At 42.8% G+C, this 71,647-nt stretch overlaps 6 protein-coding genes across 6 annotated transcripts; 4 read left to right on the forward strand and 2 right to left on the reverse strand.

The window, feature by feature from the left end:
* The first annotated feature begins 13,345 nt into the window (after positions 1 to 13,345).
* On the forward strand, positions 13,346 to 14,775 carry LOC128709096 (uncharacterized). The gene is made up of 2 exons (XM_053804080.1): positions 13,346 to 13,421; positions 13,499 to 14,775. Exons 1-2 carry the CDS (start codon positions 13,346 to 13,348, stop codon positions 14,773 to 14,775), a joined length of 1,353 nt encoding a protein of 450 aa, XP_053660055.1.
* Positions 14,776 to 26,801: 12,026 nt separating this feature from the next.
* LOC128707242 (uncharacterized) lies at positions 26,802 to 28,231 on the forward strand. Its single transcript, XM_053802193.1, has 2 exons — positions 26,802 to 26,877; positions 26,955 to 28,231. The coding sequence occupies exons 1-2, from the start codon at positions 26,802 to 26,804 to the stop codon at positions 28,229 to 28,231; spliced, it is 1,353 nt and encodes a 450-aa protein (XP_053658168.1).
* A 1,309-nt stretch (positions 28,232 to 29,540) lies between these two features.
* Positions 29,541 to 33,070, reverse strand: LOC128718885 (eukaryotic translation initiation factor 3 subunit A). Its single transcript, XM_053812501.1, has 3 exons — positions 33,022 to 33,070; positions 29,665 to 32,880; positions 29,541 to 29,602 (listed from the first exon to the last, which is right to left on the reverse strand). The coding sequence occupies exons 1-3, from the start codon at positions 33,068 to 33,070 to the stop codon at positions 29,541 to 29,543; spliced, it is 3,327 nt and encodes a 1,108-aa protein (XP_053668476.1).
* A 696-nt stretch (positions 33,071 to 33,766) lies between these two features.
* On the forward strand, positions 33,767 to 34,605 carry LOC128708071 (AN1-type zinc finger protein 2A). The gene is made up of 2 exons (XM_053803029.1): positions 33,767 to 33,864; positions 33,951 to 34,605. The coding sequence occupies exons 1-2, from the start codon at positions 33,767 to 33,769 to the stop codon at positions 34,603 to 34,605; spliced, it is 753 nt and encodes a 250-aa protein (XP_053659004.1).
* A 383-nt stretch (positions 34,606 to 34,988) lies between these two features.
* On the reverse strand, positions 34,989 to 35,537 carry LOC128719181 (vacuolar protein sorting-associated protein 29). The gene has a single exon (XM_053812804.1). The coding sequence runs from the start codon at positions 35,535 to 35,537 to the stop codon at positions 34,989 to 34,991; it is 549 nt and encodes a 182-aa protein (XP_053668779.1).
* A 591-nt stretch (positions 35,538 to 36,128) lies between these two features.
* LOC128708554 (eukaryotic translation initiation factor 3 subunit D) lies at positions 36,129 to 38,149 on the forward strand. The gene is made up of 4 exons (XM_053803532.1): positions 36,129 to 36,207; positions 36,306 to 36,425; positions 36,529 to 36,676; positions 36,748 to 38,149. The coding sequence occupies exons 1-4, from the start codon at positions 36,129 to 36,131 to the stop codon at positions 38,147 to 38,149; spliced, it is 1,749 nt and encodes a 582-aa protein (XP_053659507.1).
* Positions 38,150 to 71,647: the final 33,498 nt, after the last annotated feature.

Consider the following 71,647-nt stretch of genomic DNA (forward strand, 5'->3'; position numbering starts at 1 on the left):
GGAAAAATAAAACGAACCCACAAACCGATACGGAAATGATTTTGTGAATGTGGAAGAGCGGGCCATATTATCGCATGTGTTACGTACGTCGATTCAGGGGTGAAGGTACATGTACATAAAATGGTGTTCTTTTTTATCGAAAACATCACATCATCACATAAAGTTGGAAGGAATACTGCTTGATGGGAAGTTGTGCTATTGATTTTAGGAATCGTTGGAAAGTAAGCAATCTCAAGCAGATGAATGGTGATGTATAATCGCATTTGTTAACTGACGCGCAAATGAACGTCCATTACATGAAGCAATACCATTCGTAAGCTTAAAACAAATTAAGAATTATTAAGAAAGTTATTCACCATTCTATTTCAGTCATGTAGAAATTAAAATATCAAACGCTATGATGTTTCCTCAGAATTAAAACAAAAAACTTGCAGCAAGGTTTCGAAAGATCGTTGAAGATGTGCTTTCAATGCGTGACTTCGGCCCATATGACAGAGAAAGAGTTTCTAACCATAAGAAAAGAACTAGCGTGTTAGAAAAGAGTATTGAATCATCAGATATGTGTTGTGCAAATAATATTTTAATAAAGCATTTTATCATTGAAATGAGAACTAAAGATATATAGATAAGTTTCAACTTCGATGTTTTTTTTAATTAAGTATGCTTTTGAACCAACATCATTATGAAAGTGAGAGAATTTTGCAAACTAGAATTTTTGGTTGAACTTTGTTTGAGTTGAAAACCTAACAAACAATACGTGAATTTAAGAAACAAAATGCAGTTTGAGGATCTCCGTAGCCTGATCGATATCGTATGTTTGCTTCTCACTGGTCAAAGCTGTATTCGATTTAATGACATTTAATTTAATGACAATGACATAATGAAAGGGATTTTGAAAATATGTTAGATTAAGAATAAAACCTGAGTTCGATTTAGGTATAAGACTCATAAATAACAGTGCGAATGCAGTAGTTCCTGTTTGCTGCCATTTGACCATTCGAGAATACTACTCGAGTATTTGACTTATTTAAAGTAATGAAAAACTGGTAGCACATTTCATTTCTGCGATGAATTCTACTGAATTTTGCCAGATGCACAAGAGACTGACGTCTCTTGTTTGAAACATAATAAAGTGGAATGGACTTTCAGTTGCGTACAATAAATTGGCTTCATTAGAATGCTCTCGATCTCGACTGGCTGAAGTTTAAATTCGAAACATCGTCTGGCGATCGGGTTGTCGTTGTCATCAATTCCCGTAACAGAACATTACAATAACTCGCAAACAGTGTTTAGGACAAATTTCCATCACTCCATGCGTACTATTTTTTGGATTTTTGAGAATGTCTAAAAAATCACCTATCTCAATTTTACATACCAAGAAGTATTGCACCTTTTTTTAGTGCTACAACAACCTCAAGAGGTCTAGGCCTCCCGTTTCTGAATTCCTTTCCTTCACTATTTGCTAAATAGTTGGTAGCTACAATTGCTGAATAGAGTGGAACCGGTGCCGCTACCAACCATATGTCATACATATAGATGTCATACATACATCATATCCAATCCAATCAGAAAAGGGTTAGTTCTCAAAACGGTACCAATTTTTATGAAGTAATTGCTATAATCATTGATACATCCTTCAATCAACCATCCGACGATAGCTACTTTAATCTTGTACAATTGTTGTATCAGTTGTTAACGTGGATTGTGAATTAATTAACGAATTTGAATACCAATAAAAGCTGAATCGTTCTTTTCGTGAAAAAACGGACCCCTTTTATTCCGTTCCAATTTCATACCAATCATTCACGGTATCATCCAATGTAGGTTTGTTAAAATTGCTTCAGTTGTGTATACGTTATGTCCGCTGCATATTGGATGGGCTGTCGAATTTTGTTTGAGCTTTCGTCATTTTACAATTTAATTACCCTGCGTTATGCTTGGCAATGCGTTGGAAATGCGTTCCGCCGTGTGAAATTCTTTGCACTTCCTGCATTACCGGAATGTCCTTACGGGAACAAAGGGAAAGCCAACGTTCCTATCGCGCGATTGCATTAACCATACCAAACCAACCGAATAGTGCTCTTGACGTTGATGTATGCATTAATGGATGGAATGGAGGGTGGAAGAATGCACACATCAACCAACGAATCAAAACTGTTTTTTTCCTTCACTAATAAAAACGTACACATCAAAAATCGATTCCGCCATCAATCGAATGCAGCGCTTATTGCATGCGCTGTTCGGCGCAACCAAGAGCACCATTAAAATCCGAACCATGGAAGTGTAGAAGTGGTGAAACGACAGCGGTACGGACGGCAACAAGGAATAATGGGTACGGAAATCGACGCCGATTCTATTATTGGCACGGATGATGAATCGAATGCATTGCACCTCCCGAGGGCCAAGTGGGAAAAATATTGCGAAAAATTAATGTGCAAGAAGTGTGTGTAAAATATCTCGATACACACCGACCCCACTCCGGAGCGCATTTGTGGATCCAATGTGTGGTGGCACGTACACGTACGTATATGCGCGGGTGTGTGTGACCATTTTCGAACGATTATTTTGATTGCCCCACTTCATTTTGTGCCAAAGTATTGAATTGAAGTAATAAATATTGCTCGTCAAAAGCGAAACCCGCGAACGGGAAAGTGCTTCCAGCGGTTTCGTGAGTGGCCTCGACAGCTATCCGCACACGAACCGACGAAACTGCACAGAGTTTATTGAGCAAAATAGAGAACTCTCGAACAACAAGCTAATAGACGAACGGGATGAACCATTGTGTTAGGAGTTTGGTTTTGCATTTCAACAGTCAATTAACGGAAGCTTTGTCTTCTCTCTTTCTATCTCTCTCTCTCTCTTGCTCTCTCTTTCGCTATCGAAGGGTGGTTAACTGATCCTAGCAATGAATGCACATAACGATCGCTTGAAAAACCAATTAAACATTCACGTTTCCAAAGCGCTTGTGTTCGGCACTATCATTCATTATCAATATGAAATATGAAAAAAGCAAATACAAATGAATGAAACTTTCGTTGAGATGGCCATTTTCATTGTAGAGCTAGACAGTACACTACGATGAGGCAAATAGAAAAGAGGATAAGTATTGCACTAAACATTATTCAGCGTCAAATCAACTACCACAATACAAAGGCAATCGTCTCATACACTCTACAAAAAAAAGATGATTTAAAAATAAATTTTAGGTTTGTTATGGACTGTACTACAAACTTTAACAACTTCATCGTCTTCTTGTTATTGTTGTTATTATTAATAATTTTATTCGAACGATTTTTGATATGCTTCTTTTTTCTTATTCTTGTTACTCTTATTTATTATCTTTTTGGCTAACGACCTACAATACCACGCATGCCATTTATAGTTAGGCTGACCTTTGCTACGGGGGAACGATCCGGATGGGATAGGAAACCGGCGCCGCTACAGTACACTGCGATAACAATCTCCTCCTTCATAATAATCGCTGTGGGCCGTAATGATGACGTTGCATGATTAAGACAAAATTTAAAATATTTATTGTTAAAAACATACTATAACATTCTTTCCTTGAAGCTTTAACCAATGTTTACTGGAGTTAAACAATGATGTATGATTAAAAATTATTAAAAATTATTTGCGACATTTCATAAACACCTAAAAGAAAAAGAAGATTTTGATAGAAATATAATATAGCTTTTATGCATAAAAAACATGGAGAAACTGATGCAAAAACGATTCAATGGCAAAAAAATAGCTGATTTTTGGATTTTTTATAGATATAGATAGATGATTTTATTGTGCATTTCCAAACAAAATCTACATATTTTATTTTGAATCTGAAGTAAATAATGAAGAGCTTTTGTTCGAAACTAGATGTGTATTTATAGAAACACAGAGTGAAGTGAACTAGTTGCTAACGAGAGCTATTGCAGTTGGTTCTGCTGCAGCAGGCGGTTATGCTGTTGTTGCTACTTTTGCCGGTGTTGCAAATCTAATGTGGATACTGTGGCCACTGTGAATGGGAATAGTAAGATAACCTGACGCAGTGCCAAGCGCATCCGCTATGCGAACAGCAGCAACAGCAGCTGACTCCAGCCTGCAGCGTCCGTCACTTCTTCGACCGCCAATAGCAGCAGAATCCATTCAGTAAAGTCTTATTCCACGTACACGTACTTCATGAAAACGGATCAATAAAGTTATATCAATTTCTGTCCTCTGCTAGAAATTACACGCAGCAGTCAACAGTTCATTTGGCGTAAGCCCTTTCGTTTTTACCATCGGATACTTTGGCTCAAACTCCTTGCACCGTATCTCCCACAACGTACTATCCTCTTTCGAACCTTTTCTTTTAATTAATATGTTTTTAACTTCAAATTTAATTCGTTTTGGTCGCAGTATTTGAATTAACACCACATGAATCATATGTGGAATAAATACAAGGCCAGAATCAGTGCAACTCCCGAAGGTATGCAATTACTTGTTCTATGTGATGTCTATATTATTTTCCCAAGGTAATGTTCAAGTAATCCTTTGCTAGAAAATCCTTTGCTGTAATGTTTAAAAGATAACCAAAAATAACAACCTTCTTTAATTAGATAAATTTGGGATTCCAATCTACATTTACAAAATTGCGTACGGCTTTGCGTACGGCTTTGGACCATATCGGGTCGTTTTAAGTTAGATTCGATCTCGTAGCTGTAGAATTCTTAAGAACATCCTTAGCTCCACTCAACAAAACACAAACCAGCGAGCTGTGTTGTAGTTTCATCTGTCAATTGAACGGTTGATAATATGCAATAAAAGACAAGCTCCCATATTATGGCAAGGATTACAAAACACACGTCTGGCTAAAACTTTTCCAAATTTATCTTTTATTGACAATTAAGGTTCAGTACCGTGTACGACACTGATGCTGATAATTTCAAACATTAGCTAGCGACAACATTTGGATCATCATAATGCACACATATCGTACGCTTGAAATCGAATTTAATACCGTCCTGAGCTAGACCCTTGACCCAGCCGTCTGATAACCGGCCTCAGTAGGTACGCTCTGTTGTGTTAATAATTCTCTCCCCCTTTACACAGCTTCAAGGAACCAGTTTGATTTATGCATCATTCGACTCCACATGTGACCGACTGGAAAGTGCGGGCAGATTAAAATTACCATTGAGCTATCCAATTTGATCCATATCTAATGCCAGTGGCATAAAATCCATAACGTCCGGCCTCGGTTGTACACTCGTCCCGATCGATGACACCGGACACTTGAGGAAATCCAGTTTCTCACAAGAATTTAATTTAAATCACTCATATTCGGTACGGTTTCGTTCCGATCCTTTTCCATAACCGTAAGCCACACCTGTCCGGTTTGGCTCGTGCACAGCACTTGGAGACTTCGAGCCAAACAAACTAATCAATAAAATGGGACATGTGACACTGGCCGTGATTGTTTGCCTCGGGCAATGGCTGCCCTCGAACGGACCGGCGGGCAAAAAGGCGGACACACAGTGAAACTTCAATCACATTTACGGAGAAACCTTTTGATGGCGATAGAGCGGGCCGTTCGTTTCATTATCGATGGGATGGTTGTTTAATTTCGTCCAATTTTCTTGACCGGGCAGCAAAAGCAAACACAGTAGAACTTCGTGGAGGGTAAAGATTGGTCCGGGCGTCTATACATAGTCAACAGTGTTTCGCAAGTTTTAAAAGCGGGCTAAACGAGATTAAAATCGAACACTAATTATACGTTGATTTAAGCATTTTGCTTTTACCCGGGTCGGGTTCTCATCTTATCGGGAGCTTCTTGTGAAATTTACCGATCGACACCGGTACCGACGGAGAGTCCGGAAATCCATTAGAAAACGTTGCTTCAGTTGCTTTCTGCCTTACCGTACGAGGAACTTTTTCGCCGGTCAAAGACGCTAGAAAAGCCTCGTCCTCTCCCGGTACCGATCAACCCGTCCGTTAGACGAGAGCAAACTTTTTGCACTGCACTGGTTCCCATCCGTCTTCGTTTACCTGCCCGGCGGACTCGGATGACAAACCTCTCAAGCACCAGCCGGAGGACTAGGGACACGATGATAGATTTTCTATTTCAGATAAGATGCCATTTAATCGCTCGCACACTATTGCGATCTTGGCGTGAGTTGGGTTTGTGTGTGGCCAGCAATGGTAGGCGAAGGGCGGAAACGGTTTTAAAATCGGGCAAGTCGGCTACGCATCATCATCATCATCATCGTCATTAGAGAACGAGCGCTGAAAATGAAACCGGACGAATCGAAGCTGTGAAGCGTCAGCAAAAATTACTGTCTCGCTTTGCTAGAGTGTGGATTTACCAGACTACCAATCATCGTTTGGTTGGTAATTTGAAGGAAAGGTTCTTATTTCTTCACTAACTTTTCCTCTATCTCTCTCTCTTTTCTTCGTCGCATGATTCCTCAGATAGCGAAAAGTTTTTCATCATCACCACCAGAATGTGACCAACGGGTCAGCAGGACGAAGGCCATGGGGGGGATGGGGGTTGAAGCATCGCAAACAACATCATAGTGCCACCATTGTCAAGTGCACAAAACTTTACCATCTTGATGATATATCTCGCCAAAAGTGTCTCGAAGCTGTTCCGAGAATTACTCAAAATCAGTGAAAAGTACAACACACTCACACTGCGTTCGGTTGAGTGTCGTTCTATGCCAAATCTATCCAACTTTCCACCGCAGCCCCACAAATTACCCCCGCTTGTCTCTCGCACTCATCCCACGATCAAGCCTTTCCAAAACGATCAGGCCCCGTGTAAGGTTCCTCGATAGATTTCGTTTCGTTTTATTTTTCCACATTATTTCCACTGCTACATTATTTGTGTACCGTATACCAGCATGTGTACGTATGCTCACGTATTTGCGCATTGTTACGAATGCCGGCTGAAATGGACATTCGCAATTTCGTAGGTTTGGATTTGTTTTGGCAGAGCAAACTTCAGCATCAAAACAAGATAAATATTAGATGTTGGCATTGCTGCGGTGAGTTTTCTTTTTTATTTAGCTATGCTTTGTTTTTTTTTGTGTTAGCACATCAATACGGATGCCGAGCCCGTTTGTCCACGCGTGTGTGCCTTCACTGGTCGAATACACATGCAGCGCAATTACAGTGAATTCACATGGACGCATGCGGCGTAAATTTGGTAGCACACGGTTTAAAAAAATAATCCGGCATAGAATTTTAGAGAATTAGTAATGGACGCAATACACTTTGCTTTGTCTTCGCTTTATGTGGATTTATTCGTACATATTTGCATAAGGAGACTTTGTTTGGTTTGTTTTTTGTGTAAATATTGTATGTTCGTTGGTGTACATATTAACACACGAACAGGTACATTTAACATTCTAGGAATATTGATTGAAACTCAATCCATAAAAGCCAATACAAAAAAAAACAACCTTTCTGTAGTGGGTTCAATTTTTTCAAGATAAAACACAACATAGCATATTTAACACACAAATATATCGTAGATAGTAGATTCCCATTAATTAATTACACATAGGCTGCTCATTTTATAATTGCAGAATTGAATCCTGCGAATATAAATTTGTATTCCCCAGATGGAAAGCTCTGTATACACGTCACAAAACATGGTAATCTCATTATGGCTTTACAGCATAACGACAAACAAAGTAAAATGGAGTAATCAATAGAGATCGTTTGATAAAAACATGTTTATCAGTTGTAATTTTAATTAACCTACCGTACCTAAATTATTTATAAATATAGTTGTAACAACAAAAATTAAAGTATCGTATTAGCAACACACTCATGTATGCTCGGAATAAGGCAGAAGCCAAGGAGAAATGTGTACACTTCAGTACCCATACGCGAATACTCTCGCGAAATGCGCCTAAATGTATGCAATGTCAAATGTAGCGTTTCTCAACACACGCTCGTTCCAAGTTTGAATCTCGCATAGACCATACTTCCTAAACATTAGCGACTAGTCTCACTATCTAGTAAGTACGTTTAGCGATTCAATGCAGCCGGTATCTAATAAGGGTTTTTGAAGTTAAGTAAGCAAGAAAAAAGTAGATTATTCTTCGCTGGTGTGATGTTGGCAACAAACCCATTTAGAGCAAGCGTAAACTCATTCTACTCCTCAACACCTGGCTATTATGTCCTTGCAATCTGTATGTACATCTGAGCTTGTACATACACTAACCTTACAATGCCTTACCAAGATGGATGATATGATTGAATTGAGTGTTCGACTATCAATTTTACCCTTTCATCGCGTTGTTGGTACCTATCTACTGGTGAAAATGTTGGAAAATGTCAAGCATAACGTCATGCAAACTCAACTGCATTTTCTATTCCATACCGTTTGACATCTGAAAAGAAATGTTGCGAGTAGGTGTGTGCATATGCCGTGGATATTGCTGTGAAAGTTCTTCCAATGAAAAGCATTTGAATAGAAACATGAATTGCATGAGTTGTACCGAGTTGTAACCACACAAGTACCCGTCAGTACCGCAGCATAGATGCTAGTCCTCCCTCAGGTCGAGTTCGGCTAATTATCAGGGAATAAAACTTACACTCGCAAGTGTGTACTAGAGCATGAATACGTAATCGGTAGTGAGTTGTATGGAAAGGACCGAGGAAAGCAGCTAGTTGCATTAAATCATTCACGAAACTGTCAACCGTTGTGATGTCGTTAGTTTTCGTTTGTCACGTTTTAAATCACCTCTTGACAGTAAGCACACGGATGAGCGAAATGTTGGAGGTGTGTTTATTTTATTTTCTCTCTCACGGTATCTTACCTGCTTTTATCCCTTCCTTGCGAACAATCTGGAACACCGGTTTCCCTTCGTAGCAAGCTTCAGTCACCGCTCAACCCGGTGGCGTATTCTGGAGAGCTGTTTGGCTCACTGTAAAACAAAATTGAGGTGTTGAGTTGGCAACGAGCAAAGGTATGCTCCCCGTATTTACTTTCTTTTCGCGCATAAATTAGCGAAGTTTTGCTTTCCGCACAAGCGACAACCGGTTGACACTGGCGCGTTGAATTAAAACGATTGCTCCGCTAAAGGGATGAAAGGGATTAAGTGTGGAAGATGTTGGCTGAGTGAGTGTACATTTTCTATGCAATCAACACCGGGCGTAGAGAACAAGAAAAAAGTGTGTCCCACTTCCCACCTACACGCTGCTGCTGGCAAGGTGCGAATACGCCGCAGGAACTAATTAGAAAGTATTAAGACGGTAAGTGTGGAAAATGTTTTGCTTCTCGAGCGCCCACCGACAACGACGATGATGACGTGTTGGTTTTCCCAGCAGCTCGCAGCCCACGGACGAGCGCCTCCTTCTAATCCTGCGCCTGTTCTCGAAACGGGCGGCTGATGGTTATTGCTGTGCGGCTGTGTACGAACCAGCGCAACTGTTGATCTCCGCAGGCACCAGTGACAACTGTACCAACGGCTGCTAATGAATTTGTAATCGTTCGTTCGGCCAGCAACACCCAGAGCAGGAAGCCGCCGGGTGATGGGCACCGTGGCACGGTGCAGTTGGTGACTGTTTGCAGAGTGTTTGCTTTAGTTGATTGCAAAACAACACTAGACGTAGCGCGCGGTATCGATCCGGGCTGGGCGTTTTGTATTAAATCGGATTAAAAGCCATTAATATCGATGAATATTCCTTCGAAGGTGTCAACACCTTCAAGCTGCCCGTTGTTACCGTTGTTTGTTGTAATTATGTAATTAAATTGGTACAGCACTCAACACTAATGACATTCCAATTCTTCTAAGCTTTTTCTTTTCGTTGAAAACATTTTTTTCATGTAGCAATACAATGTTTTATGGAACTACGCAGCGGAACAGTCGTTAATTTACGTTAGTTGGGACATTTCATATTTTTCATTATGAAGGTTTATGTTCTCAAATTGCATAAAACCAACTCGAAAAATCATACCCTTTATACAGTGCGTAACATAATTATACGGAGTTTTGGTTTAGAATGAGAAATAAAGTTTAAGAGACAAATAACAATGAAGTTGTACGATATTATTTCATTGTCCATTGTTTCTGAATTCTGCTTGCTAACACATGAGGAAGTAAAGCAATAACTGCTTACAGTACTGACTGGTGAGAGCGCTCTTCTTTCGCAAATAAAACCATAGCATGCACCAGTTTCGTTACGCCTGACGGTTATCATTCAACTGACTCTTTGTTCTATTATCGTTTGGCTTCCCTAAACCTAACACTTACATTCATCCGAGGGATGTTCCTGGGATACAGGGATTCTAGGAATCTTCCTTGAGCTCTATTAAAAGCTTTCGGTGTTATTGTTTTTAATTCTTAATCCTCAACGAAATGACCAGCGTCTCAAGGTTCATCCGTGGTTAGTTCTCTGGTGCCATTTATCTGGCCAGCTTCTGAACGTTCAGGATGAAGTTTCGTCAGTGTTTCGACTTCGGCAACGAGCTTATGACAAGAGTTTCAGGTACCCGAAAGCTCGTGAGATTTAATATTTTGCTTGCTGAAGGGAAATGTTTGTAGCAGTTAGATTAGCTCGTTATGCGTGAAATTATGAATTTAATGTTTTTTTGTACTTTTAAGCGCATTTCTAAAAGATTAAGTTTATCTACAAAAGAACAATTCTAAAGTGACCTTATAGTTTTGGTACATGGAGTAATTTTCGATCTGCCGAAGCTATGTTAAAAAACAACAGATAACAATTAGTACGACTTGTAAAATAATAACAATGCTCAAGGTATGATTAATCCATCCAAATCGGTACCGAGGCTTGGAAAAACAGAAGTAGAAGGAGAAAATAGTGAGAATATTTCCTTTAACGATGCTATAATTTATAAGATAAGCAAAAAATACTGCTCTATCTGAACATTAAATCACGTTTTAGATTACCTGCCGGTGGCAACAATAACCCTTAACCCTCAAATTTATCATCGCACGTAATCGCCATCGCAAAGCCGATCCTCCGGCACGGTTCATCCCCCACCCGAACCGTATACCGGGAGTATATTCCAATATTTTACCATACCGTCCCAGTACTACCCTGCCTAACGATCCAGTTGCGGAGATGAAAAACAGAGGAAGAAAACATTATTTAAGTTCACGTACACCCCGAGCCCATCCGAATTCGTCTCACGTAAAGATAATTATGCCTAGTACAGCTTTACCTTTACCAGCATGCCGCTCCACCGTCGACAACAATCGGCGGGACGTTGCCGGTTGTGCAATTTAATAAAAATCGAATGAACGACTTATCAACGGAAGCATTTCCGGTTTAATCCCTTAAGACGCGTTGGCGCACCCCGCATTTCGGGCAAAACCGTGGCCGGCACACGAACCGGTCGGGTACTGATTTTCGCGGGATTTATTCCATCGCCGTCGATATTTATCGCTTGCGTTTGCTACTTTCCGGAAATTAATACATTACCCACCAACCAAGATCTAGCAGACGTACAAACACCTCACGCCAGTACAGGAACAATCCCCGAGCGGGAGGTCGGCAATGCTTCCCCTTTCGTTGGGGATGTGCAAACGGGAAAACGTGAAGCTCCTTAGAAAGCGCTTCTCTGTGCGACCGTGCTTTCCGTGGCAGTCTGTGCCGAGCTGAACCGGTCCTTGCCATTCACACCGAACGAAATCCCAGGAACAATAAAATGCCCCACCCTACCCAGCCAGCAGCAGCTGCAAACTAATTAACGTTCCAACTTGGCTCGTCATAATTTCAAGGCACATAAAACCGGAGCAGAACCGGGATCTCTCCACCGCATACCGTGCGGAGGGAACAACCCAACCTACCGAAGAGGATTTTTTTTTTATCTTCGTTAACAGCTGGGTCGACAAAACAACGAGCTTGCTTCCGTGAATGTGACAGCATGTCACCCGTTGGGATGGGGTTCGGAAGGATTCCATGGGTAGAGAGTAATGGATTCGCTTTTTCTTCAAATGCCATGCCACAAACTCACTTGCAGGTGAAATAAAAATTGCATGGCGAGTAATTTGCCCGTACGCTAACAAATGTAACTGCTGCATCCGTCGTGCCCATCGGTCCGTGTCATTGGGTGGTGAGCAAATTTGTAGCAATGTATGTTACCTGATGCTGGAGGCAACATTATTCACTGTATAAAGCGTATATTTAAAGTGCTGATAAATTCCAACAATGGTTTAAATCGTCCGCACTGTAAACGTACAGTGGAACGCTATCATATTGCACATTTCTGAGGTAGCCGCAATGTTTTGGAAGCGTTTCCACTATCTTCAGGTTGCTTGAGACCTATCGCTGTGAGTAAATTATGGTTTGTTAAATGTAGCAGTTTGTTGCAGCAGTCAGCAATTGCAAAGTTCCCACATGTGTTGCACAGGGATGCGCAACTCAGGCATGATGCGGCGAAACCCGACTACCGCAAAACCTTGGTGGCACGTGTTTTGTGACAACCGAATCGCTTATACGTTCGTGTGTCCTCCTGCCGAGAAACGGGAAACATTTGGTTAGAAACTTTTCTGTTTCCCTACGTAGAAGAATGAATTGGATTGCTGAAAACTGGGAATGGGATTGCTTTATAGTTTATGTGAATATTTCTCACAAAAAAAATAATGCTTTGTGGATGTTATCAATGTTAGGAATATACCGGGCACTGTAGCACCCAATTAAGTGATCAAATAGTGATCGCCAAGTATCCATTCTAGTGTTGTGGCGTTAAGTTAGGTTAGGCACTGTAAGTATTATTTGTTAAGTTAAGGATTCACTCCTTATTAAGGAAGTGTCCATGGGGCGGCCCGGTGGCATGATGGTAGCGGCGCCGGTCTTCACACGAACGGACCGGACCAAAATCCCATCCGGATTTTGCAAGGACTAGCAAGAACTGACTATCCGGCTACGTGGTAAAATAAGTCGATACGGCCAGGCCGTTCTAACGAAAAAAAAGGGAGTGTCCATGCGGGGCACTCACGGCAGGATATAAATAGATGTGCACTTGGTGTGGGAAACGCTCTCTTACTTCTGGTGGAGCGTCCCGAGTAGTGTGACAATAAAGTGATTAGCTAAATTAAAGCGGTGTAATATTAAAACACTAGTAACGTACCGATCTTGCTTTCTCAGCACGCTGAGGATCGAATCGTCGTCATCGGCCGAACGCAAAGCAACTGATAATGTTGATAAGATGCGAACGTTCATCCCAAGCATAGCACCGCACAGGCAGCGTGATGCTGCTCGGGATCGAACGAGGCCAGTTGTGAATCGGCATTGGACGTACAAACTTCAATTTACTTGTGGCGTTTGCGGCGTACCGTGGTGCGGATTGCTTCGTGTTTGATAGTTGTATTCGTGTCGGTGATCGCCAGTGACGATGGCAAGAGGAGTAATCACCCTATTGTGGATCAATTTGATCTGTCTTATCAGTGGGGCTGTCTGCACCCCGCACGGTACGTACAACGTGGAGGCACCAGCAATCTATAACGAGCTGTCCGACAGACAATTCAATGTTTCACGTTCCCAACAGCGCCCAAAGGTAACGCCCGGGCAAATTTGCAGATGGCCGGAGAAACGCTCCTCTCGGAGCAACTGTTTGCCATCATCGATCTGTACAAACAGGAGGATCCGGTTGGACTGCCGGGCGCGACCATACCGGATCCGATGCCCATTCCGGAGATAAAGCAATCGTTCTCCTTCGCGAAGATACATCTGCGCAATGTGCTCGCCCACGGCATGTCCCGGTTTCGGATTCGGTTCTTCCGCACCGAGCTGAACAGCATGTCCATCACGACGCAGATATCGATCGATGAGATCAATGTCAATGGCAACTACACGATGAGCACGTTATTCAACCGTGCCGAGGGTCCGTTCACGGTGCTGATGCGAAATGTGCTCACCAAGGCAAACGTGTCGCTGGCCGTCGAACGGGACGGTACGCTGCGCACCAAGGACATCGAGCTGGACATTGCGTTCGACGATATGGCGATGGACTTCCAGAACCTCGGCTTCATGGGTAGCATTTTCCAGAGTGTGGTCAACTCGGCATCCAACCTGGTGTACGACACGATGAAACCGTTCATGCTGTCCGAAGCGTACACGAAAATCCGCGAGGAAGTCGACACCCGGATGCTGAACATCACGGTCGAGAACGCGTTCATCCTGCCCAATTCGATCTCACCGCTCGATATGGCGATCGGTGAGATGCGTGGGATAGTGCGTGCCAAGGGGTTCGACCCGTTCCTCGTGCCAGAATACAACAATACGGCCGGCATCTTTGGCATGCAGACGATGCACACGTGGATCAGCGGTGGTTCCAGCTTCTACCGGTACGGTGACATCTCCGTGACAATGCAGAACAACTCCGCTACGCTTGGGATGCACGTGGCCACGCAACGCATCACTGGTTCGACGCAGTGGGAAATATCGATCGGTCGCGGAATGCTCTCCCATGCCGGTCGGGCACAGTTTACGGTGGAACACATACGGGTTGAGTTCCGGGTCGAGCAACCTCTAGATCTGCGCAAGAAGATCAAACTGCAAGACATTCAGCTGGAACTCGGCAACATCCAGGTGCGCTGTGACGGTGCGGGTACGTTCGATTACATTATCGAGGCCGCTGTAAATATACTGCCGAATCTGCTGCGGTACCAGATAATGGATGCCATCGAGAATCCGCTGCGAATGCGCATACAGGAGAAGCTGGACTGCATCGATACGGAGGCATTGGTGCGAAAGTACGTGAAGGAGTACGAGCGGAACGGTATCAATATTAACCTTCAGGACTTTGAGCTTTGCGAACCGTAATTAGCGCTGTGGACGTTCGCACAGTTCTGTCAAGATGATGTTGATGATCGGTGTGTTATATTAGCGTACAATTTAACTATATAAGACTTTTAATTTGGAACGTACATTAGTCGTTCCGCTCTAGGACACTTCGAAGAAGATAATAAAACTTTCGCTACAAACGTGAAGCGTAAGTTTATTCACTATTTCAAACTTTCTTAAGTTGTTCAGCGATCAGCGATTTCAGGTAAGGCGCGGAATCTTTCCACCAGGTTCGTTCCATATTTCCCATCACTAGAAAGAAGACGAGTCATTGGTGAGACGTCAACGCGAGAGGTTGTGTTTTTTCGGTGCAGAAATACCACTCCCTAGTTTTGTGTTGCAGTGTGCTAGTTCTTGTGAGTTTGTAGCGTCAGTGTATTGGTGTACGGCTGAGATTCATTTCGGTGCCTACACATAACTGTAAATACAATCGGTGCAGTGCCTGACCTGTTCGAACAGGAATAACAATGCTGGGGACACCAGCTTCTGCTGGTTTCCCCCCGCTCATCGGGAGGGAGAAAAGAGATAGGACTCTCCCAGAATACATGGACAAAAATAACGAATTCGGGGAAAAACGATATTTGGTTCTACGGTCTCTGGAGGGCAAACCGCTCCCCAAAAACCCGTGGATCTTAAGTTGTTGTGTACACCTTGATCACGTACGCAGCCAGTTAATCACTCGTTGCTGTCTGGGAACCGACAGCATCCGATGTGCCGAGAACTGCCCTACCCGATCGCTCTCGCGATCCTTACGCTTTTTTTCTCGTTTGGGCGTCCGCTGGAGACAGTCGTTTTTGCGTTATCGTGTGTGTTATCTTTTAGTGTAATAAACGAGTTTTAATGTGTAATTGTGCGAGTACGTTTTTACTAAAGTGACGACACAACAACTGGCGACGAGGATTCACGAATACGGTACGCGTGCTAAAAACTGAAAATTCCGCGAAAACGACCAAGAATGTCCAGTCCGGAAGAGACGCCGATCACCGAGGAACAGCGTCGGTTATCACAAAATGGTGCCCTGAATGCCGCGTTCTGGCAGCACCCGCCATCGCAGAATCCACCAGCGCAACAAACCGACGCCCCTACGATACAGCAAACGCTGCAATTGTTGCAAGCTCAACTAGCACAGCAACAAGCACTCCTTTCACAATTAGTGCAACAGCAGCTTTCTCCGCCGCAGACTCAACAGCCCGAACAGCATCCACCGCCCAAGCCCAGCAACCCGGAGCTCATCCTCGAAGCTCTTGCTAGTAACATTACGGAGTTCCGTTACGACGCCGATGCAGGCGTTACGTTCGAGTCTTGGTATGCGAGGTATGAGGATCTTTTTGCACAGGACGCAGCTCGCCTAGACGACGCATCGAAAGTCCGCCTACTAGGACGTAAGTTAGGCGCTGCTGAGCACGCCCGATTCATAAATTACATCCTGCCACGATCCGCCCGTGACCTCGCGTTTACCGAAATGGTGGAAAAGCTTACGGTGCTTTTCGGCAAAATGGAGTCTACCCTGTGCAAGCGTTTTAAGTGTTTTAACACAATGAAAACACGCGATGAGGACTTACTAGCATTTACTTGCCGCGTAAATCGTGCATGTGTGGAAGCAGAATTTTCGTCGATGACAGAAGAGCAGTTTAAATGTCTCGTCCTCGTGTGTGGTTTGAAGGACGAAGGTGACCGAGACATTCGCATTAAGCTGCTAGCTAACTTGGAGGAACGGAAAGATGCAACCTTAGAGCAGTTGGCGGAACTTTGTCAGCGATTAATTCGTGTCAAGGCCGATAGTGCAATGATCGCACCTGGAGTGAATGAACGCGTACACACATTGCATACAGGACGACAAAGGCAGCGATACCAACGACCAGCAAGGAACGAGCAGAACAGTGAACGATATTCTGAATCCAAACCCCGCAATCCATGTTGGCTGTGTGGTGCATTTCACTGGACTCGAGAATGCACATACAAAGCGCACAAATGCCGAGATTGTGCCCGTGTTGGCCATCGCGAGGGATTTTGCTCTACCTACAATCGCCGTGGTAAACGTGACAAGTTCGATCGTCACAAATTTGCAGCATCGAAAGTGGTACAGGTGAACGTCTGCGGTGTACAACAGAACAGGAAATATGTTAACATCCTAATCGGAAAGAAGCCAGCTCGATTACAGCTGGATACAGGTTCCGATATTTCCGTGATAAGTCAGCGTATGTGGAAACAGTTGGGCAGACCAGACTTAGTGCCAGTAACAGTTAAGGCCAAAGCAGCTTCAGGCGACATCCTTGAACTGAAAGGGGAATTCACCTCACACGTGTCCATCGGCAGTAAAGTGAAGCGAGCCACAATTCGAGTGTCGAGAGCAGAATTGGCGCTACTAGGAGCGGACCTGGTAACCCTTTTCTCTTTAGGAGCGGTTCCAATGAATTACTTTTGTAATCAGATTGGAGTAGCGGAACCAGACATTTGGAAGAACAAATTTCCATCGGTTTTCCAAGGCCTAGGACTTTGCACTAAGGCCCGTGTTCACCTGCAGCTACGACCAGACAGCCGACCAGTGTTTCGCCCGAAACGGCCTGTCGCGTATGCGATGGAAGAAACCGTCAACAAGGAGCTTGCGAGGCTAGAAGGATTAGGTATCATCACGCCAGTCGACTATTCGGAATGGGCGGCACCAGTGGTCGTCGTAAGGAAAGCAAATGGAAGTGTTCGACTCTGTGGTGACTACTCAACCGGATTGAATTCAGCCTTACAGCCACATGAGTATCCACTTCCCTTACCTGCTAAGTTATCGGAGGTTCTGAAGAGAATCGAAGAATACGGATTTACTATTCGCGCGGAGAAATGTGCGTTTAAGGTCAAACAAATCCAGTATTTGGGATACATCATCGACGTCAATGGTTTGCGCCCAGATCCAGTGAAGATAGAGGCTATCACAAAACTGCCGGAGCCAACAGACCTCACAGGAGTACGATCTTTTTTGGGTGCTATTAACTACTACGGCAAATTTGTGCCAAATATGAGGAACCTACGCTACCCTTTGGACAAATTATTAGAAACCAACGCACCATTTCACTGGTCGAAAGAATGTTCGCAAGCGTTTAAGACTTTCAAATCATTGCTATCATCGAAACTACTGTTAACGCACTACGACCCAACACAGAAAATAATCGTATCAGCAGATGCATCGTCAGTGGGTTTAGGAGCTACGATAAGCCATCAATATCCCGACAGCTCCATTCGTGTAGTTCAGCATGCCTCAAGAGCACTCACTAAAGCAGAACAAGGATATAGCCAGATCGACCGAGAGGAACTGGCCATAATATTTGCGGTAACCAAATTTCATCGGATGTTGTATGGCCGCCACTTCACCTTACAAACTGATCACCGACCATTAGTACGCATATTCGGCAGCAAAAAGGGAATCCCGACGTACACTGCAAATCGCCTGCAAAGATTTGCACTTACGCTCCAATTGTATGACATGAACATCGAATATATACCTACAGGCGCATTTGGAAACGCTGATGTCCTTTCGCGACTCATACAAGACCACTCTAAGCCGGAAGCTGAATACATAATCGCCAGTGTGGAATTGGAGCAAGATCTAAGGTCAGTTACTATAAAAGCATTAAACGCCTTCCCTCTTCGTTTTAGAGAAGTCCAGTTTGCCACACAACAGGATGCGTTGCTGCAGAAGGTGTACAAGTACGTGCAGAACGGTTGGCCTAGAGACGTTTCTTTTGGAACTAATGTTGCGCAGCTTCATGCCAGAAGGGAATCCCTGACAACAATTGATGGTTGTATTATTTTTGGAGAGAGGGTGGTGATTCCAGAAAGTTTGCGCACTCGTTGTCTGGTCCAACTTCATCGAGGACATCCAGGAGTACAAAGGATGAAGGCAATCGCACGTAGCTACCTGTATTGGCCAAATTTGGACAGCGATATAGAACGCTATGTAGCAAATTGCGGAGCGTGTGCAGTAGCCGCAAAAACACCCCCAAGGGCAACCCCAGTGGCATGGCCAAAACCTTCAGGCGTCTGGACTAGGATTCACATCGATTATGCAGGTCCGTGGGAAGGTTCGTACCTTTTAATCGTAGTCGACGCTTATTCGAAGTGGCCAGAAATAGTGAAAACATCAAGCACCACCACATCAGCTACCATCGCTATATTGAGAAGCCTGTTTGCACGTTTCGGCATGCCTGCAACTTTGGTCAGCGATAACGGACCGCAATTTGTCAGCGGTTTATTTAAGGAATTTTGTCAGCATAGTGGGATAGAACATCTCACAACGGCCCCGTTTCATCCACAATCCAACGGGCAGGCAGAGCGATTCGTCGATACGGTGAAACGAGCTTTGAGGAAAATCCAAACGAACGAAACTACGTTAGAAGAGGCCTTGGACCTATTCCTCATGACGTATCGATCGACTCCAAATTCACAATTGGAACAGCAGAAAAGTCCGGCTGAAGTTATGTTTGGTCGTCCAATAAGAACAGCTCTAGAACTATTGCGACCTCCTTCACCACGTGCAGAATCTCCTTCACCACAGGATCAGTCAGCTCGTAGATTCCGGCGTGGCGATACCGTATGGGCAAAACAGTTTGTTAATAATTCATGGAAGTGGATCTCAGGAAAGATCATTCGTCGTTGCGGACGTGTAATGTACGAGGTCATTGACCAGCATGACCGTTTACTTCGTAGGCATATTAACCAGCTAAGGCGACGAGTTGGTAGCAGTTCAGCGGTAACGAAGCAGCTACCACTGGAGGTGTTGATAACGGAATGGAACTTCGGCCAAGCGAAGGACGGCCAACGTGGTTCAGCGCCAGACGTAGTTGAACCGCCTCCACTTGCCAAATCAACAACCGGCGCCGTACCTGTAGATGCACCTCGACCGACCTCATCTCTGACGCCATCCCAAACCGCGTACATCCCCGAACCAATTGGTGGTACTACGGATCAGCCTATCGATTTACCACGTAGGTCTTCTCGTGTTAGAAGACTTCCACGTCGGCTCGGAGCCTATTGGCTCAATTAACCGGGGGAGATGTTGTGTACACCTTGATCACGTACGCAGCCAGTTAATCACTCGTTGCTGTCTGGGAACCGACAGCATCCGATGTGCCGAGAACTGCCCTACCCGATCGCTCTCGCGATCCTTACGCTTTTTTTCTCGTTTGGGCGTCCGCTGGAGACAGTCGTTTTTGCGTTATCGTGTGTGTTATCTTTTAGTGTAATAAACGAGTTTTAATGTGTAATTGTGCGAGTACGTTTTTACTAAAGTGACGACACAACATAAGTGACACAATAAAACGTGCCAAAGGTAAAGTCGAAAGTGGCCATGCGATTGACGCACACACATATATGATCGAAACACGATCGGAAAAAAACATTTCATGATCTGCAAAAAGTGAGCGCGCTTGTGACCGGCGAAAAAATATCAATTGAACCTCATGCTACCCTCAACTCAGTGAAGTTCGTATTCTCATGTAGCTCGATATCTGATATGTCCACTGATGAAATTGAAAAGAACCTGGAAATTGACAACATTACCGACATCTACCGTTTCAAAAAACTGTCAAATGGGCAATCATTACCAACAAATTCCTATGTAGTCACAATGCAAGCTGTTAAGATACCAGAATACATTTTCATCGGAATGGAACGTGTTCAGACACGTATCTACTATCCACGTCCAATGCGCTGCAATAACTGTCTAAAATTCGGCCATACAAAAAAATTCTGTAAAAGCAATCAGGCGTGCTCAAACTGTGGAGGAGATTTCCACGAAACTTGCACAGAAATTACCACTTGCATAAATTGCAAAAACCCACACAACGCTTTTGATCTTAAATGCCCATACTATCAGAAAGAGACAGAACTAATAAAGATAAAAATCGACCGTAACTGTACTTTCCGTGAAGCCCGCAACATTCAGGAATCCCTCCAAAAATACAACCGGGAAACAGCAGCTAGTGTTGTACAACAAAGGCTGACCACAGCTCAGATCCCTGACCCCAAAGACAAAATAATAGAACAACTCACCCAGACAGTAAACAAACTACAGGCACAAATAGAAAGCCTCACTCACACAATTGCACAACTAACCGCCAAAACTGAAGCTTCGGTTTCTGAAGACAATTCTTCGGACATTGAATTTACGAATACAAACAAAACAACCACAGATAATACCAATACAATCACGGCTTCCAAACATCCACGCTCGCTTAGCGAAGAGTCATTCGAAGAGCCAACACTATCCAAGAAAACTAAGAAAAAAGCTAAAAAATAGTTGTGTGCACTCAATAGGTTTTATCGAATATTTCAATATGATGTTGACAATAATTATTCCTTTATTTTTCGCCGTGCCGTCCACAAGACAAAGAATCGCTAACGACAGTAATCCACGTTCAAAAAGAAATTTTATCCTTAATTGGAATATTCGTAGCTTTACTAAAAATATCGACGAACTGAAACTTCTACTATATAAATACAATCCAGAAATCATAACATTACAAGAATCTCACATCTCCGACTATTTGTTGACACATTCTCCTCTCAACAACTATAATTGGATTGCAAAAAAATCTCCTATTACTCATCACAGCATTGCCATAGGAATTCAAAAAAAAGTTCCATTTAAACAGGTACCCACAAACACCACTACTCCCTCACTCTGTATTCATATCAAAACTCCTGTCAATATCCACATAGTTTGCACCTACATCTCTCCCAATTCAAAAAGCGACATTAGTACCGAATTTCAAAAAATCTTTTACCAAATACCATCGCCTATCTTAATAATAGGGGACTTTAATGCACAACATAAAGAATGGGGATGTCACACTACTACTTCACGTGGTACAGATATAGAAGATATTCTGACTATCAACCAAGCTTACGCACTTGGTCATGATTTTCCTACACGTATCGCTCCAGACTCTGGGCATAGTTCCTCAATAGACCACTGCGTTATTTCTTCTTCCATAGCTCCAAATTTCTCGCTCATTTCTACTAACGACTTACATGGTAGCGATCACTTTCCTTTTATAGTTCAAATAAATGCAGTGCCAAATATAAGTTCTCAAATTATTAATAGACCTCGATGGAAATATGAGGAAGCTAACTGGTCTGAGTTTAATAGATTTCTAGAAAATGTCCCTTGGAATGCCATGAATGTAAGTGAGGGAAGATTGATAGAAATAATACAAGAGGCAGCACAACACAGCATTCCTCAAACAAGTGGCATACCTCCAAAAAAATTTGCGCCATGGTGGAACAAGGAAGTTGCAGCAGCAATAAAAAATAGAAGGAAATGTCTTCGTAAATTATGTAAACACCGTAAAAATGGAAATAATACAGTGTCGACAAACAATCTAGTGGAACATTTTAAGGAAGCTAACCTGATTGCAAAAAATACTATCAAACGAGCGAAGGAGCTAACATGGGAAAAATTAACCAAAGATATCAACCCTACAATCTCTTCAAAGGATCTATGGAGAAAAGTCAAACAATTAGGTGGAAAGACATCCAAACCAACCATTCCTATTATAAATTCCCAAAATCCCGTAACTGATCCAGTTGAAATAGCCGAGGCCTTTGCCAAACATTTCAAGTCTATCTCTTCAAACAACAACTATCATCCTGATTTTTTGAAATATAAAACATCCGCTGAATCTAAAACACCGTCTTTCGATACATCCCGCACCTACGAATATAATAAACCTTTCTCCATTAGGGAACTCCAATTTGCTCTAAAAAAATGTCGGGGGAAATCCGCTGGCCCTGATGGCATCGGTTATCCATTACTACAACACTTACCAGTCTGTGCCCTAGAGTATCTCCTACAAATATATAACAAAATATGGGAGTCCGGAAAATTTCCAGAACAAAAAAAGTTGCTTCACAATCCCAATACCAAAAACCAACAAAAATCCTCATGAAGTTGATAGTAATCGGCCTATCTCACTAATAAATTGTATAGCTAAAATCCTAGAGAGAATGGTCAACAGAAGAATTAGCCATGAATTAGAAAACAGACAACTTCTACATACTAACCAACATGCTTTTCGTAAAGGCTACGGTGCAGAAACATACTTCGCGAATCTCGAGGAAACGCTCACAAATGATAACAAGAAGAATTCGGTTTCAGATATTGCAATTATGGACCTTGCAAAAGCGTATGATCTTACATGGCGCCATTCAATATGAAAACAACTTGACAACTGGCAATTTAGGGGTCAGTTACCGAAATTCATTGCCAACTTTTTATCCAACCGTACATTTTCCGTCATTATTGGATCTTATTCATCACAACAATACACGTTAGAAAACGGAGTCCCGCAGGGTGCTATACTATCTCCCACCCTTTTTCTAATTTGCATCCAATCCTTATTCCTTTCAATTCCTCCCTTCATTACACCCCTGATTTATGCAGATGATATTGTTCTTATAACTTCCGCTTCCAAAGGTCTAGAATCCAGCAACCAACTACAGTTAGGGATTAATAAACTAAAACAGTGGTGTAGATGAACAGGTTTCCAGGTATCCACAGATAAATGCAAAATTCTACGCGTTAATAAAAATCATCATACAAACAAATCGGATAAAACCAAACCTATCACTTACAACAATACAATAATACCAAAAACCAGACAAGCAAAAATCTTAGGTATCACATTTGATTCTAATCTCTCTTTTCATCCACACACACCAAATATCAAACGAACTGTTAAAACTAGTATAAATTTATTCAAAATACTAGGATGTGGACGATTCAGAGCTTCCAGATCTATACTCCTCCGCCTACTAAACTGTTGGCTTTTACCCAAAATCCTATATGGTACCGAAATTCTCTCACTAGAAGAAGAAAGGTTTACTAAATTTCTAGCTCCAGTATACCACACAGCCCTGAGATATTCCTCAGGAGCTTTCATTACTAGCCCCATCAACTCGCTATTATGCGAAAGTGGACAGCTTCCTTTCTCTTACCATATAACACAACACCTAGTTAACTCAGGACTTCGTTGCATCGAAAAAGATCTTCATTCAGTTCCCCTCATATACAACGAGCCAATACAGCTTTTTTCAATCTAACCGGACTTCATCTCCCCAAAATTCTTAAACTTCCTAGAACAACCGACCGCCCGTGGAACCAAACTCAGCCTAAGATTGATTGGTTCATACATAAACACCCTCGGCACAATTCCCAACAAATTTTTCAAATTTTCTCAAACCATTTACACAACCAATACGCTAACCACAAAAAAATTTACACGGACGGCTCTATCCACAATCAATCTGCAGGATGCGGAATTTACTCCGAAATCTCCAACTGTGCCATAAAGCTTCCGGATAATACCTCTATTTTTTCCGCGGAAGCCATTGCCCTTGGTCTGGCCGTTGAAGAGGAAACTTACGAAAACACTCCTTATGTGATTTTTTCCGACAGCGCTAGTGTTCTAACAGCTCTAGAACATGGCTGCACGAAAGATCCCCACATACAAGCTATAGATTCATCTTCCAAACTTCACAAGATATCATTCTGCTGGATCCCAAGTCACGTTGGAATACCAGGCAATGAGATAGCTGACAAACTAGCAAACGAAGGCCGAAGATCTAACAATGGTAACCATCATCCGATATCAAAGAGAGATGCAACCAAATGGTACAAACTCCAGCTCTCAAATTCATGGCAAAAATGTTGGCAAAATGAGTTTGACAGATTTCTAAGGTCAATCAAGATGTCAACCCTTCCTTGGGAAGATCATCCTTGCCACAAAATTCAACAAATCCTTTCTAGATTGCGAATAGGTCACACAAGACTGACTCACAGTTATCGATTGGGCAAAGATCCTCCTCCGACATGTCAAACCTGTGGGGTTCAACTCACAGTGAGACATATTCTTACAGACTGCTTAGCATACAATGTTGAAAGATCGCAGTGCTTCCTGGACAACAATATCGATACAATACTCTCTCCGGATCCAATTTCTCAAAAAAAAACTAACTAAATTCTTACGCAAAACCAAATTAGATAAGCAATTATAAAAAAAAGAAAAATGTAAGTAAAAATAAAAAAAACCGGAAAATTATATAAAAAACAAACCAAAACTTTATTACACTGCTATTTTATATTTTAGAGAGGAAAGAAAGAAACTTGTGTTTGATTTGACTACTCCTACGATGGTCTGCCTTTCACAGGATAAGGGTTTAAGTTACCTTACAACTTAATAAGTAGACATATGCGTAGCAGTCTCCTGCTCCCCATATGTCTACTCGGTCACCCTATTATTATTTTTATTTTTTTATTATTATTATTATCTTTATTATTTTTATTATTATTATATCTTTTATTTAATTTTTTTTTCCAGAGACGAAAGAAACTCTCATGTTTCAAAGTCTCTTTAATATTTTTAACAACAACAACAACTTACTTCTGGTGCAGCGTCCCGAGAAGTGTGGCAATAAAGTGATTAGCTAAACTAAAGCGGTGTAATATTAAAACACTAGTTCTGTGCTGAACGAAAAGGCGAAGCAAACCCCCCGGAGTAATGCAGAGAGTTCTAGTAAATAGAGCAAATTTTAGCAAGCAAAAATGATGTACCAGATGTTCTCGGAAATCAATGATAGGATAAAGGCTTTAGCAAATAAGTGGGCTCTAACAAATCACCAACTCCTTAGCACATAAATAATGACGAGATAAGCAATTTAGCCTAGCTTGGACCCAATTTTGATGAAAAGCTGCCAACGATAATCTCGTGGTAGTGAAGGAATTTTGGTATCTTGCTTTGATCACAACTTTAAAACTGCACAAGCGTTCCGCTTCAGCAGTGAAAGCTTCTACTACCGATTAAAACAACGAACACTCAACAAATGAAATGTTGCGTAAATCGCATGCTGATACCTGAGACTATGTCTGTCATTGTTTGGCCTATGGCTAGCTGATAACACCCATACACTTGCCTTTCTTGTGCACCGAGAATGTTTGTTTGTCGGTGTTAAATCACAGGTTGGGCATGTGTAGAACAAGAAGGAAGCCACTAACTGTCTAGGCTATTTGGAGAAAAAGATAATTTCACCTTCGATAGATACAAGGCACGTTTTCATTACTCAGCCAAATTTCTATTTTGTTTGCATCGGGATTAGTTGAGAGGTACACGGATGTGATCATCATCCTTATAATCAATTATATCTCTGCCAAGTCCCTGCAACCTTCCGTAGAACAGCAGACGGCTAATCTTCGGAATGATGATCTACATCACTACTACTAAGGAGACAAGTTAGTCTTTTGCGTTGTAAAGCTATACTGCCATAACCAATTAAAATATGTTTAGGCAATAAAAGGTTTGCAGCTTCTAAATTATCCTAATGCTTAGAAGAAGTACCTAAATTAACACACTACTGCTAGATCTATTTCAAAACTGAAGTCTCCTGCTCAGAATAAGTCTTAATCACCTGTTCATCATCAAAGAAAGCAACAATTTCTACCAAAACTTTTTTAGAAATCCACAAAAACTACGAACGACAGACACACACATGGCAAAAATAGCTTTAGCCGTTTGGTAGAAATGAATCCAATCGTTACAATCCCTAGCTTCTGTCTACAATTCCCCGTACCTATTCGACGAACTCACTGAACCATCTTTTGCGCGCAGCTGATAAGACCGGAATGGACCCCGACGCGTCGAGCAACCTTCCCAAAAGTAATCTATTCCTGCAACAGGCGTTCCTCGGGGCGTAGCGTACCGATCTTGCTTTCTCAGCACGCTGAGGATCGAATCGTCGTCATCGGCCGAACGCAAGCAACTGATAATGTTGATAAGATGCGAACGTTCATCCCAAGCATAGCACCGCACAGGCAGCGTGATGCTGCTCGGGATCGGCCGAGGCCAGTTGTGAATCGGCATTGGACGTACAAACTTCAATTTACTTGTGGCGTTTGCGGCGTACCGTGGTGCGTATTGCTTCGTGTTTGATAGTTGTATTCGTGTCGGTGATCGCCAGTGACGATGGCAAGAGGAGTAATCACCCTATTGTGGATCAATTTGATCTGTCTTATCAGTGGGGCTGTCTGCACCCCGCACGGTACGTATAACGTGGAGGCACCAGCAATCTATAACGAGCTGTCCGACAGACAATTCAATGTTTCACGTTCCCAACAGCGCCCAAAGGTAACGCCCGGGCAGGTTTGCAGATGGCCGGAGAAACGCTCCTCTCGGAGCAACTGTTTGCCATCATCGATCTGTACAAACAGGAGGATCCGGTTGGACTGCCGGGCGCGACCATACCCGATCCGATGCCCATTCCGGAGATAAAGCAATCGTTCTCCTTCGCGAAGATGCATCTGCGCAATGTGCTCGCCCACGGCATGTCCCGGTTTCGGATTCGGTTCTTCCGCACCGAGCTGAACAGCATGTCCATCACGACGCAGATATCGATCGATGAGATCAATGTGAATGGCAACTACACGATGAGCACGTTCTTCAACCGTGCCGAGGGTCCGTTCACGGTGCTGATGCGAAATGTGCTCACCAAGGCAAACGTGTCGCTGGCCGTCGAACGGGACGGTACGCTGCGCACCAAGGACATCGAGCTGGACATTGCGTTCGACGATATGGCGATGGACTTCCAGAACCTCGGCTTCATGGGTAGCATTTTCCAGAGTGTGGTCAACTCGGCATCCAACCTGGTGTACGACACGATGAAACCGTTCATGCTGTCCGAAGCGTACACGAAAATCCGCGAGGAAGTCGACACCCGGATGCTGAACATCACGGTCGAGAACGCGTTCATCCTGCCCAATTCGATCTCACCGCTTGATATGGCGATCGGTGAGATGCGTGGGATAGTGCGTGCCAAGGGGTTCGACCCGTTCCTCGTGCCAGAATACAACAATACGGCCGGCATCTTTGGCATGCAGACGATGCACACGTGGATCAGCGGTGGTTCCAGCTTCTACCGGTACGGTGACATCTCCGTGACAATGCAGAACAACTCCGCTACGCTTGGGATGCACGTGGCCACGCAACGGATCACTGGTTCGACGCAGTGGGAAATATCGATCGGTCGCGGAATGCTCTCCCATGCCGGTCGGGCACAGTTCACGGTGGAACACATACGGGTTGAGTTCCGGGTCGAGCAACCTCTAGATCTGCGCAAGAAGCTCAAACTGCAAGACATTCAGCTGGAACTCGGCAACATCCAGGTGCGCTGTGACGGTGCGGGTACATTCGATTACATTATCGAGGCCGCTGTAAATATACTGCCGAATCTGCTGCGGTACCAGATAATGGATGCCATCGAGAATCCGCTGCGAATGCGCATACAGGAGAAGCTGGACTGCATCGATACGGAGGCATTGGTGCGAAAGTACGTGAAGGAGTACGAGCGGAACGGTATCAATATTAACCTTCAGGACTTTGAGCTTTGCGAACCGTAATTAGCGCTGTGGACGTTCGCACAGTTCTGTCAAGATGATGTTGATGATCGGTGTGTTATATTAGCGTACAATTTAACTATATAAGACTTTTAATTTGGAACGTACATTAGTCGTTCCGCTCTAGGACGCTTCGAAGAAGATAATAAAACCTTCGCCACAAACGTGAAGCGTAAGTTTATTCACTATTTTAAACTTTTTCAAGTTGTTCAGCGATCAGCGATTTTATAACCTGACCTAACCTATTGTTCACTCTATTCAGGTGAGGCGCGGAATCTTTACCCCCTTCGTTCGTTCCTTATTTCCCATCACTAGAAACCAAGAGAGTGTCGCAAACAGGAGATAACATTAATTCCCCAGCAGCGTGTATGTAGCTGTCTCTCTTTCGCATGTCATCATTGAACGCGATAGGAGATCTTCTAATTCATGGGCTACCACTATCGCATACTATCAAACTCATGAGAACGATCGTCAGTGCAAGTGCGATAGAAGAAACGATAAGCATTCTTCATCTCTCTCACACTCCTGGTCGGTTGACACGACAATTCAATTCCATACAAACGAGCAGTTTCCTGATTTCTCCTACCAGGAGAGCATCCCAAACAAGAGGTAACAATAATAGTCCTTCGTTGATTTAATGCATCATTTATCTGACCTGATTTCGCATTGATCATGTTTACTTGTCAGCAATCGTGATTTCGTTTTATATGTTTTACGTACCAAACAAGGACAACGGTTATGTAACAAAAGGACAAAAGGAAGGATGCTCTCTTGGTGTCAAAAATTAGAATCTCTTCGCTTCTTATGATATATCTCAACCACAATTCTTTTGAAAAAGATGCTCCTACTACCATTCCACCTTGGGCCTCCAAAGGGCTTAATCCACCATTGCAATTATGGTCAAGTATTGCCGAAGAGCTGTTATCAAGCTATAAGTACAGTACTTATCATTGAACCATCATGTATTTATTGAGAAACATTTCGTTTATTAACATTTCATAATACTAATCCCACCGTATTATCGTCTATAGCAAAATGATGAGACTATGGTATTTAATTTCTGAAGCTACATGCAAGCGTAAACGCAGAAAAGTTATTTCCCATATGAGTAATTATACTTTATTGTGAAGTTACCTAAGCATAGATGCCACTGTCGATCCCCTTTTCTCTCTCCGTTATCCTATGTTACCATGCATGTCACAAAGAATACAGCAAACCGTTGCCAACGTTCAGATCTGTCCGTGAATCAATTGCAGCACTAGCCGCAGACAGTATCCGTGGAAGAAGAGCAGGAGTGTAGCACATCTTATCTCTAACGGTGTTTCACATCCGTCCATCCTTCTTCATCTGGGCCGGCGTTACTGCGTGGGGGTACTAAAAAAACAAGAATAAAAATATTAGAAACGTTCTATTATGTTTACGAATGCATCTTGTACCATTTTCCTGAGGGCGAGGTTCACGCTGTGGTCGTTCTTCTTTCGGTTTGGGTGCAGCCTCCTGACGCGGATTGCGCCAAGTGTCCTGTCGTCCTTCATCACGCTGTCCCGGGCCGCGTCGGTTTTCATCGCTATTTTCGGCCGGACCGCGGCGCCAATTGTTATCACGGTCACCGCCTCGTGGACCACGGTCATCGCGACGATCACGATTGAACCCACCGCCCGGACGATCATCTCCGCGGCGTGGACCTCCAGTTGCCGGTGGAGCACCACCACGACGGATCGGTCCACGATCGTCACGCTCGCCACGGTCATCACCACCAGCACCACGTCGGATAGGTCCACGGTCATCCTGTCCACGACGCATCTCCCCTCCACGACGCATACCGCCACCTTCACGTGCACCTCCATCCTTCTCGTGATCTTCCGGCCCCGTACGCCACTTATCTTTGGCTCCTGTCTCTGCACCTCGCTCACGGGGTCCGGGTGCATATCGGCCAGATGCCTGCCAGACATTCTTCTTCGGTTCATCACTAGTGGTGGCGGCAGGATTAGGGGTAGCAGCCGCTGGCCCTCTACGCCAGCTTTCTTCAGGTTTCGGATCACTGGCACCTCCAGCACGCCGGTCCCGACGACCGTCCGCTTCTTTCATCTGCTCAAGCTCTTCCTTCCGTCTGCGCTCCACCTCTTCCGCAATAGCGAGCTGCTTCTCCGCCAGCTGGCGGTTCTTTTCGTCCGCAATGCGTCTCTCCTCGGCACGGCGCTCACGCTCAATGCGATCTGCCTCTTCCTTCTGCTTGCGAATTTCTTCCTCAATACGGCGCCGTTCCTCCTCCTTCTCCTTCAGCCACTTCATACGGCGCTCCTCGCGGCGCTTAACAACGCGATCTGCCAACCGACGTTTGCGTTCCTCTTCCAGCGCCAAATTGAAAAGCTTCAACTTTTCCGCGAACTGATTGCCACGCTCGTTCTTCAGCTGCTGCCAGTACACATCGCGATCGGGCAACATTCGCTTCAACCGTTCCTGGCACGCCTCCGCATTCTTGCGCTCGGCAATGGCCGCCTCAATGCGGTCCGCTTCCTGCTTCTCCCAGAACTCTTTGTCCTGCACCGAACGGTCCAGCAGATACTTCTCGATGAGCGGAATCTCCTCCAGCCGCTTGGCACGCTCGAAGTAATCGATCTTCTTTTCCTGCGTCTTCAGGTTGTTGTCATGCGCCTTGCGCTCCTTCAGACGTTCTTCCGCTTCGCGGGCCGCAATCTCTTCCGTGTTCAGCTTGCGGATCTCTTCCTCGTCCAGCTTCTTCAGCAGCTTCTGCCCGGTAGCGGTCTGTTTGATCTGTTCGATCTTCTCCTTCATGTTGCGCTCCTTCATCATCTGCAGCTCGTTTTCGTGCCGCTTGCGCTCCCGTTCCTCGTTCTCCGCTTCCAGCCGGCGCTGTTCGGCCAGCTTCAACATACGAGCCTGCTCCTCTGCCTGGCGCAGCTCTTCCTCCTCGCGCTCCTGATTCATCCGCTCGATGTATTCCTTGCGATCTTCGATCTTCTTCTGGCGCTGCAAAATGCGTTGGTGCTCCTTGTCCGCGTTCTCCTCGTACTGATGCACCATTTGCGCGCGCAATCGTTCCCTTTCCTCCTTCTTGCGGTTCGGATCGATCGTAGCAATGGCCCTGTGCAACACCACCGACATATTGACCAGCTGCGACCGGATCTGCTCCGAGGGCATCGACTGCAGCGTCGGCCCGTCCGGATGGTCCTCCCGCTGGCTCTCCGAAAGATCCGTTCCGAAATGTACACACCCGTTGCGATGGTCGATCGTAATCTGCATATCGTTGTGACGCACACAGTCCACCAGAATGCGCTCCAGGTGGTGGTAATCGGCAAACTTTGCCAACTCCAACAGACGCGGGAACTCAATCGTTTGATATACTTGTGAAATTTGACGCACCAGCCGCACCAACGTAACGTCCTTCAAGGCCTGCACGTACTGTCCGTACACCGAGTTCGGATCAGCCTCAATGTCGTCCACGATCTTTTGCACCTGTTCACACAGATTCAGTGGATCAAACTCCACCTCCAGCAGATGGTAGAGGTGACGAAATTGGGGCGCTGCCAGCTGCAGAACATTCAATCGGATCAGCTCCTTGAGCAAGAGAGCCCTGGAGGGTGATTGTTGCAGCCCGAGCAGGAACGCCAGACGCTGTGCCTTCTCCATGGGACTCTTGTCCGTTTCGATGAACCGATCAAACTCCGGATGGGCCGATGGTAGCGGAATAGCTAACGTGGCAATCAGTACATGCGTCGTCATGCGCTGGATTTCCTCTGCTGTTACGTTCTTCTTCATATCACGCGACAGCTGGAACAGTTTCAGCAGTGCCGAGGCGTGGAACAGCTGATTGCCTGCCTTCCAGAACACCATGGCCAGCTTCGTGTAGTACAGTGCCATTGTCTTCGGTAGTGGCGTTTTCTTCGACATTGCCATCAGCCCATGAATGTCCTCGATGGCCTTATACGCCTCCAGCCACAGCTCCATCTGGATGGCAGAGTCGAGCTGATGCAAGCGCGTCTCCAGATTGAGCTGCTGCGTTTCCGGCTTCGAGATGCTCACATTCGCCGTCTGCGACGATACCTTGCTAATGTCCTCCAGATGCTTGCGCAGCTTCTCGCACAGCTTGCGGAACTCCATCTTGCGGTTGTACTTCAGACAGAACTGAAATGCCATCCGGGCAATGTCGTGGTACAGCGTTTCGCAGTGCGAATTCACCTTCAGCAGCTCCAAACACTGGCAGTAGCTTTCCCACAGAAACTTTACCCACGGCAGCAGGATCGTACGGTCCGAGCGATCTTGAGCGTCTTCGCCGCACACCGCACTCATCAGGATCGATTCGGGCGTAGCCAAATTGTCCAGATCGTCTATGTCCAGGATGGCCTGGGACGACTGCTGTTGCGCTTGTTCCGTGCGCTCCTCAGCCATCTTCAGGTAACCGCGGATCACATTCTCTAGCGAGCCTACGTTCACCAGCTGGAACATGTTCCGGTACTGGAACAGACCTTCCTTCGCGATATGCGATTTCTTCAGCTCCACGCAAAGATCCAGATACTTGAACATGACCGGTTCGATGACCGACTCGGACCAGTTGTAGTTCCATTTCTTCGCCCGGAACACCTCCTGGAGGGTGTCCAGGGCACGCGCCTTCTTACCAACATCGATGAATTCTGCAACGAGAGGTACCAACGACCGGCACAAACAAACACACACCGTTGCGCATCAAAACGTGGACATTTGACGTGTCGTCCATATTGGAATTTGAGCCGCCCCCGGAGCAGCCACCCCAGGGACCGCAAAACCATACTTACCGTTCGCTCTTTTCAGAGCATTTTCCGGACGTTGCACATAGCGAGACATGGTGAATTCGTTTACACTTGCTTGCGGCTCACTTTAGGTTGATGTACATACACTTTTCGGGCACGTGAAAATGAGATAAATCTCGTTTTTTACGGCGAAAGTTACAGACCGTACGGCCACACCGTATAGATCGCGTTTTTTGACAAATCGCGAAAGGAGCGAAAGCAAAGCGAGCGCCGGTGACGTTACCGAACAAAATGGCGTCACTTGACAGCTGTCGAACGGAGTCGGTATAATGCCAGGGTTGAATCGTGTCGGCACAATTGTGGCATTGTAAACAATACCATCTTTGTGATTTTCTCTCCATCTGTACGGACCTGTAGCGTAGCATAAATTGCAAACTGTGGTATTAAACGAAATCTTCACGATGTTTAAGTGGTTCCAATACCGTATTTGAGATTGTATCACATTCAAGGTCAGGTTGTCTATCTTGCGTGATTGTCAAAGAAGGTGACAAAACCCAAACATCCAAATTGTCAAGTCATCTCACGCGAATAGACGCGAATGTTCAGGGAGCTTTTGCAGGCACTTTTTAACATAAATATACGCATCAACAGGCCTGTTCCATCTGTTTAATAAGTGACGTAGTGGCGCGAAGTGTAGGCACGCTGGGAAGTGACTCATCGCTAGTGAAACAATAGTGCCGTATTGGTGAAAACACGCACGGAAATACGTTCAACGTAAGGTGCCATCACAATGGAGTTTCCGAATTTGGGCAAACACTGCTCGGAGCAGTTCTGCAACAAGTTAGACTTTTTGCCAATGAAATGCGACGCCTGTGGTGCCATATTTTGGTATGTATTCCGGTATTTCGTCAGCTGTTTGTATATGACGTCGGTTGTGCTTTATTTGTTTCCTCTTCCGTGTTCTTTGTTTGCAGCTCGGATCACTTCAGCTACAAGGACCATGCGTGCCCTTCGGCCTACAAGAAAGATGTTCAAGTTCCTATTTGTCCACTGTGCGGTGATCCGGTACCGACCCCGCGCGATGTTTCGCCCGATATCACAGTGGGTGCGCATATCGATCGGTTCTGTACATCCGACCGGAAGAAAATATACACCAACCGCTGTTCATATCGCAACTGCAAGAAAAAGGAGCTTATTCCCGTCAACTGTAGCGTGTGTCGGTTGAACTTTTGCCTGAAGCATCGTCACACCACCGATCATGACTGTGCTGGCCCGGCAGCGGGTCAACGGAATCTCGTAGCAACGGCCGCCATTCAGCGACAAACCACCAGCAAGCCAACATCATCCGGACCATTCGCCGCCTTCCGTTCTGGCGTTACAAGCAGTGGCAGTGCCGTCCGGAGCAACGCCGTCACATCGACCACTGCAAACGAACACATTGCTATCGTGCAGGGCGGAATGTCCGAGGATGAGGCCCTGGCACGTGCGATTGCATTATCCATGCAGGAAGAGGACGAACAGGCCCAACTGCGCCAAAACCAGCAGGAACGGAATCCCTCCAATGCGTCGCGCAGAATTGCTGTTGGTAGCGGAAACAGTGCCTCCAAAGACAGATGTATGCTTTCGTGAGATCGCTTCCGGTTCACAGACCATCATTCCATCGACGCCTTCAGGCGCTCAGCGACAATCACAGTGCGGAGTCGACGTTAACCAATGTGAAGAAGAAGAAGAATGTAAAAGACAAACAGTTGCTGCTGTGCGATTTGTTGTTTCGGATGTTTTGTTTTTTCGGAGGTGGAGCTTTAAACACAACACTCGCTCGCTTGCCACCTTACCTTACTGCATATTGGCAGCAGTCACCGCCACCAAAATGATGTTTCCACATGTAAAACAGTTTTCATTCACGAATACAATTATATTTATGCATAGTTAAATTCACATCTCTCGTTATTCGATTTACGCGTTCTATTACGCCCTTGCGAGATGAGCCCGTGGTACCCGTGGGACGGTGCTCAATTCTTCTTATACTCAATTCGTTCCACCTTCACGTCGTCACCGACCAACTGGTACACGTACGTTACGACCGTCGTACTCTGAATGTCCATCAGCACAAAGGACGGGATGACGGAGGTGTCCAGCGGATTATAGGAACCGGTTGCTGAGCCCGGATTGATGTAGAACTTGTTCTCGTGCTCGTACGCCTCGAACTTATGCGTGTGCCCCGATATCAGTATGTCCACGTCAAGCTGTCGCTGAATCAGCGCTAATGCTTCCGGATCGCCCCACGGTACCACCTGGTGGCCATGTGAAAGTCCAATCCGAAACTGCCCGACGGTGACGACCTTCTGTTCCGGGTAGTTGGTGTTTTCGTCGAAATCACCGCGCACAATGTGCACATCGTTGGCGAGCGTCTTCAGATAGTCGTACGATTCCTTGCTGCATAGGTTCCCGGTGCAGAGAATGTGATGTATACGCCCCGGAACTAGCAACTTCTTAAACTTGGCCGGAACACTGCTGCACCGGTGGGGAATGTGTAGGTCGCCTAACACTAGCACCAGCATATTGGCATTTGCGATGGACCGAAGCTGGAGAATGAGTCGATTAATAGTTCAATTAACGTTGATTTCACGCACTGCTCGCAAACGGATACGAGCATACGATAACAGAATTGACTAAGTTAAGTGATAAGTTGAAATCGTAAATATGTGTGTTGTTTTCTTCGCTGTCAACTGGCTACAAATTGTCTTTATTTTTCCCCTCCCCCAAAGGCACAGGGTGGGTCCGTTGTAGATTTCGTCGATTTTCGGTTGTATTCCAAAGGCGGACTGTTGATATTTACATGCGAAGAATAAATTGATTAATTTAGTAACAATTCATAAAATAATTCGAACTCTTGAAAGATTGGGAACCAAATCAATTTGTTAGCGATATTATCGTCTATTCTACAATTGCACTGCACACAACATTCTGTACAACCCTGCCAATGAAGTTTGACAGGTATCATTTCGGGCTGTCAAAACGGAAAGCAGCCACGTTCGGTCGCTTTGCAGATTTATTGAAAGGCACCTTTTTTCTCCGGTAGTGCAGCCTTATTTTGTCGATTATTCGGTAAAACCAGGCATATTGTCGGTTCTCGGGGCAGCGCGTTTACGATGAGTGAAACCATTAGCTGTACGCCGGAGATTGCGACGTTCGAACCGCCGCAGCTCCAATGCAACGAAGATAGCTGGGGTAAGCAACTGTGTGCATGTCTCATCCCGGCTGTCGAAAAATTGATTGTAATACCGTAATCGGTTAACACCGTACGGGTTTGTTTGTCCGCTGTTTAGGTCCTTGTGAGTTGCCCGAAGCGTTCAAGGACATTCCTTATCAGCCGTTCAGCAAGAGCGACCGTTTGGGAAAGATCAGCGACTGGACGGGCACGGCCCAGACGGACAAGAAGTTTTCGAGTGAGTGTAACATAACCTCAATACTAAATTCCGTTCATCACAAAGCGTTTGGGTGGACTTCTTTTGGGTTTGTTTTTAATTGCGATGCTTTACTGTGTTATAGATAAGTACGCGTCGCAGTTCGGCGGAGGCAGCCAGTACGCTTACTTCCACGAGGAGGATGAGACGACATTCCATCTGGTTGATAGTGCGAGGATCCAGAAGCCGCCTCATCAGCGAGGACGCTTCCGTGGCAATATGCGTAACAATCGGTATGTGATCGTGGTAAGAATCAATAGTGGAGAGAGGTATATTAACGGGCTTTATTTGTTTTTTTTTTTAGCTCGGGTCGCGGCCGTGGTGCCCGCGGTGGTGTACAGGTCGGTGGCATGACGACCCTTTCCAAGAGTGCGTCGAAGCTGCGTGACCAGCGTCGTGGTACCACGCGCAAGTGGGGTATGCGTGGCCCACCGCCAAAGATTCGCGATGCGTCAGTGACGGTGCGACCGGATTGGGTAACGATCGAAGAAATGGACTTTCCACGGCTGGCAAAGCTGTCCCTGCCAAGCGTGAAGGAAGGCGAAGACATCATAACGTGCGGTACGCTCGAGTACTACGACAAGACGTACGATCGTGTTAACGTGAAGAACGAGCGGCCGCTGCAGAGCGTCGACCGTATCTTCCACACCGTCACGACGACAGACGATCCGATCATCCGCCAGCTGTCAAAGACGGTGGGAAATGTGTACGCGACCGATGCCCTCTTGGCGACAATCATGTGCTGCACACGGTCGAACTACTCGTGGGATATCGTGATCGACAAAATTGGCGGCAAGCTGTTCATGGACAAGCGCGACAATACCGAGTTCGATCTGTTGACTGTCAACGAGACGGCCAGTGATCCTCCGACCGAGGATGGGGCACCGCTGAACGCGCCGCGAAATTTGTCCATCGAGGCAACGTTCATCAATCACAACTTCAGCCAGCAGGTGCTGAAGAACGGCGAAAAGGATCCGAAGTACAAGTTCGACAAGCCCAACCCGTTCATCGGCGATGAGGAGGACGGCGAGGTGGCCAGCGTTGCCTATCGCTATCGTAAATGGGATCTAAACAACGGTATTACGCTGGTGGCCCGGTGTGAGCACGATGCGGTGCTGAAGATGCCCCAGGGTGACATTCAGTTCCTGACGATCAAGGCACTGAACGAGTGGGACTCGAAGATCGCGAATGCCGTCGAGTGGCGCCAGAAGCTGGATACGCAGCGTGGTGCCATCCTGGCCAACGAGCTACGCAACAACTCGTGCAAGCTTGCCAAGTGGACGGTGCAAGCGCTGTTGGCCGGTTCCGATCAGCTCAAGTTCGGTTACGTGTCCCGTGCGCACGTGCGTGACTCGTCCAAGCACGTCATTCTGGGCACGCAGCAGTTCAAGCCGCAGGAGTTTGCGAACCAGATCAACCTGAGCATGGACAATGCTTGGGGTATTTTGCGGTGTATTATCGACATCTGCATGAAGCAGAAGGATGGCAAGTATCTGATCATGAAGGACCCGAACAAGCCGATGGTGCGGTTGTACGACATCCCGGACAACACGTTCGACTCGGACGGCGAGGGAGAGGAGGGCGATGACGGTGAGGCTTTCCAGCCAATGTACGGCTATACGGCTGCTCCATCCTCGAGTGCTGTTGCTGCTCAATCCAACACGATGGCCACTGTGCCGGAACAGAGCGAAAAGGCGACCGCTTAACAGGGAGGCAGGAGTGAACTGTAGAGAATATCGAGAACCTTTCAGTAGCAGCCGCCACATCCATTAGTTCCATTTACTGGAACAATTAAGCTAACCATAGTAGAGGGAGGACGAGATCCCGGAACTCAGAATTAACATATTGCAAACGTTTGAAAAGGTATTCAGTTTAATAAACAAAAAATATTCGAAAATGTCCCAGCAACAACACCGGCTATGGGAGTACAAAAAATCGTATTGAATTGTTTTTGATTATTGCATTTGCGTTTGAAGTGTGTTTTCTTCAAATTATTTTACCTATTTGAATAACTTTGAGTCTTGTGAGCTAAAGCGATTCGCAGGCTGGATGTTTTGCGTGTGGATGGTCCCAAGAGCACACGACACGTGGTGGCATAAATTTCATTTTGAACGCACATAAAGCACAATTTGTTTCCGGCTTTCAGCATTTTTGACTGATGCATACACTGCTGTTCGCTTTGCGTCCCGAAATCGTATGAATATTGTACGGTGCTATGGAAACCGTATGGATCAGCGGAATAGGAAAGACACAGCTTGTGTGAGATAAATTGTATCGCTTAAATCAAATCGCAACAGTATGTGTTTGCATCTCGCTACGGAACAATACCGTTTGCATTGGATGCGTACGTTGTACGCAAATGGATTATTGTTGGTTAATTTGTTGAAGAGCTTCTCTGTCTAGTGTAGGAAAGAGACGGTGGTACACAAACGGCACACGATCATCTATTGTTTGCTGAAATAATAATGGCAGATTAAAGGATGCATTAAGTTGCTTACTGAATTTTGGTATTTGTGGGTTAGGTGTGAAGGCCTGTTTTAGAAACTATTAGAATGCCTTGTAGAACATTACGCTGAAGGGCGCCGAAACCGAAAGGGAAGTAAACTATTTTTTTAACACAGTGTTCATAAATAAAACCTCAAACCGATATATATGTGCCCGTTTTTTTTTTCCTTTTTTTACAATTTATGTGTAAGACATATGTGCCCAAGCTGGTTTTGCTGCCTTCCAATGAGGTTCGTGAGCTTTTCGTAAAGTGAAATCGTTTATTTCCATTTGCATTACAGGTGTTAGGTGCTGTTTGGATGACGGATTATTAAACACGCATGTTATTGAAGTTATTTGTATTGTTTTTTTTTATGTAACACAAGCATATAAAGAAAAATACTTCAAAAATAACCCTCTTTGACTTACGGTTTGGTACAAAAAATCATACCATAATATCAAATAGCATACATTTAGGCGTATAGTGCACAATCGCTTTCCTAATCGGGTCTGGAAAATTGATGGTATGTAAAAGTAACAAAAGTGCACTAAAACTACAATACAAATGTATTCTTCTTTTATTGCCATTTGTGTCTAGTACTTGAGTACGGATTGTTGGAATAAAAAAAAAGAAACGTTACGCATAATGCCACTAGATCCGTAAACGGTTTACGTTAGCCAACGTGAACATTCCAGCCTGGATTAAACTGATCCGCCAAAACTTCCGCTCTTTCCATCATCATCATAATTGACGTTACGCAGTGGGACATCTTTCATCACTTTTCATTTCTCCCGCGGAAAACTTGCTACTCCAGCATTTCGCCCGGTTCCCTTAGGGGAGCTTCTGGCGGAACAACTAACCAACGGGGGCGAAACCTGTCGACAGCTGGAAAGGATTTGTTTACTGAGCGCTTTTCCGCCGTACCATCGCTTCTGTCGGTTAGCATCGTCCTCCCAACAAGTTACAAGCGGGCGTTAGCGTTCGACCACAACAAAAGTCTCACGGTGCGAATTGAATAGAACAAAACGTCATAGCGTGAAGAGGGTTTTACGGCACTACACAGATACACCTGAAGCGGGTATTTTTTTTTCAAACTCGAAGGAAAAGCAATGAAAAAAAAAAACATCGGCATGTGTTGTTAGTGAGGTGGCCGGAGGAACAGACCGGAAGTTTTAACAGCTGTTTGCCTTTCGGTGCGTTTCGTTCGTGGTTTATTTGTTTTTTTTTCTTCCTTCCTTTCACAACTTGCTCACCACAATCTAGCCGAATCGCTCGTCTGCTAGGTGGGAAAAAAATGTTACGAAGGGACACATTCCCCGAGGATTAGACTCGAGGGAGACACATGAACATATAGGGTGTAGAAGGACAAAAAGAAAAACAGCACTACATCCGGTGGTAAACGGAAACCATTGCTTCCGTTAGCTTTGCGTCCCGTGCTAAAGGCCCGTTTACACGTGGCATAGATGGACGTGAGTTACACTGCGTAGTGAAAGGAGCGAATGTGCGTGTGCGTGTGTGTTTTTTTGTAAGCGTGTAAAGGCGGACGAGTTACGATATCAAGAAGCCAACGGCAACCCAAGACTGTGCGGAAGCTCACCCTGCGTATGTAAACATGACAGGGCAAGATTAATGATTAATCATCAAGATTCATTCCTGGGAGGTGGTTGTCCTTTGGTTCGGTGCGTTTTCTTCCCTTTGCGTTTATTTTTCCTCACTCAACCGTGGGTTGGGTTGTTATGTACTAGATGGACCGTACACCGTTCCTGAAGGATGGAGGGCACAATAAGGCCAAAATAAGAAAAATGAAGGGAAGGCAATGTTCGTCCAGACTGGGCGTATTTTCAAAACAGCGTTAGGGCATGTTTTTGCCACTCGCTTCTCTACGCTTTCGCCGCCAGAACCGAACAAACCGAAAGAAAGTTGCCACATGCCATTTTTTGTTTGCTTTTCTTTCGAAGGAATCTTGAACTTTTTTTTATCGTTCAAGACAAAACTAAATGTGGTACAAAATGTCCACTAGAGCAACAAACCAAGAAAAAAAAAGGAAAATGGAGTTGGAGCGGTTGTACCCTTGTTGGATGTAACATTACTTCTACTTTTTACACCTAGTTTTGTATCCGTCTTACACGAGTGTTTTTTTTTCTTCTACCTTCCGTTATAGTTTACTGTCTGATGTGGGAGGTTTGTTTAGTTGTGCAAAAGCTAACACTACAACCGGAGAAGATGGGGTCTTGGTTTTATTCTTCTGTTGTGTAATTGTTGTGTGTGTCCGGAATGTGATTGTTATTTCTTTCACTTTTTATTGGTGTTTGTTGTTGTTTCATTTCGGACTCTGCAACAGTTGTACAAAATGCGCCTGGCTCCAGCGATACTTTCGCATGTCTTTCGTTTAATATAACAAACGGAAACATGAGGTAACACTAGTAGGACGGTTGAGATGTAGGTTTTGTTTGCTGCCATAAACATCAAGCAATCATTTTTGGCAGATTTGTTTTGTAGCGTTTCTATTTCTTATGCCTCATGTTTCTTCCATCATCTCTATGTTGTGTATTAAATTATTGTTTGTATAGATTAAATCATTATTTGACTTCATTTTTAATTAGTGCTAATGTTAATTGATGTTAAAAAATGTACAAGAAATTTATTATTCAATTTAAAGCCTTATGTAACATAAGAAATTGAAATATGAATGATTTAAAGCTATGTTTGCTTCTTACATGCATATATTAACATTGGGATGATTGTAATAGTAAGCAAAGATTTACAGGCATTTAGTGGCCTTAATGAACTTATCGAAATTAGCATACTTTCAGTACACTGGAAACAGTTTATCAACATACAGTCGACCTTAACGGGTTGGGATATGAGTACGTACTAGCTAGTGAGAGACCACTCGATAGTTGAGTCTTTTGTCAGACGTGTACATGTCAGTAGATGATGCATAATCGTAGTATAAATCCATAAATTAGCTGAATCTAGGGAAACAAGGAGACAAATTATGCTTAGTATGCCATATTCAGTAAAAATGATAACCTGGGATATAGACCATCTACCTCACGACGATCCGAATGGCAACCAAACAAAGCCTGGAAAAAAGCCGATCCCAAATTATATTTACGGTTGCTTATTTGTATTGCTACTATTCAATGTTGATGTACCAAACGTGATTTCTTTACTTGATTCGATTTGTTGCCTCTTTGACCATCCTCTCTCTTCAATAGCCTTTTGCTCCGCTGTTCGTGCTATTACCTAAAGTTGGGATTAATTATACGCTAAAAGCGCTATTAAACGTTTTCGTTTGATTATGTCAACATTTCAACCAATGTTCAATAGTTCCCAATAGTAGATTGGGTTATTTTAACAATTTGCATGTAGTCAACGTACACTGAACAATCGTCACCCAAAGTAAGATAGAATGAACTTAAGGTAGTTGAAATATTATATTCTTAATTATATTCTTTATAATGTATTATCCAGTGAGTAAGTGTTTATAATTTTGCTAAGGGAAAAACTGGACAAAGAAGTGCTACAGGTTCTCAAATGCCACAAAATATATGAAACACGTACTTCATACTTACGGCTTTATGACCAAATGAAGGTTTACAATATTTCGCAATATATCTTATGAATAACGTAAAAAACTAAAAAAAAAACATATTTAAAAATGTTCATTAATTTTTCTATGATTTTTGATTAATTTTAACTGTTGCTTTAAGTTTAAAAAATGCACCTTTAAAAGAACAAACCCAAAGTTGGACAGTTCATTTTGGGAACGAAAGCACTTCATCCTGCAAAACAAATCGAGCATAAACGAAATGATTCGCCACGGATACAATCCTTTCCGTTTCCCAAAAGCCACATACGACTCTATCTTAAACTTTTCGAAAACCACACTCTAGCAAAGTGAGTTCAACGCGTCACCACCGACCATGGACAGTCAGTCGAAAAGTTGAACGAAAAACTTTTCCCTGTGCTTCCCAAAAAACCGGGCATATGCACGGCGACAATGGAGCGAAACTTCAATCGTTTGTCTATTTTGCTATTCGATTTCTTTCCTCCATTCCCGGGGTGCTTTGTTATCGTGCGGCGCCATGATTGCGGAATGCCATTAGAAGGTTTGGCCCGGGAAACCCGTTCGACGGCATTTCTTCAATCTGTCGGCGAGCAATTGGATGGAAAATGTAGTTCCGAACAAAAGCTGAAGCTGCACGCCAAGCGATGAGAAAATTGAACGATCGTCCCGAAACGCTTGCTTGCATGGGCATGGAAGACACGTGGAGTGATGTAGTGGTGTGTATGGGGAGTGGGAAATTCTATGCCTAAATTCCTTTACTTTCGACCGTTCCGTTAAACAATAGACCAATTAGTCGCTCATGCGAAAAGTTGATCAGTTCGCGAACATGCGTGTACACATGGTGTACGTGTGTGTGTGTGTGTGAGTGGCCGAACTTTTAGTGTAAAGCCCTCGAACCAAAATCAGCTCGAATGAGGACGGTGGCCGAATCAGTGCAGGATCGCTTAAAGTGTCCGTGAGGTAGGAAATCCGGCCATTCGGTAGCCGCGCAGCCACGAATCAAAATCCGTCTTCAAAGTGACAGTAGACGAATTAGAACAGCCAGCAATTCAATTAAAACTTTGCCTTTTATCGAACACCGTGGTCAGCCGTTCGGTCTTTGGCTGACTTTTTGCTGGGATCCGGTACGGTCAGTTGCGTGTGTAGGGATGCATTCGCATGTGTTCGCAAGTGTGGAGAGCATTTGTGGCCAGTTGAAATTCTTTCGTTACCGGCGATTTTTTTGTTTTCGTTTTTATACACTCGTCCATGCCTTTGAACTTTGAAAGAAACTTTAAGATGAATTGCTCTTATGTTTCGCGCTGGTAGCGTTTGAAGTGACTGTTAAATTTGACCCGTAGGATTTTTAAGCCATTGTGCCGTGTTCGGACAAATTGAATTAATTACAACAGCATAAATAACTAAAATATGTTTTTCGCATTTGTAAAAGTGTCATGAAGCACAACAATTATTAATATAATTGTAAACAAAAAGTAACCTAAAACCGGCTCCATCGCCAAAGCTTGACGATCAACTCGGTAATGGAGTGAACAACTGGGCGCCTCCATCTCGCTATCACCCATGGAGACGCCTGGTAGCGGCAGAAGTTAAACGAGTTGGCCGAACTCTATTTAACTTCACTCACGTCAAACAGCCAGACAACTCTTATCACTCTCGGCTGGGCGCAATGAGAGTGAAACAAAACATAAAAACAACTAAAATATTCGCCAGCGTATAATAAAAAATGTGGCCGAAAGTAGACGGCAAGTGTGCGGAAAGAAAACTAATTCGAATCAAAATCCAGCGAAGCGAAGCTGTCGGTAGCGCGAGCGTAATTTTAAATTTAAGTTTTCGGTGTTGGTTTAGTTCTCGGCGTTATATGTTATAATTTGTTTTGCAGCGCTAGTGTGCAACGACGGTTTCTGTTTGGTAGAGTTATGTGCTTTATTGCCTCTGTGTGGGTGTATGTACTTTGTGAACCGGAAAACTTTTGCCTCCTTGCTGCAACCACCTTTCCATTAGGTTTCTTCTATATTTGTGTAGTAGTAGTGTAGTTTTTTTTACTGTGCTGGTCTGTGTTTCTATTCGTCCGTCAGTCCGTTCTGTCGAGTGTGTATAAAGTATGACGGACAGCAGGGAGTTTATTTGAGTTCATAGGGAGACTAAACCGGACCGATGGGAGAGCACTGTTGAAGAGTAGTTGAGAAAAGAATGTGCTAGGAAACTATCGTTCGATTGCGTGCTTCCTAGAGCTTCTGAAACCTGAAAAAAACGTTACAGAATGAAAGAAATAACTTTTCGCATGGCGCAAAACGAAAACAGCCCCACCCCACCATTCATTCCAGCCGTGATTGTCTTGCAGGCACTGGTCCGTTACGAACGGTTGAGATGCTACATCCTGTCCAACTAGTTATGTTGGTTTATCATCACACTCATGAGCACAACGAAAAACAAAGCTGATAGCAGCATAAAACGAAAAATATGTGATTACACGCCAGTAAAATGGGTACAAATTTTCACTTCATTTGCAATGCGATAATGGCACAAAGTGAATATCGCCATTTCACAACACACGAGGTGAATGGACGGGTTGAATGTAAATGCTTTTAGGATCTTTAGGTTAAAACCTGCCCGGTTTTTCTCAAATTATTTTTAATATTTTTATTCGTTTTGTTAAAGCAATTGATTCTAAAAAGTTTTTTTTTTTATATTTCGTTATTGTTAAAAAGAAAAATCGAATTGTGGATCAGGTTTGTTCATGATTTTGGTAAACAGCTGTGCCACGAAGTTATTATAGAATATTCCTGTGTTTGAGGATTATTGGCAAATAATAAAGAAAATGTCTGCCTCTTTTCCTTGCCATTGGAAGTGTTGGTGTTCTACGGCAGTACGAATATATTTAACATTTGGTGAGGAAGGATTTTCATGCATCATTACTCCCATTATTCCCATACTTCGACTGACTCATTTGCACGATGAATTCCATTTGGAGTCTTATCCATCTCGAGCAGGTATTTCTTCACAATCTGTTCGCTTGCTTATGAAATTTCCCCGGCACATGGATGAGGTTACTACATCCTTGATCTGCATCAAAAGTCGTTCTACCTATATCATTCGAGTTTGATAACCTCTTTAAAGAACACATTTGATACATTTGATTTACGCGAAGAGTTTCGCGATGTAAAATTGTTTCCTTCCGGGGTAAAAAGGGAACTTAATTAGGGTAAGGGTATCAATAGCGGTGCCACGGGTCGTACGAACCATACCACCGTTACAGGCACAGTTATAGGAACGTTTTTAAAAAAAGTGTTTTTTTTTTCATTAAGTTCGCTATACTAAAGGGTGGATATCGTTGTTTTATAAAAGAGAATCTTATTTTCTAACATATTTCGTTGAAACATAAAAATTTCATTCTTCGAAACATCTCCAACATAGAATTATAATGCAACATCATCACCATCATTATCAACACCGCTAGTATACAACGAGACTTTATAAACTGCAATGGAATAAACACTACAGGTTGGCAGCACGGCTGCGTTGACAGGTCAAAGCATAACGTGAAGCGAACCGGTCTCTTTGTGCCTAACCTTTGTCGTGTACATATGTGCGTACTTTATTTCTACAAAATTATAGTTTAAATTGTGCCATGCTGACTAATTGCACTACTATTAGTACACTTACCCTATTAAGATTTAGAAATGAACTAATAACACCATTCGGTTTTGACTGTACGCATGAATGAACGCACAGCGCATAGCTAGAGTAGACAATACGTAGATGTGTTGACCATTCAGTGACTAGGAACTTGTATAAAAAATCACTTAAAAAATAGTTGTCTTCTTTAACAAGACCGGAAAGTCACGAATGATTGGTTCTCGAATTGAAGTTGAATTGAATTTGAAGTCAAATTAATACTAAGAAAAACAGGTCTTTAAACTTCTCAATAAATTTACATCAACTTAGAACCTATCAGAGTATATACGCGCTGTTTGAGTCTCTGGAATAGGGTAAAAAAAAAAGGCTCCGAGCGTCTGTCTGCAACAAACCGGGGTATGTACTCGTAAAAATTCAGAAAACTGTATCCTTTTTGTTATTTTTATCACTATATAAACAACGACCTGGAAGGACAGTGCAAAAGCAAAAGGCCACCAGAAGTGAAAAAAGGACCGGGAAACAATGCAAATGTGTGTCTGTGTGAGTTATTTTTTTTTCGCTTATCAATTTTCAATCGGTCGTATTTCACGTGCCGTGCATTTCTTCGACACGGCTCACTACATCTTGGTCCAGCGGGTTTTATGTCGCACATGAACAGGGCCCATTCTACTGCTGTCCAGCGTTTTCTTTCGCCTAAAGGATTGCAGGGATCCTTTTTTTTCCTCTCGGACGCAACACAATCACGCGCCTAGGTGGACGGGTAAGGAAAGGTAAACGTTTACACTGCCACAGGTGAATGCGTTCGTTACTGATTGCAGGTCCCGAATGTATTATTCACCCTTTGTTTTGTCTTCTGTTTGACTCAACAGCTCCGGTTACCGAGCGACAGACAGAGCATTTATTCTGTCGGTGTTTTCGTTTCGGCAAAGACGATGGAAAAATTGTGAACGGCTGAGGTTAAAGTTGAAGAACGGTTCAAGAGCAAGAAATCTGCCAGCGACCGTGTCACATCTCATCCCGGCATGGTATTATGAGATGCGACAAGTAAACAGGCAGCCAGTTCCCTTTGGCGTATTCGGTGTTGTTGAGATTTCATGGTGATTCTTTTTTTTTGTAGCATTCCAATACGGGGATCGGTTTTTGTTGGTCCTTTCGTCCACCCGTGAACGTTCAGTATACATGCAAAATGTTCACACGGTAACATTTCTGAGGAGTTGTTGTTTTTTGCTCATTCCCTCCCTATCTCTCGCTATCTCTATCTTTCACGCTCTTCCTTTCTCGCTCTTGGGCACTTCAACCCCGTACGTACCCTTTACAGCGCTTGCCAACCTATTGCAAGTCTCTTCATTCCGTGCGACATTGGGAAATGAAGAAAATTGAGCGAACCAAAAAAAAACGCTGCATCGTGGACACAGTAACAACTGGGCCCAGCGTTCTGGTGCCATCGGGGCGACAAGGTTAAGGTAAACAGACACCTCAGAATTTTTCCTCGCGCACAACTTTTGCTGGTTGCAATGCTATCGCAATCGCTTTGCTTAGGCAAACCGCTGGGCAAATGTTTGAGCAAGCCCCGACAACACTGGTTTGATGTGGAACCTGGCGGAACTTTGTCCGATAGGGTTCGTACAAACACTTACAAAACGGGGGTTCTTCTAGCTCTGGTTGTACAAAATTTTAAAGCAGCGTGCTGGTAGGAATGTGAGGCCGTTTCTTTTCTTTTCCATGTAGAATTTCCATAAGAAATGTACGAACGTTTCCTGGTGATGTTCTGATATAAAGGGTGTCCCACAGGAATTTGCATCATAGAAAATATGCGCTAAAAAAATTATCCATTTTGTATTTTCTCTTTTAAATTTGAGTAGAAGCAGTTCAGAGTTAATAAATAATTTTCAATCGATGCCAGTTTCCCTAAATCTCAAATCAATATGTAATCTGGAAGATATACCTCAAGGATTGTCTGCAGATGCGTCTGCTTCCTCTGTACGAGGGCAACACGAGGGTCGTACATTCTTCTGGCCCGATCTACTTTTGTATCATTGTTCAATTTTCATCCTGGAGTGGTAGATTACTTACGTCCTCAAGAACATGAGATCTCCCAACGCTCCGGAACCAAGGGCCAGCGAAAAATACTGAACTATTATGAAGTCAACACGAAAAAGCATAAGAAAAGCATAAAAAAAGGATGTATCTTAAGCAGACATGAAGAAAACGTAAGCGTTAGTGGAAAAGAAATTGGTAAACATTGGTAAAGAATTGGTCTACAACTTTAGATGTAGTACAAAACCTAATCAGCGAAGTTAAGCGTAAGGTGCTAGCGTACAGTTATGGTGTGGTAGATGAATGAAATGAAAATAACAAAACTTTACTAATGGCTTAAATTTTATTTTATTATGGCTTCTGAATGATTTTTTTTTTCGCTTTCGTGTGACAATCCTTAAAATGGAAGCGATTAAGAATTAATAAAATTAGCTTTATGCAAACATTTGACAGCATAAAGTTACACTTACTTTTTTATTTATTTATTTTTAATATTTAGAATAAAGATACCAAACCTTTCAATAATCATCAATATTCCTAATTGTTTTTCGGTAAAATTAAGCTCGTTCAATGTTCCACGAAAAATGATTTTATATCTCTGCAAAAAATAGATCAATTTCATACTCCACACACTGATTAAGTTTTTGCTCGTGCATCAAAATTTTGTATTTCTATAGAAAAACATTGTAATTTATCGCTGATTTTACTTCCCTTTCAACGAAAAGCAACCAATTTAATTGCGCGTGTAAAATGCTAAATTTATCACATCAAATTCTACCGAAACGGCATTTTTCTTATCGACCGTTTGGCAAACCGCTCCCAACATCGAGCTTTACGTGCAGAGCGAACACGTAAATGTTGTTTGATTTCCTACTCCAATAATTTGATTTGCTTTAGTCAACATTTCGGTGAAGATACGCTCTCAGCTAGCTTTCATTTCCCAAATCAAACCATTTTACCCTCGAGCCGTTTAAATTTATCCGTTATTTTTCTGGTTCTTTTTGTGCCGTCATGCGCTAAATGGTTCGTTATGGCATTTTGTTGAAATGATCACAGTTGGGAAAATCGTTCCTGCAGAGCTTGAAGGCTATTTACCTGAGTGTGGTGGTTTTTGTTTATCTTCCTTAAAATTGGTCTGTAATATGTTTGCTCGTACCTAATTGAGCATTCGAAGGGCAATGTGGGAGCGGAAGGTAAAGTATTAAGTTGCGTTGAAAATTTCGACCACATTATTCTATCTACAGTCTCGAATACGGTAAAGGGCTAAAGAAAGCTGAACATTTTTGCAGAGCTTTTGCTAATACTCGAATCATAACGGCAACAGTCTAGATTCATCATTTACCGAACTTTTGCTCTAACTCAACTCATATCTTAGGTGCGTTTAACCGATACGCTTCTTCGATGGCACACCTAACGCACACTACAACAAAATGCAGCTCGATAAAGATTGGACAATCGATATTCATGTGGTTAATCTTCTAATCTTGTTCCATATGTAATCTTTCAACATTGAAGCCGTTTCATATATAATCATCCATTAATTTATCGTAGTAACCGATGGGTATGCATGAAATGTCAATGGATTATAAGCAAAAGGTGCGTGTTAACCCATGGATAGCAACGGGTGCTCGAAAAAGGTTCGCGAACTCATGTAGGGCACAATAATACCTTCACAAAAAAATACAACGTCCGAGTACACCCGGGATAAGGTGACCTTTCACTGTTTGTAGAAGTAAATGTCTTCAAACGAATGTGAATTGTATCTTCGATTAAGGTACCTTTTGTTATAAGCAATACAGCCTGGTCGTTCTTGTAAAAAATACTAAAATTCTATCACACACGATATCGGACAGAGTGTAACTCACGCGCGGTCCTGCTATTTTGCAAACTTCAGTAAAAAAAAAATATTGCACATAATCCGAATTAAGCTTAAGATAGTTAAGTGTGGAGATCCACCAGTTGTTTATGATGTAATGTTGCCTATATATCCACAAGTAATGTAAAATTGGTGTTGCAACTAGCTACTAGCAGTCAATGATGGTGATGACGAAAGAGTGAGCTTAACTGTAATACCGATAGCGTCAAATTTATCTGCAGGACTCACGAACTTCAACACTTGTTTAATATTTAAGTGTTAATTTAAACCATTCGCAAAACGCAGAAAGGTCCCGTTGTATTGGACATTGCACAAAAAAGTGTTAAAAATAGCTAATTTTAAGCAAAGCACACTTTCCCTATGCTGTATTTCTTAAGAACCGTAAAGTAAACATAAAAATGCCTCGATCGCAAAAGCACAACGATAGTTTAATCCCTTCGCATTGCTTGGTGTGTTCTTACTTATTCATTCTTATACATTTTCACGTTTTTTATTTTGTTCCCACCCGCAGTTTTATACTTAAGAAAGGGTTGTTTTTTATACGATTAACGAAAACGGGCGGAGGGAAAAAAGAAACTAACGCACCTTGAATAAAATGGAATAAGTAAAACCGCCAGGAAAACCGGAGCCAAAAACTTTAGCTATGCCCATTTTCTAAATTAAAAAGTAGCCAGTTAACCACGTTCCGATGAAAAGTGTTCCCTGCTTTCGACGAAAGGGAAAAACGGCAGAACGGCTGGAAGTTTTGCAAGCAAGATGGGGCACATGCAGCATCCGCACCAACCCTTCGAAAAGGGTGCGACTGGCTAGGGAACTTTTGTAGAAATCCCCGGCACTCGCCTTTCTGTGTTCTGTGGAGCTTTTTTCGAGCTTTGCATGGGTTTTTTTTTATTATTGCTACGCTGCTGTTGTTAGCAAATGGCCGTTCAATGGTCGAAACCCGTGAACCATTATTTTACTTGCTCGCCCTGTGCCCCTCCATACCCCGAGGCTGGACGGTTGGTTAGCACGGGCAGTGCAATGGAGTTGGTTCCCTTTCCCTTTTCTTTGCTTGTTTCTACCCACCCACCTCCTGATTCGGTGCCACCGTCCGACGATAGTGCAATAATCCATTATTATTCCATTTTCTTCCGGGAATTCCGATGGGTTAACCACAGCCAAATGGGTTTTCGACGAGGCGCTAACGCTCACCCGACCCCAACGATGGTTTCGGGCTCCCGTGTCGGGCTTGGGCTTGCATTTCGGTACGGTGCACGAGCACGCCATGCTGTGCAGTGCATGATTGGCTCCATCGGTCGGACGCTTCTTGCGCAGCTTCCGGTACCGCTGGGTGCCGGTACACGGTGGATAGAGTGTCTAAGACGCAACGCAAAAGATCGCCAACCATCCCAGCCCTACTATTACCGAAAGGATGGCAGCAGGATTTCATTTTTCATCCATTACAATACCTCCAAAATACAAAAAAAACCCCAGCGTTCCAACGGTACACGGTGAATTGCCACGAATGCCACTTGATTGGGGCCACGTGGACTTCATTTTTGGTTTCGTTAGTCAGCGGAAAAGTGGAAAATGTACGGCGCGTGTGAAACTCACGCCGAAGGTCACATCATTCTTCTGCTGCCAGCGTTCCAGCTGGCCGACTGCGGGTTTTCGGACGAGTGGTCAGTCGTTTTGTTGACGTTCGTTCTACATTTTTGGGGAGAAGCGATGGTATTTTTGGTTTTTTTTTTGCTGCAGAATTTCCACTGCATCTCAATCCATTCAACTAATGGACACCAATGAGTTTCGTGGTGAGAATATGTGTGTGTGTGTGTTTTTTTTTATTTTGCTTCTGTCTTCTCTCGTTTCTGCTCTAAAGCTACCTGGCACAAGGAATGGCACCCAACGTTCTGGGTCTCCTTCGTATTCGTTGGAATCTTACGTTACGATGGTTGAATTTGTCCGTCCGTATGCTCTTTTATTCCCATCATCGATTGGCATTTCGTTTTGATTCCATTAGCAAAAGCAAAATCACCATCGATGATCAATCAATTCAATAACGGAGTGGTTTTATCTCATCTTAAGCACTGCAGTCAAGTGTAATGCTTGAGCCTGTTACTTAAAGGATAAAATTGTTGAAATCTCAGCCAAGCCTCTTAAGGATGCTTTTTTGAGGAATCTTAATACGACGTATTTTCGTTATTTCGAAATCCAATTTAAACCTCCGAATTGTTTTTTTTTGTTTGCCTTCCTAGCTATAATGAAAACACTGCATGTATGATGCATAAATAAGGCCAGTTTAAAACTTTATTGAATATTGAGATTATTCAGTGCGTTTAATTGCTGTCCGATTTTTTTTTTCTGTCTCACATATCTTATCTGTCCACGTTGATTACCTGTAATAAGCGTGACTATTAATGCTCTTACAGTAATGGATGTCGTTGAAACGAAATTCGATTATTACTTTGAATTTCAACTCTATCTAGGTGAAGTTGATGGACATTTCGCGGTGGTTGTCAATAATCGTTAAGGATACGGTTTGTTGTGCTGTCAAGGCTGCTTTATAACACGCGTGACCGGAATCATACTCTATGTAATTTTTTTTGTATGCGTTTTGATGTTTCCAGACTTATAAGCTTTCAGCTCCTCATACAAAAGAGAAGCCAAGTTATGCAAAGAAAAAAAAAAAATTAGATTGCTTTCCTATTGAAAGCTTCTATCAGCTACTGGACAAATGTCAAAACAAACCATTTTTCTTGCAGGTCCGATCCAAGTTAGCCGCTATTTCCAGCAAGCTAATATTTAATAGAAACTTTTTAACAAAAACAACAATTAAAAAAATTATTTGAATAGCCAAAGTTATTTAATATTTTAAAGGAATTTTATTTAAAGTTGAATTTCTAAACTTTAATCGCGCTTTGTTCAAATTGTGTTTCCGAAACATTGATCCCTCATGTTATTATTTATGTCAAAATGCTATGTCCTTGACGAATCTGTTCAGAATGATACAGCTCGGTACCTGGATTATTTGATAGGTTCAGGTTGAAAACTTGAGCTTTCTAAGTTTTGTTATGATCTGTTGCAATACTAAACTAACTTTTACGTTAACTATCAAACATCACTCACCATACGCGAAACCCCAATTTTATAGACAAGATGCTACCAACACTAAAGACTACTAAAATTATGCATAAATCTATTTTGTACTGAACTAATTGCGGATTCCGTAGACGAAAACACAACCAAGGAAGTCAAGAAAGTTCTATAATGGCCAAAAACAATTGAAGTTGAAGTGCCATAAAAGAATAAGGATTTATTTCATTTCATTGCTGGCGTCTAAATCCGACCACCTTTCCCTTGATTGCGCTCTGGAGGCTCTGGTCAGCGCTGAAAAAAAATTCATCTCCACGGTGAATAAGCGTACCGGTGCAATAAATGACTCAAATTCATACTCGTCATACGATGAGTTAAGTACGCAAGTTTCTTCAAACTTTAATCTGACAAACGCCCCTTTGTTTTCAACGGCCTTGCCTGCGTATCTCAGCATCAATGTTTTACTTTTGGTGCTGACTTTGATATATGAAAGCATATAGTGCTAAATTCTGGCCTATTTTGCCAACAGTAACCGATTGTCTGCTAACCCATATTTCCTCGCCGTCCCCGGCACACAACCAGATTTGTAAAAGCCGTGCTAAAAACAACCATTAACCAGCACGGCTCGTGCCCCGCACCACACGGGCGGATCGTTCAATTGATGGTCGAGATTTTAGATTGGTGTCTGATCCATGGTGACACTTTGTTATCCTAAATTTTTTGCCATTTCAAGCGAATGATGCCCATTGGAAGTAATACAAAAGCTGTGTTGGCGTAGTGCCACTTGTTTGGAAACCCCTTTTTAGTTCGCTTGATCGTTGTCCTGCGACACCATTCGTACGCGGTTCCGTCCGAGATTAGACAGAGGACGAAAAAACACTTTCCATTTTTTATTTGCTCCATCCCGGCTGCTGCTATACCGGGCCACATCCCGGGAGATGGAAGCTGAATCTAAGTGCGAGTACCCAACCAAGGCCATGTTACTTTGACAATAAAATCCCCATGTTTATTTCACCATTAGGCGAAACCAGTGACATCGGTACGGTCGACAGAACCTAGTGACCACTCGGACCGTATAGTTGATGGTTTGGGTGCGGACAACGCTTTCCCGTTCTTGAAGCGATGTTCGAATGGTCGGGAAAGTTTTTCTTCGGGAATCGCTCGCTGTAACTTATCCCGAGTTCCCGTTCCTGCTGGACACGTTGCTTTTGTTTGCAGGAAAATCAAGTAACAAGAATGATCCTTTGCCACGTGTGGGAACGTGTGGCACGTGTGAATGAGACTTGCCGTTCAGTCGCCATTCATCCGCCTAGTGCCGCATCCTTCTCTTGGGTTGAAAGCGATCGGTCTGAGGGGAAGTGTTTTGGGGCGGCACCGTTTATCATGTCATTTATGGGGCTAATAATTTTTCCCAGAACTTACCAGCCGTTTTTACTGCACAGTTGGCTGTGTATCAGGTAAGTTTATACGCTTGCGTTTTGTTTCGCTTGCGCTTTGCGATGGGTTGTTGTGTCCTTTTTCTCATAATGTTGCTTTAAATTCTGTTCCGGTGCAAATAGGGAATGGGTTTGCTGCTACCGTTTTAGCAACATAAGATTTATTTGCTTATTTAAACTGAGAGTTTTATGCATAAGTGTTTGAACTCCACGTGTACATGGAACTTTCTCTTGCATTATGCTTGTTTAAACAGTCCTGATATTTTTATTGCGGTATTAAAGACAATATTAATTAATTAAATCTTGTTTAATATTTGCTAAGTTTGAACTGTATCATAAATACGAAAAAGTCAAGGAAGAACTACTGTCTCGGTAGTTAAAGTATTTCGAAGTAAACATTTAATTGTTTTGCCGTAGAACAAATGAAATGATAAAAGGCATTATTATTTATAATACTTACCTAGTATCACCTATTTTTTTAAACATTCATAATAATGCACTTGAGCCGTATATTTCAACCTCGGATTATTGCAAGATAAAAATAGCAAGAAATCTATTGCTAGAGCGTAGTCCACTCGAAATCGCTACAATTTCAAGTTTTATGTTTGTTTTAAGTTCACCTAGGAATTTGAACACAGTCGAGGGTCAGAAACGGGTTAGTATCTGCTATTTTATTGTAGTTGGGTTGGGTGACCAGTTAAGGTAAGGTATTAAAACGTAGCGAAGCAGACACTGAAAGGGCAGTGGGCAGTATCGAATAGCAAAAATAACCTTTAAAAGACAAACAAAGCTAAATAATGAAGGATTGATGTAGCGTGAAGGTTTCAAAAGCTAAGGAGGCATCTTTTATAGAAAGAAGAAGGTCAATGACTCTCAAAGCCGAAAATCTCAGAAAAGCATCTGTACTTTTGAATATGATTGAGGAGTTGGAAATTTTTCAGCCAGTTTTCAGTCACAGTACCCTACTTGAGAAGAGAAATAAATGGTGATAGTGTGAGGAAGAAACATGGCGTTTTTTGGTTCTTGGTTCTTTTGGATATTGTTGAAAAAATAATTTCTTTCCCAAACAAGAATGTTAGAGAGTAAAAGCTTCACACAGCATTAATTTCATCTTGCAAATAATTGAAAAAAAAGAGGATTCTTTTGTTTTGCATTAATTTTTGGTATTGCAACCATAAAAGGAATGCTATCTTTGGCTTTTCTTTGACTCTATTTACCCACAAACTGGTAGTTAGACAATGGAATGGAAGCTTGGCCAGGATGGGTTGTGGTACTGGTTCTGTCGTACCACTGAAATTCTCGTCTCCCCAAAGTCTAGTTTATCGTATACAGAATCTAGAAAAGGCTACAAGTTGGTAAATTTGAGCTAGAAATCTCTTAAAGTCCATGTAATGCTAATCACGGTTACATTTGTTTGAAATTTAGATTTCACACCACAAATTGTGGTGTGTAAGGCTAAACGTTCAACATGACGATAACGCCGATCCGCAACTAAAAATACAATCACACCCCATAGGTCACACTGGTACATTTGTTTAATACATTTGCTGTGTACGAAAGCCATTTGTAATCGTGTCGACATACGAAGCACAAACGATTAACTGCCATAGTTCTACGGACACTATTTATTTCGATTTCATCAACTTCATCTTTCATGCAATCAAATGCCGAACATTGGCGAAGGTTGTCGACAGCAAACCCGCGCCCGAACGAAATCGATATTAACACCCATGTTGACGGGGTGTGCATTTGTGTGCGTAGTGTGCTAGCGAACTTTTCTATCAATTTTACTATCAAATGCAGCAACAGCAGGACAGCAGCAAACGTTCCCCAGCTATTGCAAGATGAATCCCGTGCTTCGTATTCGCGTAACCTTTGCCGTCACCATCGCCGTAAGCCCGATGGCGATGAAGCGCAAAAATGGCTATAAATCATCGCAGCAAGGCATTTGCGCCCAGTGGCGGGAATTGGCACGAGCTCGGGACGGTGCTTTGTGGTTTGGGCGTGCAAACCTCGCAACAGAGAGAAGGAGCGAAATGAAAACTTGCACACCGGCTTCATTCATTTTACAGACAATTTATTTTCGCCATAGCTCATCAACCGTAGCTTACCTTTTCGGAGCGCGTGTATGCGTACCTGTGTTTGGCCCCGTACCATCCGGTTCCAGTTCCGTTTGATCGGTGACCGGCATCCGTACTGGGATAGCGTGGAGAACGAAGCAAAAAAGTTGAAGCGATATAAAGTGATACAAGCAAGCAACACAAGCACAAGCGAAAGCACAACGCTACTTCTTGAACGGGCAGACGAAGGACAGGTTCCGGCATCGGCCATCTCCCGGGACTGTTCAAAGTGTTGGAATATTTTAAACAAAGATTACATTGCACAATGCTACACCACAGCCATGCTGAAGGCAACAAAACAGCGGATACCGGTGAAAGTTTGTAATCAAATTTAACTCGTTTTCTTATTAAAATGAATCATTGAAAGAACGTCCACGCAGCGGACGGCAGCTAAGCAATGCTTTCTACAATCTCCTGTCGTCGGTACAATTGAGTATAATTTATTTTGCAAATAATTAACGTATCGCTACAAAGAAGGGTTGCTTTTTTTGTGGTAAATTAAAAAAGAAAAACATTTGATTCACTTTGACACTGGTGACACTTTTAATTAATAATTATGGTGATGAAATCCCACCAACTGAAACAGAAATAGCATTAATATTGGTACGGAATATGAAAAACTTCCATTAATAGCGTAATTTTGAAAGGAAATCATTTGTGCAAATGAAATACATTCCAAGTGTTTCTAGTTGTTGTTTTTAATGTTTTATTCTATTCAATGTCATAGTTAGTTACGCTCAAGTCCAGGCTGAAGAGGATGGCAACTTATGGGGGTGGCTGTGTGCACACATTTTGCTCATGATGCCTGCGAAACGATCACCGCATTAAATTTCACTTTGTTCCGTTTATGTAAAAAGACGCTTCCGTCTCAATATCTTCCGAGTCGAAATAAATGACATAATTGATGTATGGCGATCGTATCTCACGACATGATGGGCCGTAGGATACTTTCGGAATACCCCCAATATTTTTTGTTGTGCTTTTTACCGTAGCTTTACCCGATGTTTCTTTCAACACAGTTTAGAATTCTGAAATGGCTATTTCCGATTGGAATGCATTGTAACATAAAAAATGGATCTCAAGTGGAATTCTTCAGTGAAATCATATCCGGAACAATAAAAGGGGCTGATTTGGGGCTTATCACTGTTCTGAAAGACCATGCAGCTATTTTTGATGGGCGTTTATCGTACCATTAAAATTTCTCTGATACTTAACTGGTCACATAAACACATAAACGGGAGATGAGAAAAGTGAAGAGGTCTAGGCCGGTCATTTCATTTCTGGCTTTCTTGGACTGGATCTATCCTTAGACTGGTAGTCAGCCCTGTGCGGGATTTGAATGGTTAACCGGTCTTATATTTCCACAATTGGTGTAATACAGCGAGGCGAATCTCTTCACACGCCAGTGAAGTGAATAGTGAAATGTGTCTAATGGCAGGCTCCAACAGCAACAGCAACAACAGACCTCAAGGGATGGCACATTCATGTTTTAATGTTTATATCAAGCAGAAGTTATATCTCATAAAACTATCCTACCAGTAATCAATATTAGAATTGTTTGTTTGGGATTGAAACGCTCTTGAGATAGCTAGCATGTTTAATTATACTCGACAAACATTGCCCTTAAGTAATATTCATTAGGTTCACCTTCTATCATACCTGGGTGCATTTTCTAGCAAAGAGCAACGATATTCTCCAACCATGCCAGCTATTACAGTACATGTAAAAGAGTTATTAAACCGTGTAAATGTGGCGCAACACCATGCAAACCACCCAAGCATCTTTCCGGCTGTGCTCCAGGTCTCCAGTAGAGCAAACTCCACCCCCATTACAAGCTTACCGGTGTGCAAAACCAGCATGAAACAATTAGTTTTAATTTATGGTGTACCGGGGAGTTTTTCTTGCTGCGGTTGTTGTTATGCTTTGTGTTGCACCTTTACAATCGTCCCGTCGTGGCTTTCCTTTGCAGAACGGGTGGTGTGGACACCCGTTTTACATCAAACAATAAAGCTTGTTGTCCGTCTCGACTTGATGGAGCTTTCTTGCAGCAAAAAGTCAAAACCCGATACCGGACGCTGGATGCGGACGACATAACCACGCGGAGAGCGCAATACAACCACCGTTCACTAACACAAATACAGATTGGGGGGAGTGAAAAGGAGGGGGGGGGGGGGAGGGGAGGGGGTTGTGGCCGCAAAAGTTTTTGATGGAAAATTTAGAAATGCGCTCCGGCCCTGTGACAAGGTCAGCTTTTAAGGACATTTGAAGTTTTTTCCACCACCTTCCACCCAGCCGCTCAGTTCGGTTCGGTGAAAGTTCATGGTAAAGAATTCAGAATTCGGAAAGTTTAGTAAACCAATTCTTTGGAACCCTTTTTGTTCCCGGTGGCTATCGCTTAACTTTCACCGGATGGGTTTCGGGTGCCCGGATTTGCTGTGGATTTCGGCTGTCCGATCGCTTTTCTGACGGATTTTTCTCGCGTTCGCGTGTTTGAATTTTTTGGAAGAAACTTTCACCTTTCTCCACGTGCTGTTTTTAATGCTCCCGCAGATGTAGGCGGAAACGCCGTGAAGCCCAGTGAATGGAGTAGCACTCGGACGCTATTTCTACGAAACACGCTCAACACAAGCACAACCTTTTGCCGTCTTGTGAACGGAAATGATCTACAATTAATCATCATCAAATCGTAAAACAATTACCCCGTATTTCCACCACACAAAAGCAGCATTCCTCCTCAGCAACGGATGAAGGACGGTAGCGTTGGGGAACATACACAATGGACAGGATTTGGAGCAAGCTTTCAAGTACTGTTCGGTGTATTAACAATGGAGATGAAATATGCTTCAGTGGTTGAATTTTGCTGCGAGTGTTGTTTTCTTCCGGTGCATTGTTATGTCAACGGGTGGCTTTCACGCTTCCCGCAACAGATTCGATGATTATTTCGCTATTTTGCCATGTTCGCACTATGTACACCCACGATCACCAAACGATTGGTTTGAAGTTCGTTTCTTCGACGTGAATAAAATACGCACCAGTGGAAACGAAACAAAAAAAAAAAAACAGTTCAACAACAAAACGAAATTGAGGATAAAAGAAATTGTCATGCCTGTGGCGAGCAAAACAACATTCGGCAAACTCTTAGACGAAACTTTCACCATTTCCTCCAGGGGTAAATATTTAACGAATTGCCACTCGCAGCCATCACTGCGCACGGTTGTCCTCATCCCCATTTCGCTCGTTCCACGCAAGTTTCAGGTGTAGAACATTTATCGACGACAATGCCGAACCTGGGGCTGGGCGGATAAAGGTTACCGATTGCGTAGACGCGATAAAAGCGATATTTAGCTTCATCGTGTTTACGCAATAAAACTTTTACCCCCAAACTGCGTTTGTGAGCGCGGTCAATGGCTGAAAACCTTTTTGGGGGTAATATCAGGGTTCGTGTTTTGATTTATTGCCCTTGCACGTTAGGGAAATTAAGCTTTAGAATAATTGAACTATTGTTTACAAAACAATTGATTTTGTACGGCTTCAAAGGTGGCTCTATAGCGATAATTTCTTTATTCCTTTGTGAGTTGAATGGTTTTGATGGGAAAAAAGCTGCGAAGCGTAATAAATTAATTAAAATTAATTAAAATACCATCGATCGTACAAGCGGAATGTAAAGTATACACCGTATAGGCAGAAGCAATAAACAAAACACTCGATAGCAAAAGGATTATGAAGCAGATTGAGAGGATGTACAATTCTACCCCTTATGCATATCGACCACACCGAGGGCCACTTTCCATCAGTTTACAGTTCGCAGAAAGCAAATGACGCGCTGTCGATGGAGTTGTTCCATTTTTTTCCTGCCTAATGAGTCGGTTGTGTATTATTTCTCCACTCAACAGCTTCCGAAGAACAAGTTGTGCGAAAGCCGCCGGGAGGGAGGGCAGTGTGCTGAACGCTGCAGGAACTGTTTCGCTGTGAATTATGAATGTTGTCCGGTCGCTTGAGCAATTAATTGGAAAATTGTTTGAGCACCAAAAATTGTACCGAATGGATTTACATTTCACGCATCGATTTCTTGTTTTTGTTTTTACGTTGAATTGTGGATTATTTGCGGGTTGTTCTTTTTTGTGTGCATTTATTGGTATGCAAAGCTAATTATTATGAAATACATTTGAAAGTGTAGGTATGAAAGCGCTGTGCTAAATTTATGGCAGCAGGGAAGAATAAAGTTACCAATCCATCCGGCAAACGGCTAATGAATGCTTGAAACTATCACGCGGTCGTTGAAACGTTGTCCCAACACAAGTTGTATTTTTTTTTTTTATTATTTGTTATTAATAATTTATTAATGTTTATTATTATTAATTATTTATATCCATATTGGTCCATTTATCGATCCCGTTGCACATTTGTTGTTTAGCTGCCTTTGCTGGTCCTTACTGTTCCAATAAGTACAGTTCTTTTGTTAATAGTTAAGCTTCTATCGTTAGTATACTTTGCACACGACCACAATAGGTTGATTATGTCGTGATGTTCTGCACTACTTCTGTAGCACTGTGTTTCAGATTGAGAATTTTATATTGTAGGTGAGCATCCAGCGTAAAATGAATAGACCAGTGTCTTCGAATCATGTAGATGAACGCTCTCCCTGATGTGGTCCGTGAACTCGGAGTCGCAAGGCATCATTAGGAGATATCATTTCTTTGAAATTTTGTGTTTCCCGAGATCATTCTTCTTCAAGAAATGCTGGCATCGAGCTAAAGACAATTCCTTTCCGGAGAATTTCAATTGATGGGACTTCATGCAGTTAGACATTGTTGGACGTCACAGGGAAGTAGTGTTTAAAATTCCGGCAGAGGATGGTGGTGATCATGGTCTAAATCTATATGAATGGTGCGGACCGGCCGGAAGTCCTTTTACACATCATCATACTAAAATCCAACAATAGTCCATTTTTAAAAGCAACATAAGGGGAAGCGAAATAAGAGATACCTCATTAAACGCTACATGTTAAAGCTTTTCGTTTTTCAAAAATGTTGCTACGAAATAATCTGAGGTCTATACATACTTCACTGGTTTGCCTTCACATGACAAGTCTAAATGCAATAAACAAATCATATCATAATTCGCTACAAATTTATCACACCTATTGGATATCGCTTTGCCAAATTGTGAAACAAAAACACTCCAACAAATCATCAGACAAATCTACAACGCATTCCGCTACACTGTACTCAGCCACTGTAGCAAAGCCCTTTGCTCTCACTGAGTGTATCTTTCGCACCTTGCATCATATTTCATTATTGATCGTAGAAATCAATACCACGTCAAATGACAAGTTTAGCTTTTCAATCATCATCGCTCAAATGGCTTGGCTCTTCCGGAGTTGATAATCAGCATGAGTTGATGCTCGGTTCCGTTTGAAGTATCGCTGCTGGGAGGATTATCCTTATCGACCATCTACATAATAAACTTAATACCTTCCTCGTTTGCGAAGTACATCTCGGCTTCGCACCGACATCCGCAGCACGGTGCGGAAGAAAATTAAGCTGAGAAACATTGAAACAGTCGATCAACCCAGACCCAGCTCGTGCCGTGCTGACGTCCGCAGCAAGAGCTCCGTAAAATCCACGCAGCTTAACGCTTGCCCGCCGGATGAATGGCCGCCGGGTCAGTCGACGGATTGATTTGTCACTCGAGCAATCGTCGTTTGTCGTGTAATCTGATAATCTCAGCTACGGTTCCCCATGCTGGTTGGTATTTCGCAGGCGCGGACCCCGGACAGAAACAAATTCTTCTCTTTATTTTTGTCTGTTTTACAGCCAAACCCTACGTTTCTAGGACGGGGCAGCATTCCGTATCCGAAGCGAGGTGCAAAAGTCACTAATCGTGTTACGCAATAAATTGAAACATAAATTTCTTACCGCATCACGCCAAGCCACGGAACACCAGGCGCCTCCATTGGCTTTCGCCTTCCTTTGGGAGCTTTCGTAGGCCTTTCAGGCAAAATTGTACAAAAGGAAAACAGTAGTGCAAATTATTTCTATTTTCTTCCTTTCCTCTAGCAAGCTACCCTTCTTCTTTCTTTCCCTCCCGTCTCTCATTCTATCTACCACGGCTTTCGCAGTCGGCAAGCGGTTGGGGAGAGCCACTTTTTGCAGTACCAAGAGAAATCACGCGGCTCTTTTTTACGTTCATTTTACAGCATAAATTGTAACCGTCCGCTGTTCACATTTGTTACATTTTCGCCGCGACAATTCGACTGGTTTTTGTTTTTAAGGGACAGTACGGAAAACGGGATTTGGTTTAATTATTTTTCCCATCACATCGTGCGCGAGCTGGAAACTGTTGTCACTTGTAGGTACGCAGGCACAGCCACGGAAAACACTCTCAGCTACTTTACTGGAGGGAATATTGCCCGTAGCTGTATTATTTTTTCCTTTTTATCCCGGAAAATTGCGTCTTTAGGCGTAAGTTGGAGCTATTTATTCGTTCGCATTTCAACCCCTTTTGGGCTGGCTGGTGGATCGTTTCGCTCCACAGAACCAAAACCGTTGATTATCTTCATTGCCTTTCCAGACTCGACCGTTAATCTTGTGATGCACACACCCATGCACACAGATGTACGCTAGAACGGGCAGTTGCTTTAGACGCCCATCATGCCGTCTGTGCCATGCCGGTGGAGCAGAGTGCCTCTGGAGTGTAGTGTCGCATACTATCCTGAGAGGGGATGAAAGTATGTTGTCCCCATCCGGAAGTTAGCCAGAATGACGAAGGATGACCGGCGAACCGGAAGCACTGTATTTTTCCCCTTGCGTTGAACCAATTTCACTAATGGAACAACAGCTTCCCGAAAAATAATGAATTGGTACATTTGGTGTGTCTCAAAACACCGTGCTGCCAAGTTTCCAAGTTCCGACAGGCCGTGCGAAACACTTGTGCCCGATGAAGAATTCACGGTACACTCGACCGCCCAGTCGCGGACGTCGAAAAGGGTTGTGGAAAATGCGACATGAAAGTAAAACTAATGCCAGCTAGCTTTCTAGGGATTCAGAATTATATATTTTGCATAAAACAAAACGAGACTGCTTATTGTTTCCGGTAGCTTCAATCCGTTGGTTCAAGATGTTGGCTAAGCAGAAATGTAAATTACCAACTTAAATAGGTGCAAATTTGCATAATATTAGTACATGAAATGCTCAACTTGTGGTGGACCCAGAATAGCGACGGATTAAAATATTATTTTCCATTTTCCAACTGTTGTAATTAATAAGTCGTAACTACTTCAGTGTAATTTAATTGAAAATGAATATACATCGCAAAAATTGATAAGTCAGGAAATTGTATTAAAACATATTCGTTACAATATCAAATATAAGACTCTTTTGAAACTTTTGAAGATTACATTCTTTATTATATTGCTTATCTTTGTTGACGGCATTTGCCGTTTTGTCAGTTGTTAGGCTGTATTTGTTGCAGGTATTATCCAAGTATATTTGTTCTAGGTACCTTCACAATTTCTAGATCCTGGGAGTTTTCCTTTAATTTAATTCATAAATTTGTGTAGGAAAAAATAATAAAAAACTATATGGATTAATTTATAGTTCAGTAAATAACTCAGGACTTTGCATAGGGTAATCTCTTAAAGCAATCTTACCTGTGATATAGAATCAGTAATGTTAGTGATTAAAAATCTAGTTAATAGTACGTAAAAAAGGATTTGTGCATATCTGTTTCTTCAGAGTGTTGTCAAAAAATACAAACTTTAAGTATCTCTTGCATTTAAAGAGAAATAAAATTAACTATTAAAACCCCTAATGCAAATACTAAAAAATAGTTTAATGCATATTTGGTGAAAATGTCTAGTCAATCGAATTATAGGAACGAACTCCGAGAAATTTCGTGTTCCGTTTTACATAACGTCTTTTTGAGCAAAAGGTGTTTTCATATTGAGCATTGAACCGGCTGGCTGTAACTTCGTTGTAGGTCGGTATATTCAACAACAATTTTTTCCAAATTTGGCTGTATATCCTCCTTTAAGTATATCAAGATTGGATTTAGGTTTAGTAAAGTAACCAGAATCAATAAAATTTATATAAATTATAATTTAGTGCGTATAATAATTAAATGTTTACCGAACTAATTAATCCATTATTAAACGCTTCAGCCAATATGCGTCCCAAAATTTAGCAATGAGCCGTCGTACTCTAATGTCAAACACAGTAATGTCTACAGAACACATCTGCCTGTAAAAATAAGCATCGCAACACATGAAAAATGTTCCATTTCAACATGTGAAGAAGTCAACCATGAACTTTATGGTCAGTCAGAACCTTAGCGCATTTAAAAACAAACGTGTATAAAGATTACTAAAGTAAAACCTCTATTCTCAGATAATCATCAGCAGTAGGTCTGGTATTGCAGACCAATGATCTAGTATGAATATCACCTCCAATCTCAGCAAAGCTTGCAGCAAACATTCACATCCACATTCAGAAAACACTTTCATTGCTGTGGTAAGCTCGCGGTACCTTTGGATACATCTCCAACAGTATGCTTGAATGGATACCTTCAAGCCCCTTTTTTACCGTTTACAAAAGGAACCACATCGCCACTGCTGCGCTGTCCATTAAACGAGCACAAACGAGCCACCATTTGCACGCGAAAGCAACGTTCTAAACTGTCGCTCGGTGCGATGAACCACCCGCCCAGTCGGCTAACCTTCTAAACTGGATCAATTGCATTTTGCCACCACACACACACATACACACACAGGCATGAAAAGGCAAACGCAATCCTGCTGGGTAACATGACTTTAATTGATTTATGTAACCGGGCACAGGATTTATGGCTTTTCAAGGTTTCGTTCCTTTCTAAGCACAAACGGTGACCCCACGCACGGGTTCTGCATCTGTATGAAAGTTCCCATACATTTGAAGCTTAAGTGTGGCAACAGATATTGCGATAAATAGGACGGTAAACGGCGGGGGACCCAGCAAAAGAGTGTTTAACCAGTGCGGTACGGCGCGGTACTGCGTAAAGCACAAACCATGACCGCTATATCTCGAATGGAAAGTGTGGTGTAAATGTGACTGCAATTATTTATTAATAAAATGCGGTTAACGTGTTTTTGAAGTCCAGACGCAATGTAGGGTACCCATTGGAAGGTTCGCGAGCTTCAGAACGTACCGTGTGAGAGAGCGAGAGAGAGAGAGAGAGAGAGAGTGAGATGCCATTGGAATGGAGAATATGTAACGTTTCTCAAGGGTTCGCGGACGAACCGGGCGCTCGAGTGCGTGAGCATAATAAGCAGCACAATGAAAAATAATCACATGCATACATTAATGTTTCAAGCGCGCCGTACACATATTTCGTATGCAGGTGGTAATGGTAGGTGGTCCGCATATTTTTTGTGCAGCCCGGGTACCAGAGATCGGAAACCACCCGCAAACCCTACGGTTGCTGGTTGAATGGTTTGAATGGAGGGATATATTTTTGCACAAGTAGCCATTGCAAACGGTTTCCATCCGCACTCGACTGTCAGCGGCAGGCTTGTTGAGGTTTGATCAATTCACTCATGGTATTCTTCCCAACCCAGTAATGAAGCACCGGGATGTTCATTTCGCGGGTGGACTTTTTTCTACGCTGCGTATGTGAAAAACCGAATCACATGATAATGCAGCATGGTAATTAACATCGGTAGCGCAACAACAACAAAAAAATGTTGCACCAAAAACCGTCAACTTCTGATTTTAATCTGCTTATGCAGTCTGGTGAACAGCCAAACAGATGGAATCCGTGAAGTGCATCAGTTGCGCTAAAGTATTTAAGCATCTTATGCAGCTTTGTGGAAACGTGTGTGTTATATTATTTAAAATGCTCTTCATTTCATTAACTGTCATCGGATCGACATGAAAAGAAGCTTTGCGAATGCCAATTTATTGGCAATATATGTTCTAACTAATAGGATGAGAAGAACTTCTTGCACACGGAAATGACATCATTTGCGATTTATTTTAATAGTTTACCATACAGCATAAGACAAAGAGAGAACAGCAGGCTCTTATATGATAAGACAACCAAATTTTAAGAATATGTTCAAATTGTCATACATTTTAAATGAAGTAAATAAAAAGAAACTTCGTTAAAAGCAATTAACACTTGCACAAAACTTTGCTAATAAAAAACATAATAACAAATTGCTAGCGAATAAAACTAAAAACAAATAATTGTTAAAAAAAGTAGACATTCCTCGCCTTTCGATCTCTTCCTCGATCTCGAGCCTTTCTCAAGCGAAAGTGGAAAAAGTAAAGGTACGAGTAAAATCGTTTTCGCTATAAGTATCATGCATATGTTTTATTTCTACACAATGATATATCCGTAATGTTAGTAAATTTTGAATATCTACTAGTTTTAAGAGTGTCCAATAGAATCGTTCTCGCTTTGCACAGACTCACAAACGGTGTTAAAATTTTGCATCTTTTATACAACATTTTAAAACGAATCATGTGAATAGAATAAGTACGAATTTCTTTGAAAAATTTGGAAGCCTTTCATAAATTAGAGAATCTTAAGCTGTTCAAGTGATACTATTACGTTTTATTCACGGAAGAACGGCTGGACCAACAATACGGCATGGCCTTTAATAAAGAATAGCACGACTTAGCCATATATTTTATAAACCATTTTTTTTAATTTCTAAAGTTTGAACAATAAAACAACTTATATATAGCTATGAGGTGATACTGTTTACTATGTTTAAAAAAAGAAATAACTCATTTAAAAGCATCGTGCAAATGGGTAAACTGGCAAAAGATTTACGTGAATAAATTACTATTTTTACTTTCAATATCCAAGTTACTGCTTCGTATACGATCGTATGGCATTCTGTTAAGCCATGCATTAAGTATTTCATCAATGTATTAGTTCTAGTTATGTGTAAGATGCGTGTCATTTATAATAAAACTTTAGTCGGTAAGCAACCACCCGAGTGTGCAGACTCGATAACTTCCATGCAATTTTTTTTTTCGTTTGATTCCATCCATTAAGTTCGGTACAGTGTATTCAGTCACATGTAAGGAATCCTGTTCCCAAATGTAGCAAAATCATTTTGAAAGTTGTTGCAAATAAAAATAAATTCGGTCCAATTTTGCAGTGCGAATTTTCATACTGTATTTAAACTGCGCACTTTATTTAATCACCAAAAACTACCCAACGATCAGTTTAGCTAAAAAAAAACAGTGGAGATATATCGCAACACCTTTAAACAAGCAAAACAACCCACAGACAAAATGAGTCACCCAGCTAGAAACGAGAAGCGATAAATCACCACCAACCTATCTCATTACAGTGAAAAATCATCCCCATTTCTGCCGTTTCAAAGCGATACGCATCACTTCAAAGCTGTTTTAGCGGCAAAAGGATAGAGCGGACACTGTGGCAGGTAATGGTCTAAAAGTGTTGTTTATAGGTCAGCCATTTCACCGCTTAATTATAGCCCATTTGCACCGTTTTTGAACACTAATTGAACATAAGCGGTTACCAGCAGCAACGGTGCGGTAAAAATCCTCCCATCTATGACTCTCCATTTTCCCCCGTTTCCCACAACGACAACCCAACCAATGCTCAACCCATCAACCCAAGCGCGGGAAAAACGCATTAGCTGACCGCGTAGTTCGCATGGTACGATGCTTCCGCTTTCGCATTTTGCTCACCGTGTCCTTCTCGTCCAGCGATTATGAAGGCAAGGCGGATAAGCATTGCAAATGACTGTGTTTCTTCCTTTTAGTGGTAGAGAAACGGGGTAGAAAGGCAAATAATATCTTTTTTTTTATTGTGCAAGATTCTCCAGCTTAAAAAGAAGCGTAATATAAAAACATCTAAGTTCAAATCAAAACGCTAACAAGTGGAACGATTCGCTTAATAGCTGCTACGGTTGCGGCTCTAATACGGGAGCCCAGGATAAGGCTGAGCACATTGGTCACGCTATAGAAGGGAATTCTTCTACTACGGATGTAAATTAAGAAAGGATTGTTTCCCCTTTTTATAGCAAAATGTTAGCAAACGGCAGCGTTGAGATGTAAGTAAAATCTTAAATCTTTTTCTAGTTAATTTTTCCAAGCGAAGTTGATCTGTTACAACGAACAACTTTATTAACGATCCAATAGTGTGCGAAAGCAGGAAATTGGTTTTCGTGTTTACATTAATACAAATCAATAACTTATAACTAATTGATAAAAAAACGCAAAGTTAATCAGTTAAGAGAATAAAAACGTTATTAATGATCCGATAGTATACGACAGAGAAAGCGATCATTTTCCAAAACAAGGCATATTATAAATGTTATATTCTTTTCTAAAGTTCTCATAATATTCAAGAAACACAATTCAATGGAGACAAAAATAATTAATATAGTCATATTATCAAAAATAAACATAAGCCATCCACACAGCGGACAGCGGAGGTGTGATGGCACTCTGTTTGAGATTGAGTGAGCGTCCGGCAGAAAGGTCAGAATAATGGATTAGCTGACGACAGGGCTCGAACGTGGGCGGTTTAGATGACACCTGCAGCAGGTCAATATCGCAAAGCGGTTGTAAGACCGGGTAAGTAAGCAGTAAAACATAATTTAATGCAGACTTACAGCGCGATATAATAAAGTAGAAACAAAGACATGTTTAATATTGTTTATTTTTCGCACCGTTTCCGTGCAGTTGATTGATTTCCGTACGAGAGTACGGCATCATTATAGAAAAGGGTCAGAATTTTATTATTCTGTCCTTAAAAGCAAATGTACAGAGACACTCTCTCGTTTGACCCTCGTTGGTTAAAAAAAAAAAACGGTGGGTGGATGAATTTTCCACCGATTCTGTAGGGTTACACCGGCCCGTGAACGAAAAGATGTAACAAAAGCATGCCGAACCGATATGCCTTGCCGCTGTTTATCAAAGAAAATGCTACGAAACGCCAGGGAATCAGCGTTGAGCAGGGTTTGACTGGTTAATGAGTATATTCACAAACCGGGCTTGATGTATTTCAATCTTTATGCAATAAAAAGAAATGTACCCAAAGCTTAAAGAATTATTCCTTTTTGCTTTTCACCGTAAGGAACGAACAATGATGGAGTTAAAACATTCCGTTGTCCCAATTTTTTTTTCTTATGAAAAGTATTTTTAATCATCAAAACATGTCGCTGCACCGGGAAGGGATAAAGCCGTAGCTTATGTTTTTTGGAAGAATTAATTTAACGGGCTTAAGACAAAAGATTTGTACCATAAATTTTGCAGCTGTATGCAATTTTAACCCCTTTCTCGGATAACTTTTTGCCCGTTACCTACGTTTTCGTTAAGATTTTGTAATATTTTTTTCTAATGCTGACACAGATTTATTCGCTTCAGGCATAATTAAATTTTGTCTCCTCTTATCATATTTTGCTAGTGAATGGCGAGGCCGAAAACTTCAGCAACAAATATTAAGTTCAAGTTTAATTAGCTGTGAGAAAATAATGTATTGTTCACTCTAGTGTGCGTGCGCAAGCACTAAACACACAAACTGACCGCAAAAGCGCTCAAAAAAAAAGCTTGACCAGCCTAAAGGTAAGCAATTTGCAAGACAATTCAGCGCTTTATCGTTTGTTGCCGAATCTTGGTTTGAAATTGCAAGTTTTTGCAAAAAGTTTTAAATTAAATCTTAATATTTGCAGCATGTTTCTCAACATACAATGTAAAAACTATGCAATTTACTAGAGAAACTTCTGCGAATAGTTTGCCAAGTGTTTTTGCAAGACGTGAGTCTTTGTTGATTGTTTACGACCAACGGATATCATCATCATTCCATCTTCCTATAGCGTTCGGCTTCAAATTATTCAAAGTTTGCTAAACTAACGCCACCACACTTATCCACCCACCCACCACACATGCACACATCAGTTCGTACCGGCACAATCTTTCGCCTCATTACCACCGTACCCGTAGCTGTCGTGGTTTGGTTTCGATGCATTTACTTGATTGCCACCGGAAGAAGCGTCAAGTATGGTGAAGGAAGCAACGCAACGTCAAACTGCTCTCGTCGGTACAACCTGAGCCTGGAAGAAAATTTCGAATCCGGCACAAATCCAAGATCAACAAGAGCGACGGAAACTTTGCCCCTCGCACGGACAACGATCGTACAGTGAAGAATGGGTTGCAAACGACCAGCAGAAATAGAGGATCGAGACGAACCCGGTTACGAGGTATGGTTTTCCGCTCCCCCGTTGGAAGCCTTGTTTGTAGCCGGATTTACCGACGTCCATGACTCCGAAGAGATGACTTTACCAGTGCAGCATACCCGTAGACCGCATGGTAAAACTTTTGCTTCTTTCTACTTTCAATGTGCGACGCCTTGTCGCATCCGTAACTTTCACCCGAACAGTTGATGCGGCGTTGATCCGGCTAATCACAGCCCACGAAGAGGGACTTGCCAAGTTCTGGCAACTGGCTGATAGTGAGGTTGGCTGAGCTAGGCTTGGCTTTACCCGGGGCTGGAAAGTTCTCTTGTCAACTGCATCTTGCTGCATCTTTAGACACGGGGGTATGAACAACCGATACCGAAACGGTGCTGGTACAGTTCCGTAGCGAAAGTATTGTCCGGTGAGACTTAAGTCGGTGGAAAATTGCACTCACTCGAATCGTTCGGGGTGACGCTGCCGGAGGAAACTTTCTGCCAACAGACGATAAGATTAAGAAATGGTAGCAGCACGTTGAAGCCAGTCAGCTAGCAATGAAAACAATTAAAATACCGTTTCGTACGCGTTTCAGAGCCATTGTTTTTGGGTGGGACAGCGGTGCGACACAGGGAGATTTCTTATGGAGGCAAGTTTCAATTTAGGAAACACTCACTTTAGCGCCTCTTATTCAAGCGTTGAAACCGAATGAGCAAAGCGGCGACCATTATTGCCCTTTTGCGGGTATCGAATGGCAACAAAGAGGATCATTCG

The sequence above is a fragment of the Anopheles marshallii genome, chromosome 2, assembly GCF_943734725.1.
Source record: "Anopheles marshallii chromosome 2, idAnoMarsDA_429_01, whole genome shotgun sequence".
Classification (NCBI taxonomy): Eukaryota; Metazoa; Arthropoda; class Insecta; order Diptera; family Culicidae; genus Anopheles; species Anopheles marshallii.

What these genes read in the sequence shown, in the direction of transcription:
- LOC128709096 (XM_053804080.1), top strand. Translation starts at nt 13,346, where the DNA reads ATGGCAAGAGGAGTAATCACCCTATTGTGGATCAATTTGATCTGTCTT. An exon ending in GGCTGTCTGCACCCCGCACG is followed by an intron (nt 13,422 to 13,498) that starts GTACGTACAACG and finishes CGTTCCCAACAG; the next exon opens with CGCCCAAAGGTAACGCCCGG.
- LOC128707242 (XM_053802193.1), top strand. Translation starts at nt 26,802, where the DNA reads ATGGCAAGAGGAGTAATCACCCTATTGTGGATCAATTTGATCTGTCTT. An exon ending in GGCTGTCTGCACCCCGCACG is followed by an intron (nt 26,878 to 26,954) that starts GTACGTATAACG and finishes CGTTCCCAACAG; the next exon opens with CGCCCAAAGGTAACGCCCGG.
- LOC128718885 (XM_053812501.1), bottom strand. Translation starts at nt 33,070, where the DNA reads ATGTCTCGCTATGTGCAACGTCCGGAAAATGCTCTGAAAAGAGCGAAC. An exon ending in TGCTCTGAAAAGAGCGAACG is followed by an intron (nt 32,881 to 33,021) that starts GTAAGTATGGTT and finishes CTCTCGTTGCAG; the next exon opens with AATTCATCGATGTTGGTAAG. An exon ending in ACCTCGCCCTCAGGAAAATG is followed by an intron (nt 29,603 to 29,664) that starts GTACAAGATGCA and finishes TTGTTTTTTTAG; the next exon opens with TACCCCCACGCAGTAACGCC.
- LOC128708071 (XM_053803029.1), top strand. Translation starts at nt 33,767, where the DNA reads ATGGAGTTTCCGAATTTGGGCAAACACTGCTCGGAGCAGTTCTGCAAC. An exon ending in GCCTGTGGTGCCATATTTTG is followed by an intron (nt 33,865 to 33,950) that starts GTATGTATTCCG and finishes CTTTGTTTGCAG; the next exon opens with CTCGGATCACTTCAGCTACA.
- LOC128719181 (XM_053812804.1), bottom strand. Translation starts at nt 35,537, where the DNA reads ATGCTGGTGCTAGTGTTAGGCGACCTACACATTCCCCACCGGTGCAGC.
- LOC128708554 (XM_053803532.1), top strand. Translation starts at nt 36,129, where the DNA reads ATGAGTGAAACCATTAGCTGTACGCCGGAGATTGCGACGTTCGAACCG. An exon ending in ATGCAACGAAGATAGCTGGG is followed by an intron (nt 36,208 to 36,305) that starts GTAAGCAACTGT and finishes TCCGCTGTTTAG; the next exon opens with GTCCTTGTGAGTTGCCCGAA. An exon ending in GACGGACAAGAAGTTTTCGA is followed by an intron (nt 36,426 to 36,528) that starts GTGAGTGTAACA and finishes ACTGTGTTATAG; the next exon opens with ATAAGTACGCGTCGCAGTTC.